This window comes from Nicotiana tabacum, chromosome 21 (genome assembly GCF_000715075.1).
Source record: "Nicotiana tabacum cultivar K326 chromosome 21, ASM71507v2, whole genome shotgun sequence".
NCBI lineage: Eukaryota > Viridiplantae > Streptophyta > Magnoliopsida > Solanales > Solanaceae > Nicotiana > Nicotiana tabacum.
The window spans coordinates 64,744,570-64,816,658 of NC_134100.1; the positions used below are offsets into that span (position 1 = coordinate 64,744,570).

Consider the following 72,089-nt stretch of genomic DNA (forward strand, 5'->3'; position numbering starts at 1 on the left):
CAGGTGGCTTGAGTTACTGAAGGACTATGATATTACCATCCTTTATCATCCGGGCAATGCGAATGTAGTTGCATATGCCTTGAGTAGAAAGGCCGAGAGTATGGGTAGTTTGGCATTCATTTCAGCAAAGGAGAGGCCATTGGCTTTGGACATCCAGTCCTTAGCTAACAGACTTGTGAGGTTGTATATTTTAGAGCCCAATCGAGTTCTTGCATGTGTTGTGGCTCAGTCATCATTATTTGAGCAGATCAAGGCTCGTCAGTACGATGACTGGTACTTGTTAGTTCTTAGGGAGACGATACTACATGGTGGTGCCAAGGAGGTTACTATCGGTGAGAATGGTCTTCTGCGACTCCATGGTCGCCTATGTGTTCCTAATGTTGATGGATTGAGGGAGAAGATCCTAGAGGAGGCACACAGTTCTCGGTATTCTATTCATCCAGGTGCTACGAAGATGTATCGCGACCTGAGGCAGCATTATTGGTGGCGGTGGATGAAGAAGGACATAGTTGAGTATGTAGCGAGATACCCTAATTGCCAGCAGGTTATGTATGAGCACCAGAGGCCAAGTGGCCTACTTCAGCAGATCGTTATACCGGAGTAGAAATGGGAGCCCATCACTATGGATTTCGTAGTTGGGTTGCCGCGGACGTTGAGGAAGTTTGATGCCATTTGGGTCATTGTCGACAGGATGACCAAGTCGGCACACTTTATTCCAGTAATGACTACGTACTCGTCAGAGAGGTTGGCCCAGATTTACATTCAGGAGATTTTCTGGTTGCATGGTGTGCCTGTTTCCATCATTTCAGATAGAGTCCCTCAGTTCACTTTGCATTTCTAGAGAGCAGTATAGAGCGAGTTAGGTACCCGAGTAAAGCTTAGCACGGCCTTTCATCCGCAAACTGATGGGCAGTCGGAGCGGACATTTCAGATCCTGGAGGATATGCTCAGAGCATGTGTAATTGACTTCGGAGGGCAGTGGGATCGATTCTTGCCTTTGGCCAAGTTTGCTTTTAACAACAGTTATCAGTCCAGCATCGAGATGGCTCCATTTGAGGCTTTATATGATCGGTGATGTCGTTCGCCCATCGGATGGTTCGAGCCCGTCGAGGCTAGGTTGTACAGCACAGATTTAGTGAGGATGCCTTGGAGAAGGTAAAGTTGATTTATGAGCCACTTTGCATAGCACAGTCCAGACAGAAGAGTTACGCGGATCAGAAGGCGTGTGATTTATCATTTATGGTGGGCGAGAAGGTTCTCTTGAAAGTCTCGCGGATGAAGGGAATCATGAGGTTCTGGAAGAAGGGCAAGCTGAGCCCAAGGTTTATTGGCCCATTTGAGGAGTTGAGGCGAGTTGGGGAGGTCGCTTATGATCTTGCCTTTCCTCCCAGTCTATCGGGAGTTCATCCAGTCTTCCATGTGTTTATGCTCTAGAGGTACCATGCCGACAGGTCGCATGTGTTAGACTACATCAACTAGATGAGAGCTTGGGCTATGAGGAGGAGCTAGTTGCCATTATTGACATACAGGTTCACCAGTTGAGGTCAAAGAAGATTTTCGCAGTAAAGGTCTAGTGTAGGGGTCAACCAGTCGAGGAGGAAACTTGGGAGACCGAGGAGGACATGTGGAGCAGATATCCACACCTATTCATCACTCCAAGTGTGATTCTAGACCTGTTCGAGGACAAACGTTTGTTTAAGAGGTAGAGAATGTAACAACCCGACAGCCGTTTTGTTTTCTAGATCCACGTTCCCCTAATTAAGTCTCCATATATGTGCCTTTACTGTTTTATGACTTGCGGGGATGGTTGACTTGGGTTTGGAAGGGTTCAGATTGAAATCAGAATACTTCATTCCTTAATAGTGGCCTAAGATGGCCAAGTTTGACTTGAGTCAATATTTTTAGTAAACGACCTTGCAATCGAGATTTGATGGTTCTGTCACGACCCAAACTCCTCCGTATAATGTCGTGACGGCACCTAGTCTCTACGACTAGGTAAGCCTAACAAATTGCAGAAAATAACAAAACGAAAATAAATCTTGACAACTAACAACAGTGGATAACTGAATAACTAGTAAAAATGCCGCACAGCATGTACAATAATAAATACTCTATAATTACACAGTCTTCCCAAAATCCGTAACATCGTAAGTCACAAGCTATAGAAGGAAACTAGTATCTCTATACACCAGAGTCTAACAAAAGAAGTACGGAAGGTAAATGACATAGGAGAGAATAGAGGGGGACTCCAAGGTCTACAGACGCGGCAGATGTACCTTGAAGTCTCCGTACAATAGCAAGCACTCTCCGCTAGTCGCGGGGCTGATAAGAAGTACCTGGATCTGCGAACAAAAACATGTACAGAAGAGTAGCATGAGTACACCACAATGGTACCCAGTAAGTGCCAAACCTAACCTCGGTCGAGTAGTGACGAGATCAGGTCAGACCCACTAGTAAATAATAAATAAGGCAGGAGAATATACAGTATAATAAGAGACTAGAATTTAACAAATGGAAACACAGCAAGGAAACAGTACAATACATATGGGTAAACAGCAGGGGATCTCCTGAGATACTGTCTCATAGTCCTAAAATAAATATGCACAGAGAACTCCCGAGGTACCGCCTCGTAGTCTCAAAAGTAAATATACAGGGAGAACACTCGTGGTACAGCCTCGTAGTCTCAAAAGTAAATGTGCAGGGAGAACACCCGAGGAACCGCCTCGTAGTCTCAAAAGTAAATGTACAGGGAGAACTCCCGAGGAACCACCTCGTAGTCTCAAAAGTAAATGTGCAGGGAGAACTCCCAAGGAACCGCCTCATAGTCTCAAAGTAAATGTACAGGGAGAACTCCCGAGGAACCGCCTCGTAGTCTCAAAAGTAAATGTGCAGGTAGAACTCCTGAGGAACCGCCTCATAGTCTCAAAAGTAAACACACAGCTCAAACTGATAAATACAATAGTTAACAGCAAGATTTCTACTGTTATACTCATAAAGAACAAGGAAAAGCAGGAAATCAACTAGGCATGCTTCACAGAGTTCAAATAAGCAGTTAAAGCATGTATACATGTGATATTAGACTAAACAGGATAACTACGCATATTGGAATAGCTCAATTAAGAATGAAAACAGACTAATACTCATTTAATCGGTATAACTCCAATTAAAGGAAAAATAGGTTACTACTCAGTAAAATAAATCGGGTTTTACAACAAATAGCCCATGTACATACTCGTCACCTTACGTACACAGTGCTCACATATCACAACAGTACCAAATCCTAAGGGGATTTCCCCCACACAAGGTTAGGAAAGCCACTTACCTCAAACCAAGCTCAATCAATCAGTAAGAATGCTCTTTCCTCAATTATCCGACTCTGAATGGCCCAAATCTAGCCAAAAACAATTTCATACCATAAATACAGCTATATTAGACTAATTAATTAATGAAATCAAGACTTAAACAAGAATTTCGAAAATAGCCCTAAAACGCCTCCCCTTGGCCACGTCTCAGAATTAGGTAAAATTCACAAAATATGAAAACCTATTCACTTACGAGTTCACTCGTACCAAAATTATCCGAATCCGATATCAAAATCTCAATCAAAACCCAAAACCTTAGTTGAAGAACTTCTTCCCATTTTTTCCAAATTTTCCACCCAAATCCGAAATTAAAGAATTAATTAATGATAGATTAGTGGGATATAACCAAAATAGAGTGTAGAATCATTACCCAATTGATGTCTCAAAAAATCCCTCAAAATCTCGTCCAAATCTGAGCGCCCAAACTCAAGTTTTGATAAAAATGGCCAAACCCTCGTTTTGAAATGATATAAGTCTGCCCAGTGATTCCTTAATCGCGATCGCGGAAAAAGCCTCGCGATCGCGAAGAACAACTTCGTTGCCCCAGGATTTAACCCTACGCGAACGCGCAACTTTAGCCTCCTTAACTCTACGCGATCGCGACCTTCGCCACGCGTTCGCGAAGCACCACTTACACCACTATGCGTTCGCATCCTTATGCCGCGAACGCAATGAACAAAACTTCCTCTGCCCAGCTAAGCCTACGCGATCGCGGCCCCTTTCTCGCGATCGCGTATAAGGAAACCAGATGCACCAGATCAGAGAACTTCAGTCATTTCTCTAAGTCCAAAACACATCTGATAATGATCTGAAACACACCCGAGGCCCCCGGGACCTCAACCAAAGATACCAACAAGTCCTAAAACACCATACGAACTTAGTTGAGCCCTCAAATCACATCAAATAATGCTAAAAACATGAATCACCCTCCAATTCAAACTTAATGAACTTGAAACTTCCAATTTCTACAACCGATGCCAAAACCTATCAAACCACATTCGACTGACCCCAAATTTTGCACACAAGTCATATTCAACCCTACGGACTTGCTCCAACTTCCGGAATCGGAATCCGATCCCGATATCAAAAAGTCCACTACCGGTCAAAATCTCCAAAAATTTCGACTTTTGCCAATTCAAGCCTAAATCAGCTACAGACCTCCAAAACACAAATCGGACAAGCCCCTAATTTCAAAATCACCCAACGGAGCTAATGAAACTGACGGAACTCCATTCCGGAGTCGTCTTCACACAGTTCCGACTACGATCAAAATCCTAGGGCTTAAACTTTCGTTTAGGGACTAAGTGCCCCAATTCACTCCGAAACCACAACAACAACCTCCCGGCAAGTCACATAGGCAGAAAAAGATACGGGGAAAGCAGTAAACAGGGGATCGGGGCTATAACTCTCAAAATGACCGGTCGGTCGTTACATCCTCCCCCTCTTAAAACAATCATCCGTCCTGGAATGATTATAGAGACATACCTTAAGTGGTGAAAAGATAAGGATAACGGTTATGCATATCATGCTCGGTCACCCAAGTCGCCTCCTCGACCGGCCGACCCCTCCACTGCACCTTCACGAAAGCAATGTTCTTTGACCTTAGCTTTATGACCTGCCTGTCCAAAATAGCCACTGGCTCCTCAACATAAGATAGATCCTTGTCTAACTGGACTGGGCTGAAATCCAACACATGAGCCGGATCACCGTGATACTTTCGGAGCATAGAAACATGGAATACCGGATGAACTCCTGCTAAACTAGGAGGTAAGGCAATCTCATAAGCAACCTCCCCAACTCGCCGCAACACCTCAAAGGGACCAATGAACCTTGGGCTCAGCTTGCCCTTCTTCCCAAACCTTATAACGCCCTTCATAGGAGAAACCTGGAGCAAGACCCGCTCTCCAACCATGAATGCAATATCGCGAACCTTCCGGTCCGCATAACTCTTCTGTCTGGACTGGGCTGTGCGAAGTCGATCCTGAATGACCTTCACCTTATCCAGGGCATCCTGAACCAAGTCTATACCCAATAATCTAGCCTCGCCCGGCTCAAACCAACCCACTGGAGACCGACACCGCCTACCATATAGAGCCTCATACGGTGCCATTTGGATGCTCGACTGATAACAGTTGTTGTAGGCAAACTCCGCAAGTGGAAAGAACTAATCCCAAGAACCTCCAAAATCAATCACACACGCACGGAGCATATCCTTTAATATCTGAATAGTGCGCTCATACTGTCCGACCGTCTGAGGGTGAAATATTGTGCTCAGCTCCATTCGAGTACCCAACTCATGTTGTACGGCCCTCCAGAACAGTGATGTAAATTGTGTACCTCGGTCAAAGATGATAGATACTGGTATGCCATGAAGCTTGACGATCTCGCGGATCGAGCCAGCTGCTCGAAAAAATAAGTAGTCATCATAGGAAGGAAATGAGCTGACTTGGTTAGCCTATCCACAATCACCCAAACTACATCAAGCCTCTGCTGAGTCCGTGGGAGTCCAACAACGAAATCCATAGTGATCCGCTCCCATTTCCACTCTGGAATCTCTAATTCCTGAAGTAACCCACCTGGTCACTAATGCTCATACTTCACCTGCTGGCAATTTAGACACCGAACTACATACTCCAATATGTCCTTCTTCATCCTCCTCCACCAGTAATGTTGCCTCAAGTCCTGGTACATCTTCGCGGCACCCGGATGAATGGAGTACCGCGAGCTGTGAGCCTCCTGGAGTATCAACTCACGTAAACCATCTACATTGGGCACACATAGCCTGCCCTGCATCCTCAACGCACCATCATCCCCAATAGTGACTTCCTTAGCATCACCGTGCTGGACCGCGTCCTTAAGGACAAGCAGATAGGGGTCATCATACTGCCGCTCCCGGATACGATCATAAAAAGAAGACTAAGAGACCACACAAGCCAATACTTGACTCGGCTAAAAAATATCCAATCTAACAAACTGGCTGGCTAAGGCCTGAACATCTAACGCCAATGGCCTCTTTGCTACTGGTAGATATGCTAAACTCCCCAAACTCTCTGCCCAGTGACTTAAAGCATCGGCCACCACATTGGCCTTCCCCGAATGGTATAAAATATTGATATCATAATCCTTAAGCAGCTCCAACCACCTCCGATGATGCAAGTTAAGATCCTTCTGTTTGAACAGATGCTGCAAACTTCGGTGATCGGTGTAGATATCACAAGAGACACTGTACAAATAGTACCGCCGAATCTTCAAGGCATGAACAATAGCTGCAAAATCAAGGTCGTGGATAGGGTAGTTCTTTTCATGAACCTTCAGCTGTCTGGACGCATAGGCAATCACCCTATCGTCCTGCATCAACACCGCGTCGAGACCAATCCGCGACGCATCAGAATATACAGTATAAGACCTTGAACCTGTAGGCAATACCAATACTGGGGTTGTAGCCAAAGCTGTCTTGAACTTTTGAAAGCTCTCCTTACACTCCTCTGTCCACCTGAACGGAGCACCCTTCTGGGTCAGACTAGTCATAGGATAGATGAGAATCCCTCTACAAAACGACGGTAATACCCCGCCAAACCAAGAAAACTCTGAATCTCCATAGCTGATGACGGTCTAGTCCAACTCTACACTGCTTCCACCTTCTTCGGATCCACCTTGATCCCATCATTCGATACTACATGACCCAAGAATGACACTAAGTCTAGCCAAAACTCACACTTTGGAAATTTTGCATATAACTTCTTTTCTCTCAAGGTCTGAAGCATAGTCCTCATGTGCTTCTCATGATCCTCCTGAGTCCGGGAGTACACTAGAATGCCGTCAATAAACACAATGATGAAAGAGTCAAGATAAGGCCGGAACACACTGTGCATCAAGTGCATAAAAGCTGATGGGGCATTGGTCAGCCCAAATGACATCACAAGGAACTCGTAATGACCATACCGAGTCCTAAAAGCAGTCTTTGGGATATCTGACTCCCCAATCTTCAACTGATGATAGTCGAAACGTAAATCAATCTTGGAAAACTCTCTGGCACCCTGTAGCTGATCAAATAAATCATCAATACGAGGAAATGGATACATGTTCTTCACTGTGACTTTGTTCAACTGGCGGTAATCAATACACATCCGCATATAGCCATCTTTCTTCTTCACAAATAAGACAGGAGCACCCCAAGGCAACACACTGGGCCGAATAAAGCCCTTATCATGCAATTCCTGTAACTGTTCCTTCAACTCCTTCAACTCAGGAGGAGCCATACGATATGGAGGAATAGAGATGGGCTGAGTGCCCGGCAACAAATCAATGCCAAAATCAATATCTCTGTCGGGCGGCATGCCCGGAAAATCAGCTAGAAATATATCTGGAAAGTCTCTCACTACTGGGACTGACTCAATTGTAGGGGCATTAATACTGACATCTCTCACATAAGCTAGATACGCGTCATACCCCTTCTCAACTATTCGTTGAGCTTTAAGAAATGAAATAACTCTGCTGGGAGTATACTCTAAGGTACCTCTCCACTCTAATTGTGGTAGACCTGGCATAGCCAGTGTCACGGTCTTAGCGTGACAATCAAGAATAGCATAATGGGGCGACAACCAGTCCATGCCCAAGATAACATCAAAGTCTACCATACTGAGCAATAATAAATCGGCTTTGGTCTCAAAACCACTAAGAGCAATCAAACACGACCAATACACGATGTCCACAATAAGAGAATCTCCCACAGGAGTAGACACATAATTAGAGGAACTCAAGGAATCCTGAGATACACCCAAATAAAGGGCAAAATAAGAGGACACATAGGAATATGTAGAGCCTAGATCAAATAAGACCGACGTGTCACTATGATAGACCAGAACAATACATGTAATGACAGAGTCGGAAGCAATTGCCTTTGTACAAGCCAAAAGAGCATAATATCTGGCCTAGCCTCCCCCTCTAGGTCGACCTCGAACTCCCTGACCTCCACCTCGAGCTGGCTGAGCAGGTGAGGCGGTAGCTGGTGCTGGAATCATAGCCTTAGGACCCGATGGAGCACGCAGTGGTTGAGAAGTCTGTGAAAGTGCACCCCTCCTAAGTCTGGGGCAATCCCTCACCACATGGCGAGTGTCGCCACACTCAAAACAAGCTCTCGGAGGGCGTGGCTGCTGTGACTGGCTCGGGCCAGGTCTGCTGGACTGGCCGCTAAAAGCATCCCATGCAGGAGGCACACTAGACATTGGCGATGCATAATAAGGCTCTTGGGGTATAGAAGGGACCAGAATACCACTGGCGGCTGGAAGAGCTGAATAAATGGAGCGACTCACATAACCCCTACCATGGCAAACTGCGGCTGGGGCACGAGTACCACTGTAAGTGCCAGACTCTCGAGACCTCTTAGTATCCCTTTCCTCTTTATCCCGAGCGAGTATGCCCTCCAATCTCCTAGCAATACTCACAACCTACTGGTAAGAAATATCCATCTCCAGCTCCCAGACCATACTAATCCTGATACTGGGGTGGAATCCCTCAATAAAATGATGAACCCACTCTCGAACTGTGGCAACCAAGGCCGGTGCATGTTGGGCCAAATCACTCAAACGAACTGCATACTCTGACACATTCATAGCACCCTAGCGCAGCTGCTCAAACTTTGCGTGCCATGAGTCTCTAAGGCTTTGAGGGACATACTCTCTCAAAAACATGTCCGAGTACTGAGTCCAGGTAAGTGAAGCTGCCTCATCCGGACTACTCAACTCATAAGTACGCCACCACTTATAGGCTGCTCCTCTAAGCTGGAAGGTGGTAAAAGAAACCTCGCTCGTCTCCGCTACATCCATAGTACGTAGAATATGATGACACTCCTCCAGAAAACTATGAGCATCATCTGTAGCCAATCAGCTGAAGGTAGGTGGGTGGTACTTCTTGTACCTCTCAAGTCTGAGCTGCTCCGCCTCAGAAGCGGCTGCCCTAGCATCGTGCTGAACCGGAGCTACTGGCTGCATAGGGATAAACTCTGGGGCCTGGTCAACCTGGACCCTCTGCTCAGGAGTACGGGCTGCGGGAGTCTGTGCCCCTCCCCCGGCATGAGATGTGCCAGGAGCAAGTGGAATCAATCCAGCCTGAGCTAAGGTGCTGAACATGCTTAGAAACTGGGCTAGAGTCTCCTGGAGGGCTGGTGTAGCAACATGTATCTCAGGTGTCTGCCCTCCAGCTGGAGCTACTGGGGGCTCCTCTGTAGCAGCTCGTACGGGTGCTCTGGCTGCACCGCATGGACGTCATCGGCCTCTACCCCGGCCCCAGCCTCTCGTGGTTCTAGCAGGGGGTGCGGGTGCATGGTCATCAGATCCTCCGGTACGGGTCCTCACCATCTGTGAGAAATAATAGAATACAGAAGTTTAGAATTTTGAAGTCAACAATTTCGCACGACAATGAATCAAAGAAGTGTAATTTTTTCTAACAGATCTATAGCCTCCAGAAGATAAGTACAGACGTCTCCGTACCGATCCGCGAGACTCTAATAAATCGGCTTGTGACTCGCGACACCTATGAACTTAGGGCTCTGATACCAACTTGTCACGACCCAAACTCCCTCCGTATAATGTCGTGACAGCACCTAGTCTCTACCACTAGGTAAGCCTAACAAATTGCGGAAAATAACAAAATGAAAGTAAAACTTGACAACTAACGGCAGTGGATAACTGAATAACTAGTAAAAATGTTGCCCGGCATGTACAATAATCAATACTCTATAATTACACAGTCTTCCCAAAACCCGAAACATCATAAGTCACAAGCTACAAAAGGAAACTAGTATCTCTATACACCAGAGTCTAACAAAATAAGTACGGAAGGTAAATGACATATGAGAGAATAGAGGGGGACTCCGAGGTCTGCGGATGCGGCAGATGTACCTTGAAGTCTCTGTACAACAACAAGCACTATCAGCTAGTAGCGGGGCTGATAAGAAGTGCCTGGATCTGCATACAAAAACATGTGCAGAACAGTAACATGAGTACACCACATGGTACCCAGTAAGTGCCAAGCCTAACCTCGGTCGAGTAGTAATGAGGTCAGGTCAGGCTCACTGGTAAATAATAAATAAGGCAGGAGAATATACAGTATAATAAGAGATTAGAATTTAACAAAAGGAGACACAGCAAGGCAACAGTACAATACACATGGGTAAACAACAAGAGATCTCCCGAGATACCATCTCGTAGTCCCAAAATAAATATGTAGGGAGAACTCCCGAGGTACCGCCTCGTAGTCTCAAAAGTAAATATACAGGGAGAACTCCCGAGGTACCACATCGTAGTCTCAAAAGTAAATGTGTAGGGAGAACTCCTGAGGAACCGCCTCGTAGTCTCAAAAGAAAATGTACATGGAGAACTCCCGAGGAACCACCCGTAGTCTCAAAAGTAAATGTGCAGGAAGAACTCCCAAGGAACCATCTCGTAGTCTCAAAAGTAAATGTACAGGTAGAACTCCCGAGGAACCGCCTCGTAGTCTCAAAAGTAAATATGCAGGGAGAACTTCCGAGGAACCGCCTCGTAGTCTCAAAAGTAAATGTACAGGGAGAACTCCTGAGGAACCGCCTCGTAGTCTCAAAAGTAAATGTGCAGGGAAAACTCCTGAGGAACCGCCTCGTAGTCTATAAAGTAAACACACAGCTCAAACCGATAAATACAACAGTTAACAGCAAGATTTCTACAGTTATACTAATAAAGAACAAGGAAAAGCAGGAAATCAACTAGGCATGCTTTACAGAGTTCAAATAAGCTGTTAAAGCACGTAGACATGTGATATTTGACTAAACAGGATAACTACGCATATTGGAATAGCTCAATTAAGAATGAAAACAGACTAATACTCATTTAATCGGTATAACTCCAATTAAAGGAAAAACAGGTTACTACTCAGTAAAATAAATAGGGTTTTATAATAAATAGCTTGTGTACATACTCATCACCTCACGTACACGGCGCTCACATATCACAACATTACCAAATCCTAAGGGGATTTTCCCCACACAAGGTTAGGCAAGCCACTTACCTCGAATCAAGCTCAATCAATCAGTAAGAATGCCCTTTCCTTGATTATCCGATTCCGAATGGCCCAAATCTAGCCAAAACAATTTCATACCATAAATACAATTATATTAGACTAATTAATTAATGAAACCAAGACTTTAACAAAAATTTCAAAAATTGACCTAAAACGCCTCCCCGGGCCCACGTCTCAGAATCGGGTAAAAGTCACAAAATATGAACACACATTCACTCACGAGTTCACTCGTACCAAAATTATCCAAATCCGATATCAAAATCTCAATCAAAACCCAAAACCTTAGTTGAAGAACTTCTTCCCATTTTTCCAAAATTTTCCACCCAAATCTGAAATTATAGAATTAATTAATGATAGATTAGTGGGATATAACCAAAATGGAGTGTAGAATCATTATCCAATCGATGTTTCTGAAAATCCCTCAAAATGTTGCCCAAATCCGAGCTCCCAAACTCAAGTTTTGATAAAAATGGCCAATCCATCGTTTTGAAATGATATAAGTCTGCCTTGTGATTCCTTAATCGTGAATGCGGAAAGAGCCTTGCGATTGCGAAGAACAACTTCGCTGCCCCAGGATTTAATCCTACGAGAACGTGCAAAACACCAAGCGGGCGCGATGTACTGGCTCTCAGATTTACGCGATCGCGAACGTCCTCACGCGTTCGCGATGAGCAAAGTGTGTGGCCCAACTTTAGCCTCCTTAACTCAATGCAAATGCGACCTTGGCCACGCGTTCGCATCCTGATGCTCGCGACGCGAAGAACAAAACTTCCTCTGCCCAGCTAAGCCTACGCGATCGCAGCCCCTCTCCTGCGATCGCGTATAAGGAAACCAGATGCACCAGATCACATACCTTCAGCCATTTCTCTAAGTCCAAAACGCATCCGATAATGATCTGAAACACACCTGAGGCCCCCGAGACCTCAACCAAAGATACCAATAAGTCCTAAAACACCATACGAACATAGTCGAGCCCTCAAATCACATCAAACAATGCTAAAAATATGAATCACCCTCCGATTCAAACTTAATGAACTTGAAACTTCTAATTTCTATAACCGATATCGAAACCTATCAAACCACGTATGATTGACTCCAAATTTTGCACACAAGTTATATTTAACCCTATGGACCTACTCCAACTTCTGAAATCGGAATCCGACCCCGATATCAAAAAGTCCACTACCGGTCAAAATCTCCAAAAAATTTGAATTTCGCCAATTCAAGACTATATCAGCTACAGACCTCCAAAACACAAACCGAATACGCCCCTAAGTCCAAAATCACCCAACGGAGCTAATGAAATCGACGGAACTCCATTCTGAAGTCGTCTCCATACAGTTCAGAATACGGTCAAAATTCTAAGACTTAAGCTTCCATTTAGGGACTAAGTGCCTGAATTCACTCCGAAACCACAACAACAACCTCCTGGTAAGTCACATAGGCAGAAAATGATATGGGGAAAGCAGTAAATAGGGGATCGGGGCTATAACTCTCAAAATGACCGACCGGGTCGTTACAGGTTCCAATAGGTTCATATGATAATTTTGAACTTAGGCGTGTGTTCGGATCGAGTTTCGAATGACTCGGGAACATTTCGGCTCTTAATGTTGAAAGTTGGCGCATTGAAGGTTTTCAAGTTCTTTAAATTTGATTCGGAGTAGACTTTGGTGTTATCGAGGTCCGTTTAGGATTTTGAGCCTAGAAATAGTTCTGTATGGTGATTTATGACTTGAAAGCAAAATTTCGTGTCATTCCGAGTAGTCTAAGCATGATTCGACACGTTCGGAGTAAGTTGGAAAAACTTGAAGTTCATAATTTGATTCAATTTGGTTTTAGGGTGCGATTCTTAGTTTTGATGTTGTTTTACGCGTTCCGAGGGTTCGAACAGGTCCGTTTTATGTTTAAGAACTTGTTGGTATATTTGGACGAGGTCCCAAGTGCTATTCGGGTGATGCGCAGAACATGACTGAACTTAGGAGAATTTCTAAAGACGGCTGGGATCTAGTTATTTCGCATCTGCAAAGAATTGGCCGCAGGTACGGCACCGCAGAAGTGGTTGGCTAGCCGTAGGTACGCATTTTGGCTAAGTGGGATGAGTCTGCAGGTGCGTACATGGGACGCAGGTGAGAGGGCTCGACCACATCTGAGAGACCACAGATGCGAAGAAGGCTTCGCAGAAGTGGATGGGGCCAGCTGGGTGAGAACCGCATCTGCGATGTAATATCTGCAGATGCGGAGCCGCAGAATTGACGAAATTTCCGCAGAAGGAAAACCACTGGGGGGTAGAAGGGTGCATTTATATCGGGACTTAGGCTCTTTTTCTCTCATTTTCACTTTGGGTGGTCGATTATGGAGCACTTGGAGAGGGACTTTTCACCTATCATCGTAAGGTAAGTAATTACTACTTAATGTGAGTTGAATACACGAATTTTGGGTAGATTTTAACATATAAATTGTGAAATTTATAGTATTTAGTTGAAAAATCTAGGTTTTGATAATAATGGGATTAGACCATGAAAATGATTATGGAATTGAGCAGAAATTATATATTTGGGATCGTGAGGTTATGGGTAACTTTTATTTGTAAAAATTTCTGAAATCCGAACACGTGGACCCGAAAATGAATTTTAGGAATCTTCCAATTTGGTTGGGTAATTATTCTAATAGTTAAAGGGATAATACATAATTACTACCCTGGGGTTGTTTCACTTTACTAGTTGCACCCTTATACTTTACAGAAATCCTATGACCTTCCTGACTTTGTTTAAACTATAATTAACATCACCTTTTGAGCTGACGTGGCACCTATTTGGTTTGCACTCCCTAATCGTGCGTGAAACCTCCAAAATATCATATTTTTCATTTATTTGTTCATTTTTCTCTTTTTTTATATTCTTTACTCTATCCCTTCTTTTCTTTTTCTTATTTTCTTTTCTTCTTCCATTCTTATGTTATTCTTTCTTCCCATTAGTACCTCACCCTAACTCTCCCATAGTCAAACCTTCAATACCAATCAGCTTCTCAATGTAACCCATCATAATTGAACCCACAAATAGCATTTTTTTTCTTTTTTCTTTTTATTTTCTATTTCTTTTTCTTTCTTATTTTCTTTTCCCTATAGCTCTATACCCATTTTACCATCTCTACAGCTTTCTGCAATTCCAATCGGAATCCTCCATTGCCGCACGTTGTGTAGTTGAAGCTTTCAAGCTTATAATTTGGAGGTTATGACCACTTACAGGTTCTTCTTTTTTCATTTCAAATCAAAACCCATCAAATTCTTTTCATATTTTTTACCGGAAATTACCAAAATTTTAGCCGAAAAACTTTTACTCCGCTGACTCTTCTCACTATCACCTACCTATCTTTTTTTTCTTCTCTTTCCTGTATTTTTCTTCCACAACTCTTATCCCTTGAAGTTTTCGATGACAGAAAAATTGGATTCCACCATTTTTTCTTCCACCTTCGATCCTTGCTGATGAAAAATAATATTTTCGACGACACTTCAAAATAATGGAGAATGGAGGGGGAAAGAAGGGGGAAGGACGGAACGAAAATGAAGCAGAAGAAAAAAATGAAATGAGAGAAAACAGAAAGTGGAAGAAGAAGAAGAAGAAGAAGAAGAAGAAGAAGAAGAAGAAGAAGAAGAAGAAGAAGAAGAAAGAAAGAAAGGGGAGAAATGTAAAAGTGAAAAATGAAGCGGCATAAGGAAGGGTTTAATAAACTGAGAAAGAAGGATAAGGAGAAGAATAAAATGAAAAACAAAGAAGATAAAATGAAATAAAAATCAATAAAAAGGAAATACACATGTCAAAATATAATTGGCGCATGGCATACACTATTTTAGTTGAGATTGTGCTAAATAACAAAAGCTGGCATTTATTACAATTCAAACAAAACCAAGGTGGTCATAGGACCCCCGCAAAGTATAAGGGTGCATCTGGTAAAGTGGGACAACCCCAATGGAGTAATTATGTATTATCCCATAGTTAAATTATAGACTTTTGAGTATTTATTAATTAAGTTATATAATATTTGGCTAGCTTCGGATTGCGTGACACTGATTTGAGGCTTTAGTGTGAATTGTGGACCGGAAAGAGAACTTGAAAACGAGGTAAATCTCTTGTCTAACAGAGGAAATTATCCTCGTAGGTGCTATAAGTGGTTGTTTGCTAATAATTATGGGTGCTACGTGCACACGATATGACGAGAGTCCACATGTAGCTAAGATCATGCTTATGTCCGGGTAGTTTTAGCACTCTACCATGTATTTCTTGTATTATTTATGTCCAACTTGTTAGTTTAATTCCTTAAATTATATTTGAAGATTGGATAAAGGATTTGTAAATATTGAGCTTCACTACTTTAAGTTTTGGCGGGTTACTTGTCTGTTGGTGGAAATTGTACCTTCCTTGAGTATTATTCTTATGTAGTAGCCATTAATCGGAGTTCGTAGAGTATTCTCTCTTCATGTGGATCGGGCTGAACGTCTCGGCAGTATAATAGAAGCATCTATGGTTCGCGCTGGTTGACCCTCGGCAGTGTACACACTATTCTGAATCGGGCCGTACGACCTAGGCATAAATCATGTATGATATTTCTCAAAGTCCAATTATACTTGATACTTCTTTCATAACTTAAGAATTTATAATTACTTGATGGCTCTTATTTGTTGAAATTAGTATGTGATAGTCGGAGATTCTAATTGATATCTAGTTAAAGAACCACTTATTTATTTTTCATTATTGTGTTATTACTGATGTATTCTATGCCTATTTATAATTTATGTACTTTATTTATTGACCCTTAGTAAGTGTCGATGTCGACCCCTCGTCATTACTTCTTCGAGGTTAGACTAGATACTTACTAGGTACATGTTATAACGATCCGACCAGTCGTTTTGAGCTCTAGCATGTCATTCAGCGGTTTGAGGCCTTGAGTAGCTTTACTCCATGTATTATGACTCATATGTATAGTCGGATTTGAATTTCGAAAAGTTCGGAGTTGATTTGGAAGGAAAATTCTCAATTCGGAAGTTTTAAGTTGAAAGAGTTGACCAAGGTTTGAATTTTAAGTAAACGACCTCAGAATCGAGATTTGAAGATTCCAATAGGTTCGTATGATGATTTTGGACTTGGGCGTATATTCGGGTTAAGTATCGGATGGTCTGGGAGCATTTTGGCGTTGATTGTGGGAAGTTGGCATTTTGAAGGTTTTAGAATTTCCTAAGTTCGAGTTGAAGTAGACTTTGGTGTTATTGATGTCTGTTTAGGATTCCGAGCCTTGGAATAGGTTCGTATTGTGATTTGTAACTTGTACGCAAAATTTGGCATCATTCCGAAATGTTTAAGTGTGATTCGGATGCATTCGACAAAGGATGAAGGTTTGAAAGTTAAGTTTAAGAAATTGAGTTTGATCCTTAACTCTTGGTTTCGATGTTGTAATTTGTGTTCCGAGCCTTCGGACAAGTTTACATAGGGTATATAAACTTGTTAGAATGATTGAACGGGGTTCCTCGGACCTCGGGTGAGTTTTAGGGTGGTTTCGGACCACTTTAAGCCCTTTTGGAACTACTGATAACTAGTGTCCGAGGTGTGCTAGGTCTGGGCCACGATTGCGAAGAGTAAAGTGCAATCCAGGCCTTGTGAATCGCGATCGCGGAAGGAATGGTCGCAATCGCTTAGAAGGAATTTCTGCTGACAGTGGTCTGACTTCGGGAGCTTATATCTTGAAATCTATAAGGAATTTGGAGATGATCCAAAAATAAAAGTTGTAGCCCTTTGAATATAGTTTTAGAAAATCAAACCATTTATCATTTAAAATTTTGTACAAAAAGCTATGGCCACTATGCCAAAGGGTATATGTGAAGAAGAAAATAAAATTTGTACATCGCGATCGCATGATTTTGGCCCCGATCACGATGAAAGAAACGATGCTGGAACTTTTGTTAACCGCAATCGCATGGGTAATGACTACGATCACGAAGGAGGAGGCCTGGTAGGTGTATTAAACATCTAATTTCGGGATTTTGAGCTTATTTTCTTCACTTTTAAGTTCTTGAAGCACATGTGGGGAGATTTGGGACGATTCTTGAAGATCAGTTTTTGCCATATATCATGAGGTAAGTTATTACTACTTGTTGTAAGACAAATACATGGATTTAAACATAGTAGAAATCGTGAGATTTGGAAGAAAACCTAGAATTTGGTATTTTTGAATTTGACCACGAAATTGGGCATGAAATTAGGAATAAACTATATATTTGAGTTCGTGGTGTTATGGTAATGTTTATCTTCGAAAAGTTTTGAAATCCGAGCATGTGGGCCCCAAGGTTGATTTTGTTGACTTTTCGAGTGAAGTTGGAAATTGTTATAAATACATTAATTATGAGTGTTGGAGTATATTTTTATTGGTTTTCATGATTGTTTGACTAGTTTCATATCGATGGGCATTGGTTTGAGGTACTAGTGAGGAGATGGAGCTGGTTATGAAATTTCGGAGCGAGGTAAGTCTCCTGTCTAACCTTGTGAGGGGGAAATCACCCCATAGGTGTTATATTGGTTGTGTGCTACATGTTGTGGGAGCTACGCATGTATGAGGTGACGAGTGTCCGTGCGCATGCTAGAATTCCTTATTATGTCCGAGTAGACTAGGATTCACGCCATGCTTTATTTGTACTAGTTGAGTTATTCTTACCTGCTTAGTTACTTGATTTCGCGTTATGACCTGAGACTAGGATTGCGTAGAGTGATAGACTCGCTATTGTGGAGATTTGACAAGTTACTTGATTAGTTGCTGAATAATTGTGCTTCTCTTACGAATTTCTCTCGTATTGTGCGTTTTCATCGAAAAGCTTCTTTAAATTTCATAACTCACACGTATATTCGTGAGTAGGGTCAAGGACCCATTAAAGCTTCTAATTCTAATGGGATCGAGTTGTTCGCCTCGGCAGGATTATATACCACACTCTTATGGGATCTGGTTGTTCGCCTCGGTAGTTTTATGAAACACTCTTATGGGATCGGGTCGTTCGCCTCGGCAGGATATTGAAACACACTCTTATGGAATCGGGCCATTCGCTTTGGCAGGATATTGTAACACACTCTTATGGGATCGGGTCATTCACCTTGTAACACACTCTTATGGGATCGGATCGTTCGCCTCGGCAGTTCTATGAAACACTCTTATGGGATCGGGTCTCTCGCCTCGACAGAATCATGCGAAATACTTGATAAGGAGTCTGCGTACTTATGAGTTTTCCTAACTTGAGATACCATTGATTTGGTGTTGACCATTACGTATTCCATTTGAGAGGTATTCGGTATTTGAGGACTTTGTGTTTACTGTTCAGCTGTAGACCGTATTATTTGCCTATATCTGTACTCATTGTTTACTTGCCATGTGTTCATACTTGTCTACTTATTTATATTTGATTTACTGAACAACTAGTAAGTGTCAATGTCGACCCCTCCTCACTACCTCTTCGGGGTTAGGCTAGATACTTACTGGGTACGCGTTGATTTACGTACTCATGCTGCACTTATGCACTAACTATGCAGGATCTGATAGGTTCATTCGGTGGTCATTTGGGCGCGTAGGCGCAGCTGCTGAGGGGACTTTATGGTGAGCTGTATTCCATGCTACGGTTCACAGCACACAGAGTTTCCATCATAATTATTTACTTTATCCTGTCTATCTTGTATTCCAGACAGATATTGTATTGTTATTGTACTTCCTAGTAGATATTTATGCACTTGTGATACCGGGTTTTGGGATGTTTTAAAATTTATTTGTGGTTTTGCTTAGCTTTGAAACACTTTTATTATTATTTCTACTTAAATTGTAAGTTTCCATGATTTCAATGCACTAAATTCTCTATCTGATAAATATTCACGATTTTGAAAATGATAAAAGGAATAATTAAGTTGGTAGTTCATCGTTGGCCTGCCTAACGGCGACGTTGGGTGCAATCACTACCTATATTGAGATTTGGGTCGTGACACATGTTGTTTATGTACTCACGCTACACTTCTGCACTAATCGTGCAGGATCTAAGGCAGAAGCATCTGGCGTCCATACATGCGCGTACCCCCGCTACCCGGAGACTTAGTGTTGAGTTGCTCTCTATGCCCGTTTTGTAGCGCCCGGAGTCTCTTCTTGTTGTATTTATTTTTCTGTCTATCTTACTCTAGACAGTAGTATAGGAGATTTTGTATATTCTACTAGTTTGCTCATGCACTTGTGATACTAGGTTTTAGGAATATTCTAGTAGATATTATATGATTTTGGGTATTAAATCCACTATTTTATCTATTTCGTTATTTTATGCTTTACATTACTACAATCACCTATTAATCGTTCTCTTATTAAATAAAACCAATTACTTTTGAAATATTAAAATGAACAATTTCATGGATAGCTCACCGTTAGCTTGCCTAACGGCGACGTTGGGTGCCATCACGGCCTATAGTGGGAATTGGATCGTGATAATATATCTCATACCAAATTTTTTTATAAGAGTTTTTGTTCTCATAACCAGTAGTGTAGCTATAATTGAAGGCATATAATTTCTACTAAACTAACTTGGATTTAAACCAACATTATCAAAATAAATTATCATAATTTATATTCTAGAATTGTGCTCTTATAATTGAGCAAGCAAACTTACAAAAACCAAATTTCAAGTTGATTACAAATGCACATGTGATCATATCATAAATGTATCTATTAAAACCATATAAGATGTAATTGGTCCAAATGTCCAGGTGACTGGGCCTCTATATATATATATATATATATTTCAAAAATTAGGGAATACAATCCCAACCTTAGCTGGTATAATGATCAATTTATCATGAGAACAATCAACACAGGAGAATTCTTGAAGAATGTTTTATTTCTTCAATATATGCCAATGTGAATTCTCAATCAATTTTTCGCATCATAATTGAACCGGGATGGCCAGCCGGTCATGCCAACTGATATTTGTTTCAATAAACCTCTAGTTTACTTGTGGCATGTGATTCTGTCACCATGCTTATACTTGTATAGTACAAAGAGAACAAAAGTCGAGTAACCTTTCATGTTTACCCAGTATGATTATAGTAATATAATGATAATCAATTTTTCTTTCATTTATAGTCTCAATATGCCAACCACTTTGGTTAATATATTTGAAACTCAAAAAGTTTCTTTTGATACTTACTATAATATCAATGTCATGAACAATTTCACTCATCCAGGTAATAACAAATTAGCTCTTTCGAATTTTTTGATTTTGTACTGCAAGATCTTTTGTCACACCATCCATATGGTGAATGTCTCCTTCATGCAGAAAATCATATTATAATAATTGTCATGGTCAAAATCATCATAAACAAAATTATTTCTTGCTTTAATTTTGCCTTTAATAACTTTTTATAAGACATGGCAAAATATTTTCGGCGTACCATATGTACGCGACCAATGACATATTCATGTAACCACACAGTAATGTTCATTATCTTTCTTTCTCTCAAATCTCTCATAGATGTGAGTTGTAGTATTTATTCAATCATGTATAAACACATTCTTATGCATAATTTGTATCACATATATATTTTCACATTCACTTTCAGGAATGAGTTTGCATTTACAATGCTTATCACAAGTCACATTTTCAAAGAATGGACCATAATAATCTGAATGTGCCTCATATTTACTGATCATATTGTTACACATTTCCTTCACTTTTGAAGGATTATTTTGAGAACCCTTATTGTTCTCCTTATTACAATTACCATAATGATGACTATTATTATTTTTGTCTTTGGCACGCCCACATTCATTCGTCAATCACTTGTCTTCATTTAGACTTATTATGCACCGCTACCACATTTACATCAAAAATTGAGCAAATCAAGTGGCACAAGATTCATGTTTTTTTATGAAAAATATATTATTTTTCTTTACTCGTCATTATATCATTGGGACTCAAATTCATTGTCTTACCCATATAAAGGCATGTATTGGGACTCTAACCTAACTCTTATCATGGTGCATCAAGACTCGAACCCGATATCTTACCCACATGGTACGGTGTGGTTAAACTCATTGTCTTACCCTCAACCAACTGCATCATAGCATTTAATCATCATAAGACTTAAAAGTATTATCACTTCCAATGGATATAAGCGTAAACTCTGGTAAATAAAACGTAAGTATCTGCATCAATAAAGGGGAGAACTCATCATAACTTTTAATATTGTAGACACAAAAAGCATAAACAAATTATGTATCATATCTATTAATATTAACTCTAAGGAAAAATATTATATGGCTTATGCAGATAATGACAGCATGCTAAGTGTCTTTGTTTTATTACCATAATGCACCTATACATTAAACTTGGCACTTTGCAATTGAATAGATCATTACTTGAACTTGTTAAAATAGGTCAGTTGGACTTTGAACACCTATTCTAATATATCAAATCAGATATTGAAGAATGATCTATAGCTTGGAAGTGTAAACCACCACACCGAATGCATGTAAGTTTTTTTTAGCATAATCATAAAACTAAAAATCCGTGGATTAGTAAACAAAAAAACAGATAAACAAATAGTTACCTGACGGCCAAAAGGGTATGAGTAGGCCAAGCCGTGAAAGTTAAAGAAATACCTTCCACAACTTGACAAAGAATGAGACATTCGTGCTGATAACGTGTTAAGAAATCAAGCTCAACGTAATAATATAAAACAAGAAAATAGACAAGACATAGAGGGGAAAGAGAGAACTTTCTTATTTCATCAAATTTTTTCAAGTGTTTTCCAAGTGTGTACAATGTGATACCCAAACCCTTTATTTATAAGATGATATTGGGGTAATTCAAAGGGATGTTATGAACATGGTATTAATTATTGAGATCATGGAGAAGGTTATGGGGGTGTGAGAGTTACAACCATAATGATAAGAAGTAGTGGGAGGTTAATGGACAAGAGTAGTGGTAGTAAATTCTTTAGGAGTTATAGACATCCACTATATAATATAATATTTTATAACATATATAATTTTTTTGCCCTTTATATGCCACATCAGCTTTAAAAATGGAACTTTTTATACTTTTAAATTAAATACATATAGAGAGGGGTCATAGGACCCTCACAAAGTACAAGGGTGCAACGGTCAATTAGCTACAATCCCAATAAGATAATTATATATTTTCTCTTTATTGAAACTAAGCACTTTTGGTTTATGTTGTTACTAAAATACGTAATGATGTTATTTTATATGGAATTGGCCCGTGAAAAGCACATGAATAGTTTAAAGTGAAAAAGGACATCATTTCAAATTTATTTTCCTAATTTGTATCTTAAGAAAATTGTTATTGAAGCCAATTGAATACACTATTCACTTCTTTCGACCCTTAATGGTATGGAAATAGCAAATGAATCAATTCCATATCTCCTTCTACCCTAATAACACCTATTTTTATTGAAATCTTCCGGTTAGAAAGAAACATGAATGGGTAGAAGCCTGTTGGATGGATTTTTTTAGTTTCGATGGGGCGCATGCTTTGAGCCAATTCTATCCTATAAACTAGTGTATTTGTCCGCGCTTTAGGCGGCTATAAAAAGAATTAAAGAAATAGTTAAATGGGAATTTCATAAAATTTTCTAATAGAAAATCAACTTTTTTACAAAATCAAAAAATTGAACGAAAAACTACAATTTTGAGCATTCAAGACCATCTTAACAGTAATCGTCTGATGTATTTGAGCAATGTGAGGATGCGTTTTGCGACACTGCTGCTTGCTTGGATGATTTACCCTTCTTAAGAAATGTTGTTAACGGGATAATATTTCAATCATACCTTACTATAGATGAGAACACCTTCAAATAACAAAAAGAAAATGATCAATATTTTATTAAGTTCTAGTTGTCACTGGTACCCTATTTTAGAGTGCCAGCTTGAGAGAAAGATTATGTAAAAATGCATGATTGTGACTTCTTTAGTAAATGGTGATTCAATTAAATTGTTTAAGAGTAGATTAAGACCTCATCTGAAGATGGAAACTTTATCTCTGTATCGGGCTCTTAGTTGAGGCCTCAAAAAAAAGTATAATTAAGTGAACACCATACATCATGTCAGCTACAATAAAAAGCAATGATAAATAATCAAAACTTTTAAATATATGCCGAATATATATAAGGCTCCAAACATAGAATGATGATGATGATGATGATAATAATTTTAAAATTTTATACAATGATTTTTTTAAAAAATATTATAGAAGTTACTACTAACAACATAAGGGTGGACATTTTTCTGTAGCCATTATTTTTTTATATGCTTAGCCCATGTAAAAGGTATTTATTTTATTATATTGTCTGACTTGGTTGTGACGATCTCACATGTCAAGTACTTACTAAGCATGATATATATATATATCTTTTTTTGTATTAGCGTGTGACTGCAATGATCAATAATGTTTGGAAACTGTTGCATTAAAAATATGTAATGTATTTAATAATAGAAAGAGAAATGACCAAACAATAAGGTAGAGAATTTATAAAGCTAATTTAAAATAATAATGAGTATAAAATTATGAAAATTAGAAGGTAGAGAAAGTTTTCTATTTGCTTTCCACTAATTCTAATATCCATTAAAATTTTCTACGTGAAAACTCATGTATAGAGTTCATCAATTAATCCAGTCGTAAGTTTCTTAGGTGCCATTATTCTCTTGCAATTAGTTGATCATATCAACAATTGGTATGAAAACACCATTATTGTCACATATAGAAATTGATCAAAAAGGGAAATATAAGGACAGAAGCTACAACAAAAAGACTAACTTTGAGAAGTAGCTAGTAGTATTTGCTTAGAGCAATGATTTGTTTGCCTACTAACAATTAACAAACGATACCAAAAAAGTTATAATTATCAAAATACTTCTAGAAAAATCAAACTTTATAAGGAAAGAATACTTCTTCAAAATGCTTGCTCCAGAACATTTGTATCATACCTGCAAAACAAAAAAATAAAAAATAATAGGCAATCCAATTCAAGGAAGTAGATGAAACACAATACTCATAACTGATGTGTTTCTATTTCTTCTTTTAATTCAAAATAGGTAATAGCATTATCACAATATATTTTTCTAGAAGAATAAAAAGTTATAAGGAAAACGTGTTTGAGAATAATTTATTCTATCGTCAAAAGAGGAAAGAATACCGTTCTATCCTACAAATAATGAATCAATTATAAGAAGAAAATAAAACACAAATTCAGTACTTACATAAGAAGAATTACAGAAAATAATAATGCAGAATTTTTCATGTAGATTGCTCAAATAAATTTTATTTGTCGAATATCATATATTCTTTACAGTAAGCTTTATGAAGAGGAAATGGGTGAAAGATCAGTTATGAAGAGGAAGAGTGGTATGTTGATTTACTACTTTAATTACCACAATTATATATATAGATTGTTATGACCTTTTATTAACTGGCGTCTGTTGAAATTGCATTAGTTATGAGCATTGATTGTTGCAACCGTTGCACAATTTTTTGAAGAACTTGACTTCAGAAAACAAATAACATGATATTTCGTTAATTTAGTAATGATAGAGTAATGTAATAAAATGAGAGAGAAACCCAATAAACTATGCTGTTAATTTTTTCTTTTGTAACTGAAATAAATATAATGAGATGTAATAAATAGGATAGAGAATGGTCAATTTCCATTTACTAAACAATTTAAATTTAAATGAAAAGAATGAAAGGGAAAAGACAAAAAAAAAAAAAAAAAAAAAGGAGAAAAAGGATAAATAGGATCATTGTCAAATAGAGGTGCCAAGTCACTTTTTTTTTATAAGTATCGCCGTGTGTTACAAATATAATGGATACCTAAAGTGCTCAATTTTAATAAACATAAGTATTAAAACTGCTCAAATATATATTTTAAAGAATTATTTTAGATCAAAATAAGGAACTCATTTTCTTAAAAAGGAAAAAAAAATACAGAGGGAGTGCTAACATGGAGTATGTTTATTAGGCATGAACAAATGGCCAAAGAGTGAAAAGAAACAAAAGCAAAGAAAAGGAAAGAATCGGTGTCAGAAAAAAATTGACGACCGGGCAAAGAGGAGTGGCCCATATTAGCATCCGTCTCCTTGTTTATCTTATTCATTCATCTGAATCTCTGCGCTCTTCTCTCTTAAGGTAAATCTTTTTTCTCCTTCTCGTTCTGCAATTCGTGATTTTTATTAATTCGAATCCTCATGCCCTGACTTCTCTTCCTTTGTTAGATCTGTTCCCTATTATCATCCTATCGATTCATGCTCCGATTATTTCTTAATTTCTGTCTTTTGTGATTTGATTAATTTCTTGTCGTCGAAGAGGTTTCCACTTTCCAGTATAAATATGTTGTTGAACGGTTATTTTAGGAAAATGCCGTTGCAACGTGAATTTTTAGTAACTGTAATTCCGAAAATGCTAGAAATGTGATGTCCTTCACTTGAGCTCCCATCCTTTCTAATTTATACAAATTTAACAATTGCAAGCTGTAACTGTACTAATTTAACCCCAAAAGTTATAAATTCCCCCCTTTTAATCCTAAGAGAGAATTGGTTGACAAATTGGTATGAGATTTGTCCTAGTCAAATTTCTTATTATCCCTGTCTTTTCTTTAGGGCTGGGTATCGTTAATTCTCTCATTACACCATTAGTACTTAGTAAAGTGCCAGCATGCTGTAATCTAAAATTTATTGATCATGTATGGTTCTGAAATCTATATTGGAACTAAAGCATATGCTTACATAAGCGGACATATTGGGATGTAAGGAAATTGAATTGTCATTTCTGTCGCATCTAGAGATATCAATTTTACAGAATGGCTAAAAGAGTGAAGAGTCTAAGCCAAATTTAACTTAGGCTCAAACCCTTATTTGGTGATGATATTAATAGAAATTTAAATTAGATGTTGAGGGGATTTAGAGGGCTCAAAGCTCTTGGTCTGTATTCTTTTTTTTCTTCTTTTTTATTTGTGTGTTTGAGGGGTTATTGATAGAATTAAGTTTATATTGACATGTATTTTTTTGTCAGATATATAGCTCCAAATTGATCATTTTCAGAAACTCGCAACATTTTACATTCAGATTGGACGATAACAGAGAATGGTCAAAGGGTTAGTTCAATTTGTTTGTTTGTACATATTCTATAATTTCCTCCTGGCACAAATGGCCAGTCAAGATGGTCTCCCACCCTTCCCAGCTTTGATTTTTTTGGGTTGACCAGATATGGAGCATTTTGAAGTAGGGATCATACCATGTTGCAGTGCCTAGACGGTATCAAGCATTTAGGTGCTTCTCTGTCGAAATGTTGTGATCTGGGTAGGCAATCAACGGGCTTTGAAGATCCGGAGATCCTAGCACGAGAAACAGTTTGTATGCTATATGAAAGCTTTGTTAACATCTTAGTTTTGCAATTAGAACGTAAAAAGAAAGATGAACCAAAAACAATTTTTGTCTGGTTACAAGTGTGTCTTTCTGATTGCGTCATATGTAGTCTGTATTTGCATCTTGAAAATTGTATACTAAAAAAAGGTACAAACTTTCTTTATTTCAAAATTTGTTTTGTAGTTTTCTATGTCATATCTGTCAATTTTTTTAAAGTGTTGGCACAAGGATTTGGAATATACAGAGTTGAGATATGCGCATCCTAATCTACTGGTTGTTTATCATATTGACTTTTCTACTAGAATAAATATGGTTTCAACCTGTACAGTCTTATTCTTGCTGCAGTTAGCGTCAGTGAGATCGAAGCTCTTTATGAGCTATTTAAGAAGATCAGCAGCGCAGTGGTTGATGATGGGCTGATCAACAAGGTTTGTGTTTCATCCTTTGTTAAGATTATAACATTGGATATTCTCACTGGTGTGTTTGAGATATAGGTGTTCTAGCAGCATAAGTCTTTTTGGGGTATTATGCATGAATAATCAGTCTTGATTCCAGCAAGGGTCTTTGGATTTTCAAGTTATTACTAAATTGCAGGAAGAATTTCAATTGGCACTATTCAAGACGATAAAAAAGGAAAGCTTGTTTGCCGACAGGGTGCGTTCTTATTGCAAGCTACATTAATGCTTTCATTTTGACTTACCAGAAAAAGTCTTTTCATTTTGAATTGGGGATTACAAATTTTGATAGAGCAAACATTTTTTTCCGTCACTAACCTACACATTTGAAGCTGCAGTTATTTGTTTTTGACAGGTTGACTTTTTACAAGGATGTTTTTCAAATATATCAAATATCATTTTACTTGTTGAAAAATTATTAGCTTGTTAGTTTTGGAGGTTGAATGATAATTACAACCTATCATTTTATTTCTTCCTACTTCGACTCGTCTGATTGCAGGTCTTTGACTTATTTGACACAAAGCACAATGGAATCTTGGGTTTTGAGGAATTTGCTCGTGCCCTCTCTGTTTTTCATCCAAATGCTCCTATTGATGATAAGATTGAGTGTATGTGATATGCTTACATAATAAAAATAGTTTCAATTCGTAATAATGCTGCTTCTAATGGTATTGCTACTGTAGTTTCTTTTCAGCTATACGATCTCAAGCAACAAGGCTTCATTGAGAGGCAAGAGGTAAGTCTATCTTTCATAAGGTGAAGTAATGAAGTACTGAACGTTCCTATATTGTTCTACTTTCTAAATGTCCAGTTTTTAGTTCAGTTGCTCTAGTTAGTGGCAACAAAGCATTCTTGGAAAATAATTTTCTACTTTTTATTGCATTCCTCTAAAGTGCCTGACATAAGTAAAGTATGGTTCCTGTGCAGGTGAAGCAAATGGTGGTTGCTACCCTTGCTGAGTCTGGTATGAACCTATCAGATGATGTCATTGAGAGCATAATTGATAAGGTGCTTCTTCAACCTAAATTTATATACCTTTAATGGTCTATCTTTCATTTGAAGGAGGAGAGCTTCTCATGTTATCATGTACATGAATTCAATAGTGCTTTTGCTTTTTTGTTGTCTCCTTTGCTATCAATTTGTTATAGGTTAGTCCATTTGAATTTTGTCATTTTCTAGGATGATTCTTGGTTACTTAGACCTACAGGGAAAAGAAGCACCCACCAATCCCCTGATGTTTCTTTAAGGATGATGTTTCGATCATAGGCCTACAGGGAAGAGAAGCACCCGAACTCCTAGTTAGAGCCGACTGAAGGCTGAAGCCAACGAAACATGTGTGTTAGCCCCCAAAATTTTGGGTCCCCAATAGACTTATAAGTCATAGGTTGGATTTTCTTTTATAAGATATTGAGTATTTCAAATTAGAAAAGTATTATTTCTTTATTAAAAAAAGGAAAGGTAGCTTCTGGCTTTGTGATTGATGCGACTGTTTGAGCAAAAATTGGAAAGTGAGAACCACTCCCCTAAATTCTTACGCGTGATTTAAACAACTTTTTGGGTTATTTACATTTTGACAAGTGACGACAACATTAGTAGGTTACATACATTATTCTTCTCTTTTTACATTTATCGTAAGAAAATGTGTAATACACTTTTAAATCCCTTTCTTGGTTTCGCCAAGAGACCAGTACTCCATTTTTCTTAATCTTTCTCATAAAAAAACGTGTAGTACACTTTTATACTATCTTCTTGGTTTCTTCGAGATTCCAAGTCTTCAATAAGCTATATTATGCTGTCAAAACTATAGTACTATTGTTTTGTCAAAAACAGGAACGAAAGAGTTTATAGCGCTGCGGTAGCGGAAGCAAAACAAATATGCAGAAGAACATTAACAAAGAATAAAGGATGTAGTGAATTTGAATTACACGGGTTAGAATAATACTAACTCAAATATTTAACCTAACTTGAATGCTTGTTATCACTAGCGATCATTCAAACCCAAAAAAGTCATGGTAGAATCAAAGACAATGTATTAAAGAATATAAACAATCCCAACAAATATAAAAGAACCTATTAATTAATATTCCAAACAAATTCAATCCAGAGAAAGAAATGAAAAAGGAAGGAGAAGAGATGAACTCATATAAAAGATCCTTACCCTAAAGATTCAAGTTGACGTTCAAAAGAATCATGGTATCAATCCTTACACTTATATTCATCAGTATATATTGCCTTTTTAAGTATTTATTATAATTTGAATATGTCAACTAGAATATATGAATATGGTTATACAAAACTCAAAAAAGAAGAAAAGAAGAATTGAAACTTTAACACAGTCCAAGGAACTCCTGATAAATTATTAAATCAGAAAATATGGAAAAATATTATTTGGATGAACAAGTCATTAATTTAGTCGAGTGAGATAATAATAAACTCTAAGTAGAAGAAAAAGTTAGTGAGAAATCTGATTAGGTACTCGAGAAAACCAAGAACTTCTACTAGAATTAAATAATTGCATTCCTAGAACCATAGATTTTCCAACTTTCTCAACAACAAAAAAGATAATCTTAGATTTTCCAATGAGTAATAATTCTAGGATTATGTAATTCCTAGAAATTGAGATTTGCCAAAGAATTTCTTAATTCTAGGAAATGCAATTATATTAATTCATCTCTAAGTTCTTGTTTTTCTTTGAGGATCGATATCAGAATTCTCAGTAACTTCTTCTTAGATTTTATCATGATCTAATTCAAATAGATTAGTAACTTGCTCATCTAAAGAACGTTCTCCCATATTTTTTTTATTTGGTTGTTTATTGTTTGCTAAAAAATTATCAAGTCCCCCTTTTTGGGATTGTATTAAAGTTTCACTTATTCTTTTTTTTTGTTGGGTTTTTGAATAACCAGATTCAATTTTTCTAGTTGACATATTTAAATTCTAATAAATAATCAAAAAGGCAATATATACTTATGAAATAGAAATAGCAAATTTTAGATTAATAGAATCTGACTTAATATTAAAATAACATTTTGATGCATCAATATACTTGCTGTAATGTTGGAAACTTGAGAAAAAACAAAAAAGGATATGCAATATACTTTATTCAATAGTACTCTTCAACTCTTGTTTTTTATAAAACAATAGTATTCTTTTTTGACAATATAGCTGATGGAAGACTTGGATTCTCGGAGAAACCAAGAAAGAGAGTATAAAAGTGTAGTATACATTTTCTAATGAGAAAGATTAAAAAAGAAGAGTTGGACTCTAGGAGAAACCAAGAAAATGAGTTTAAAAGTGTATTGCATGTTTCTTTTACTAATGAGGAAGGTAAAATAGAGAAGAATAATGTAGATACACCAGCGATGATGTCACATGTCAGAATTTAAATAATCCAAAAAGTTGCGTACATTCACATGTAAAGGGTTTAGAGAAGTGATTCTTATTCCCCAATATTTACTCAAACGGTCACATCCATCAGGATACCAAAGCTTATCTTTCCTTTTTAATAAATTGATCTGTTTTGAAATACTCAATATGTTACTAAAAGCCAAATTAATATAAGTCTATTATTGGTAAAAATTGGGGCCCCCAAAATTTTGGGGCCTAAAGCACATGCTTTATTAGCTCCAGCTAACCCTGAGTAACAGTAAACAAGCTAGTGAAGATAGTAAAGATTGGAGAAATCTTAAGCTAAGCTCAAAGTTCATGAAACAATAAATGAGCATATTACTAATATGATTGAATGAATTGAGTTAGAAATAGATTGCACAAAAATAAAACAATTAGACTTCAAATAAAATATCTGATGTTTTTTATAATTTAAAGTTTAAGATCTCTCATTAAAATTTGGTTTTAGGCCACCAATTTTATTGAGGCGCCCCTATTCCTAGTGCCTGACATAATATGGCAAGGTATTTCTTAAGAGCTGATTATTTTTTATTGTTTGGATAATTAGTTGATGGATAACTGATATAAGAGTTCTGGTGTAGTTGCTTGAAGCTTTTATGATAATTATTATTATACATTATTAGGGGCAATTTAGTAACTTCTTTGGATTTATACAACAATTACACTACTTCTATGCCTCAGTAAATGATGGAACATCTGTGTAATACGATGCGTGATACTAGAGAGAGGTCTTCCTTGTCTTTAAAAATCTTTAAGTGGCAAAATTTTTCAATACATCTCCTCCACTCTCTTCCAACAGCCTTACACGATAACTCAAATGCAAATAATAGATTAGATTACATGGTAATGTAAGTCAAACTCTATCATTTGCTGTTGCAACATGGAGAGGAAAGCTTTATTACAAGCCAGAGGAGAAGGCATTTGATGTTATCTGTATTTATGGACCAGAAAAAGGAAGTCAAAGACAGGGGCAGTAGTTACAGTTCTTGGGGAAGGTGTCCCAATTTCACCAGGTTTACCCTAGAAAAACCAAAACAGTTAAGCCTAATGCTATCAATGAGGGATACTCTATTTTTATAATTGTGCTGGTAGACCTACTTTTATGGGAGGTAATTAGACATGGTTTAAAGGAACAAACGGTGGTAGAACATCGATAGTTTATAGATCCTTGTTCTCAAATATATCGGATGAACCTACAAAAACATCAAGCAAAGTGTGCTAAGAGGGTGCTATCTGACCAGTGCTCCATCTCATTGGAGTGTAGAGACTGGATTAAGTGCAAGTCATATTTCAAATTTGAGAACATGTGGATATGTGCAGAGGCTTGTAGAGGAATGGTAGGATTTTTACTGTTCTAATTGTAATGCAACAACAACCCAGTAGAATCTCACTAGTGGGGTTTGGAGAGGGTAGGGTGTACGCAGACCTTACCCCTACCCCGGAGGGATAGAGAGGCTGTTTCCGGGAGACCCTCGGCTCAGAGACAATAGATTAGTAACAACAGCAGAAACCAGAAAAATAGTATCAGCATCGTAAAAGACAACAAATAAATGTAAAGGCCAAAAAAAAAAACAGTGTGAAACACAACAAAAACCGCTTGCAGTCCTAGACAAAACACTATCAGACTAGCCGGCACAACGAGGAGAAACGCTCGACTACCCCCTAACCTACAACTCTAATGCTCGACCTCCATACCTTCCTATCAAGGGCCATATCCTCGGAAATCTGAAGCCGCGCCATGTTCTGCCTGTTCACCTCGCCCAAATACTTCTTAGGCCGCCCTCTACCTCTTCTCGTACCTGCCAGAGCCAACCGCTCACACCTCCTAACCGGGGCATCTAAGCAGGGGCGGCCCAACCCTAAAGCAAGTTAGGCCCCAAATATTTAAGGGCCCCAAAATTACTAGTATTTCTCTATATATATAGTAGTATATTATTTATATAATTATCTTTTATTATTGATAAATTTATTTCTTTATTGTCATATTAATTTTTAATAACTCGATTTCTTCCTCTAATTAATATAACTAAAATAGTTTTCTTTCAATCTTATTTTACTTTTTTACTTAATTATATTTCTCTATTCATTAGTTGGTCACGTAACTATATCTAATAATCTAACTTATTATTTATTTTCCTTACATAAATTATTCTCTCTCCGTCCCAATTTATATGAAAGTGTTTGCATGGACATGGATTTTATGAAATAAAGGAAGGCTTTTGAAACTTGTAATCTTAAATAAATCATAGAAGTTTTTGGGCTAGAAATCATCTCATTAATGGTAAAAAGAAAAATCTAAAGTTGAATTGTTACCAAATATAGAAAGGGACTTACTAAAAAAAGGAATCATTTATGTTTTCTAGGTTCACCAATTTTAGTTGTGATGCAATCAACGTTAAATTCATTTAATTTTCTTTATTTTATAAAACTAAGTTCTCATTTTTTTAATTCCACATCCTCACTTGTCTAATTTTTTTAAAAACGATGTTCATTATATATATTAAGGCCTCTTATTAAGATTTTGCTTTAGGCCTCCGATGAGCTTGGGCCGCCCCTGCATTTAGGCTCCTCCTACGCACGTGCCCGAACCATCTAAGCCTCGCTTCCCTCATCTTGTCGTCCAAGGGAGCTACGCCACCCTCTCCCAAATATCCTCATTCCTAATCTTATCCATCCTAGTGTGCCCGCACATCCATCTCAACATCCTCATTTCTGCTACTTTCATCTTCTGGATATGTGAAATCTTGACTGGCCAACACTCAGCTCCATATAACATGACCGGTCTAACCACCGCTCTATAGAACTTACCTTTAAGTTTCAGTGGCACACTCTTGTCACACAGGACTGCAGACGCTAACCTCCATTTCATCTAATCGTAATGCGACATTCATAATCATAACTTTGATCTCTAAGAAGAACTTAGCTATACGACTAAGAAACTTCAGACCCTTAAGTCTCTTAGGAATTGTATATAAGATCATTACAGATGTGTTCAATGCGAGATTAGAAGCAGTAATTGATAATGAAAATGCTTTTGTACAATGAAGAAAGATCATGGATGCTTTTTTGGTTGCAAATGAAAGCTCGAACACTAGATAAAGACAAGGTGGCAAGAACCCTTTGTAAACCAGATTTGAATATTTAAATCTGTGATTTTTGCTTACTGTTTGAAACTATGAGATTTGTGAGAAAATGAATAAAGTGGATGGAAAGTAGTATCTCATCTCTCCGATTCTCTAGCTTAAAAACCCTCTTTCTTTTGTTATTGGAAGTGGAAGATTAAACAGAGCTGTCTCAGCTGATATACATAAAGACTTCATAGATTTGTACTACAAACCCTTTGAGGCAATATCCACTGCATGTTAATCTAGTAAAAAATTGTCTTTTTCCAGTTAATGAAATGAATATGGAGTAACATACACTCCTTGGCAGAAAATTTTAAGGTCCCAAGTGGAAGAGTTTTCTATTGCATATCTGAGAGCACCCTGAGGGCAAAACACAGAAAATCAGTACTCTGGCAGAATATGGTGGAGAAATGGGAAAAGAGGCTGGTCGCTATAAAAAGCGATACTTATCATTAGGCAGTAGACTAGCTCTTATTGATAGTGTGCTTGATGCGATCCTCGCATGTCTTTACACCCAATCTCTGCAAATATGGTAAAGCAACTAGACAAATTAAGAAAAGACCGAGGGCAACTCAGAAAGGCACGGATTATACCTAGCAAATTGTCCCATAGTAATGTTGCATTAAAGATGGGGTTGTACGGGGGATAAAAATTTGAAGCTGCATAGCATTAGGCTTCTCGTAAAATGGCTATGTTGATTTAACACTGAAAAAGAAGTAATATGGAGGAGTAATTATACCAAGTACAGAATGGAAAACACAATCGAGCTAATAGCAAGGTCCCATGGAATGTCATTCCTGAGGTACATAAGTAGTTACCGAGAGGAAGTCTTTAAAAATGTATAAATGATTGTTAGGAATTAGGATGGAGGCAAAACGGTGAATAGACCCATAGGGAAATAGACCCATAGGGAAAACGGTGAATAGACCCATCGATAGATCAGATTCATCTGAATCAAACTTTTCCTGATTTGCACAGCACAGTACTGAATCAAGAGACAATTGCAGACAAACGAATGAGCGGACGCTAAACTCTAGGAGAAATTTTTGAATGGGAGAGAAGAAGAGCACAATTGCTGGAAATGGAGGAGTCACGAACTTGACAGAAAGATTATTGATGTAAAAAATATTTTTCTATGGAAGGTGAATATCTCAACTAAGTCCCAGTATACTTTATTAAGAAGATCATTGAATGTAAAACATAGTTTTCTATGGAAGGTGAATAAATATGCATGACACAAGTTAAAACTTGTCAAAACAAGTCCAGTCCACCAGTCACCTATTTGTACATTGCAATTATGCCTGGGAAATGTGGTTGTGTTCCTGAATGTACTTTGGGTGCAACTTGTGACAAGAGGATGCTGTGAATACTTGGCACGGATAGAGAGTAAAAAAGCAGCTTAGATACATTTGGAACACTTCCCTATGTCATTATAGAGAGACATAAACAGTAGGTGCCTTGAGAATATATAAACAGGCTTGTCTTGTGCTTGTGAAAGTGAGTTTTACAAATGGTGCAATTCAAATATAAAAATGATTTATATATTTTTGGTGCTCTTCTTGAGTTTTTAAGATCTAAGCGAATCAAGGTCCTTTCCTGTACATTTGTTTTTGATAACCGAGAAATCCCCGAGGGCTAGCAGCACACGATTTGAGACTTGGTGGATAACGTGTCTGTCCCTCTATCTTTCTCTACTTAAATACTAGGCTTTTGTTTGCGGCCGGGCCTAAAGCCGTGACATGCGCTTAACCCACACATCATGTGTGGCGTTCTTAGCACTAGACCAAAGCCTTGAGGCTCTACACATGGAGCAATTCAGATATGAACATGATGTAAATATTTTTTGTGCACTAAAAGGATGTAAATATTAGCACCTTCTTGGTCCAGATCTATTAATCACTTTCTTATAAGAAAAAAGAAGGGGTGGAAACCATCTAGATTTAGTTTTTCAAGTAGACCTGATACTAATAGTGAATTTGTAGAACTGGATCTGTACCAACAAATTCCATGTGCAGTAAAAGTAGTTTAGGATCATCAAGGATATCTGTGTTTGGGAATTGCTCATTTATTTGACTGGTATTTCTGTCGATGTCTGAATTGGATATATGCAAATGGATCTGGACGTCGTCGTGTTTCTAGTTCATTCTTCTCCCCCCTGCCCCCTCTTTTATCCCGTGGTAGAGTTTCTCTTGAATTCTACTGTTTAGTTAATGCATATCTTCTTTGTCAGACTTTTGAAGAAGCCGATACTAAACATGACGGAAAGATTGATAAGGAGGAATGGAGCAGTTTGGTCGTGCAACATCCTTCACTTTTGAAGAATATGACTCTCCAATATCTCAAGTGAGTGGCACATTGGATCTTGACATTACTCCACTAATTATCACATTTTCAAATTGTGATATTGTCCATATTATGTTCATGGCATCGATTGGCTCAAAAATCTTCCTCGTTTAAACAGGGACATTACGACTACATTCCCGAGCTTTGTCTTTCATTCCAGAGTTGAGGATACCTGATTTGAGATGGACAGGCGGAAGTTGTTTAGGGAAGTGCTTTTGCTACATTTTTTTTTCTTCTGCCTTCTGGGGAATTGCAATTGCGATACTGTGTTTCGCTCTTCTTCTTTTCCCGTTTCATATTTCAAGATTTTCATGATTTGTTATTCTTTTTGAGTATAGTGGTTCTATACTACCATTCAGTTGTGTTGTGTATGCATCTACTTGGTGAATAGTGCACGTCAGTTTTGTTAAGATTATGTTTAGGGTCATGCAGCTATTTAATACGTGCAAAGCAATCAAGTACTTGCCCAATTAGTATTGTGAAATTACTCAATGGCATATAGCTTAAAATTAGGCTACGAGATCACTTAAACTAGTGTTAGGCAACTATGCGATTTATATATTGTAATTAGGCAAGCAACTTGACATTTATCTATTTATTTTTTGGTGCATCCATTGCTTGGACTATGAATTGTAGCGAGTAACATCTATAAACGCACAAATATACATTTTAACATACTCAACTTCTTAATATTTATGTTGTATTTGTTTAGTATTAAAATCTCTATGATCTTACAGGATGTCTAATTTTTTTACCTGCCAACCAGACATTCAGTTCTAATCCTTGGTACACTGACAAGAAAAAAATGTTGTAATGTCGTGTGTTTTTGTTGTTGCGCAATCTTGGTCATTTTGATGATCCCAAGTTAGAGAGCATGCCTTACTCTAATAGGGGGGCGTAGAGTTTCTAAGTGAAGGCAAGTGTAATTATATATGAAATATCCTAGTTGTCAGTGAACCTGCCAAAAAGTCCTTAAGAAAGCTGACTAAAGGCTATTTCATAACCGACTCTTGTTGCTGAGTCGAGGGGGCATGGCTTGTACCAGGTTCTAAGAGAGTTTTATTTGAGCAAGCGGTCTTTCTATCTTTTTGGGTTGCATGCCCAAGACAATGCTTTTTGTAGATTGAGATGGATTGATCTTCGCTATCGTGCCTCTTCCTTGTACCAGTTGCTGTTGGGGCAGTGCTTAATATGAGTTTTCTCCTGCCCCAGCTTCGAGGTTCCCATCAATTGATTACAAGAGGTTTCTATCATTGAACTTGCTTATGTTTCCCTTTGATCGAGTGCTATTTCTATAAAGAAGATTGAGTAGGAAAATATTGAATTGGCTTCAATCGAGATTGCCTCGACTTTTTAGGCACACGAGAAAGCGGCCTAACATCTTTTCAATTGAAATCCCAATCAAAGATAAGTTCTACCAAAGTTAGAGAGCTTATTGACTGTTTATGTCTAAGCTTATCTGGATTTGCAGCTTCCCTATGTTCAATTTTACCGAAATTTCATCTCAAATTTTGGGAAAATTCTTGCATGATTGCTGTCTCAGCATATAACCATTTCAGCCTTCAAAAAGTTCGTTAATCAACTTAAATTGAAGCTGTCTTGCCCTTTCTTTTTATTTTTATTTGCAAATAAAATGTCAGAAGCTTCGTATTGCAAGCACCGAAAAAATTATGTGGCATTTGCATTTATACCCGCTTTTTGGGTCACGTTTTAACTTATACTCGATTTGCAAAAAAAATTGCAAGCTTACCCACTTTTCGCGTTACTTCAGGCAGACGGGCCTGAAGTAGCAAAAAATTTTGCCTGAAGTGTAGCAAAACTTTAGATATTTTTGCATGAAATTTGGCATGACTTGCAAAGGCAATCACGCAAACTTCAGTTCATAGTGCAAATGGCAAAACTTCAGTTCAATAAAACAACATGAACTTAAGCATTCTAGTAGCGGAAGTTGTGTTCTGTAGTTGCTGAACTTCAGCATGTTTTAGCTGAAGCTGTCCTGTATTTGCTGAACTTCAGCATGTTTTAGCTGAAGCTTTGTTATGTTTGTGATGAACTTCAGGGCTGAAATTTGTTTTGTATTTGCTGAACTTCAGCATTCTAGGGGCTGAAGTTTTTGTTTATATTTGCTGAACTTCAGCATTCTTAGAGCTGAAGTTCTAAAACAACAATGACAAGTTGTCATTAAGATCCAGTTGGTAACTACTATTTATTATATATTTTAGCCTTAAAATAATGGAATTATCAGGAAATTTGAAAAGCAACACTCATATAAAACAAGACCATTAGTAAAATCACAGGGAATCAATTCGTGCTTTCGTGTTTCGGTAGCAATTAAAATTAGAATTCTTCAGCATTCAGAAAACGAAGGAGGAGCTGAAGTTGTTTAAACAGTGGGTACAAGTTAAAACTTTTTAAAAAAATGGGTATAGGTTAAATGGGGGCGACCAAATAGGTGCCCGTGCAATTTTTACAAAAATTAATCAGTAGCTTTTGTTTTTTGAAAACTCGGATGAGCTTCCAAATACTCTTTTTTACAATTTTAACTTCAAATACTTGTCACACCTCCTTTTTCCACAGGGAATGGTGCCAAAGGAGTTTTTCCAATTTAAGTGACATTAATCGAAATGGGATTATTTATTAGATTCAGAGCCGCCACTTAAGATAATTTCTGGTGTCCCAAGTCACCGGTTTATTTAAAATCCCAAATCGAGGAAATTTGATTCTGTTTTACGGTCCGCGAACACAGAAGACTGGGTAAGGAATTCTGTTAACCCGAGAGAAGGTGTGAGGCACTCTCGGATTCCGTGGTTTTAGCACGGTCGCTTTAATCATACCTGGCTTAATTAAATTATTTAATTACTCATTTTAGAACCTATGTACGTTTACCTTTTTACCGCTTTTAATTGCTTGATTATTCATAATTATGAAATTATCTTGAAACGAATCACGCGTACATATATTCGTTTTGTTTGGTGGGTTAAGAATCATGCCGCGCATGCGTGTACACAATTACTAACGCTTTATTATTATCAAGATTGTTTGGCCAAAGTCGCGCGAACGCGTACCTTGATTTCTTTTGGGAATCATAATTATGTCACGCGAACGTGTACACAATCATGATAATAGATTAAGTGCCTAAAGTATTCTATGAATTAAGAATTATTTTTCCTAAAAAAAAAAAGAAGTTTTGATATTATTGTGAAGCTAAAGTTATGGACGAGAAAGGTGATGTAATTTAGCTATGAATTATTGAAGAGTGAATTACACGTGTGAATTATTACTTCGAAACCGGAAATAATTTATTTGGCCCAATGAATTCATAATACCTACAGTTCATAATACCTTCACGCAGTAAATTATTACTAAATTCATAATTTGTTTAGTAATTTATTGCTAAACTTAACAAATCATAATACCTACAGATTTTGTTTTAGACTAAACTAGCTAAATACTCCAACTAGCGTCACGTTAATACTTAATGAATTCAAAAAAAAAAAAAAAAAAAATCATCCCAAACAAATCTACTGCATGACATAAAAAAAAAAAGAAACTAACTAATGACCTAAATTATCAAATAAAGCCAACACCCAATATTTAATTTAATATATTTAACCAGTCAAAAGTTTTTAGCTCCTTCTTTCTCAACAGTAGCTATCCAAGACCAAAATATCATACAATTTAATAACTGTACAATGGAACTTATTACCCCATATTTATTCTTCTATGGTTGACGCTACAAACATTATGAGACTTGTGAAACAAAATAAATTTTAACTTCACGCCTTATCTTTAAACAATTCAAATATCCAAATTCACACGCTAATCGCAATAACAAACACCAAAATACATGAAAAATGGCCAGTAACAGGTAAAATGATGAATTTGAAATAAGAGTTAATAAAGTGAGGTAGAAGACATATAGTAATTTTGAAATCCTTTAAATTATCTTCAAGCCTACAATTCTAGAGAAAATAGTACAAAATTCTCATCATTGATTTCTTTAGCTTACGAAACCGGCCAGGAGCGAACATTTGCTTCTTCTTTTAACAAAATTTTACATCACACTAATTTAAGCAAAGATATAAGACAGAAAAGAAAACAGACGAGGGGAGTGCAGTAAAAGGCATCAATGAGATCTCGATATGAACTCTCAAATTTGAGATGAATAAACTAGAATAAAAAGTACCATATTACTGCATACAACTCAGACATTTAAACCATAAAAAATTTACAATGAATACTACTAAAAATGAGAATCCAGACTAACTTTGAAAGCAGAATTTTTTTTTCAATAATATAAGGAATATCCGCAAATACAACTCCAATGTCCCAACAATTTCAATTCGAACGAAGATGCAACAAGAATCCGAAGATTGCTAACCACAAAATAAGCTTGATCAGCAACCACAAACCCAACCTAGAACTCAGATATATTCGTGGGTGCTTAGCTCTTTTTTCCAAATCTCCCTCCCTCTCTTCCTCCTTTTTTTTCTTTTTATAGGGAATAATATTAGTAGTATTTTTTTTTGTTTCTCTCATTTGGAGTGGGGGAACGTGGTTCATATATTGTGTGTGCAGATGGAGATGTGAGGCAGTGGGGTGAGATGTGAGGGAAGTTGGGGGAAGTGGGGAAGTTGGGAATTGGGTAAGATCTCTTTTTTTTTTATTAAAAATATGTTATTTTATTTACTTCTTTTATTTAAAGAAAAGGTAAGGTAAAATACATAAATAAAAATATGAACCCACTTCTTTTAGACTAAGAAAAATATAAGAAAATTAAATATTTGCATATAATTTAAATAATACTAAGAAAAGATACCATATCATACTTATTTATTCTAATTAAAAGAAACCAAATATTTTTTGTAAATTTTCTTTTCTCTTGTAAATAGAAATAAACTTAGACCCTAAGAATGTGAATATTTTTTTTTAGTTTTTAATATTTATTTTTTCAAATAAAACCTATTAAGAGTAAGATAAAAGTTTAAAATATTAAGATTAGACCTAAAAGAAATATTTTACACTAAAATAATATCGAATTTGGGTGCGGTCAAAAATTAGGTGTTCACAGCATGCCCCTCTTTGCTTGGAAATATGAAGAGTTTTCAGGAAAAGAAAATGAACAATGTGACTGATTTTTGACCTCACTATTATTTAAAAGGGAAAAGAAGTTAAAAGAAAAAGATGTACCGAGCCTTGATTTTAGGCAGCCTACATATCCCGGGTTATAAGGGAATCAGGTCACGTGTAGTTCAAGTGGAAGAAGAGTGATGGAGTATGCTTAGATGGAGAATCGAGCGAAGTTCCGTTGAGGTTCCGATCCGCGGTTCCTACTATTACAGGAAAACGAATAGAAAATTACATACTCTTGAAGTCTAAGAGTTATAAAATTCCTATCTAAAAGTCGTCTGGAGTCTAGTCTTGATTCTTGAGTTGCTTATCCCATTGACTTTAGACTGAAACTTGATGCTCTCGATGCAACATACTATGAAATATTCTCACAAGCTTGTTTCTTGATCTGATAATGAGAAGATGGATCTTGAGACCCTATGTCTTCGCACGCATTATGTCAAAGTTGGTTGCGGCTGGTGTTGAGATCAAACGTTCCACTTTCTCTGGCGAGAGCTAGAGTTTTTTCTTGCACATCTAATCCGTACTTTGCATAAAAATCTACAAGCCATGAGAAACAAACAAAACGAACAAAAATTTTTTGCCCCAGTTTGCACTAGGAAATTTTTGTGAGTTATTGAAAATACATTAAACTATCTTTGCTATTGCAGAATAAAGAATTGAAAAAGATGTGTTTTTTTTTATAATAGGGGATGCCATGCCCTATGTTAATAAGATGGAAGGCAACCAGGGGATGCAGTACCCTGTGTTGACAATGAGATGAGGCTCATGGTGTCTAGGATGCTACTAGGGAATGTCGTACCCTATGTTTGCAATAAGAAATACAACCAGGGGGTGTAGTACCCTGTGTTTGGCAATAAGATGAGGCTCGTGGCTTTCGGAGATGCTACTAGGGAATGTTGTACCCTATGTTGGCACTAAAATACAACCAAGGGATGTAGTACCATGTGTTTGTGATAATATAAGACTCGTGGCACTCTGGGATGCTACTAGGGAATGTCGTACCCTATGTTGGCACTAAAATGTAACCAGGGGATGTAGTACCCTGTGTTTGGCAGTAAGATGAGGCTCGTGGCACTCTGAGATGCTACTAGGGAATGTCGTACCCTATGTTAGCAATGAGAAATGCAACCGGGGGATGTAGTACCATGTGTTGGCAATAAGGTTAGGCTCGTAGCCCTCGGGATGCTACTAGGGAATGTCGTACCCTATGTTTGCAATAAAAATGAGGCTCGTAGCACTCTAAGATGCTACTAGGGAATGCCGTACCCTATGTAGGCAGAATGTAATGCAATCAGGGGATGTAGTACCCTATGTTGGTGATAAGATGAGGCTCGTGGCACTCTGGGATGCTACTAGGGAATGGCGTACCCTATGTAGGCAATAAATAATGCAGCCAGGGGATGTAGTACCCTATATTGAAGATAGGGTATTGATTCCCTATAATGAAACTAAAAATAACATGATTACATGTATATTAGGAGAAAATCAAGGATTTGAGAACTTCACTTGGTGGTGTTTGTCTTTTCACGAACTGTTTCCTAAAATTGTTATGTTCCTGTTCTAAACAAAGAAGGATTTGTTAGTTTTAAAATGGTGGTCGGTTTGTGGCCTTGATTTCTTGGGCGACTTGACCTTGCGTCTATTACACTTGTTAGAAAAACTGACTCCGTCGATGATTGTACAAATTGCATGGAGATTCTGTCTTTTCTTTCTGGAGATCTTCTTTCTCAACATCAAAACCTAACCATTTTGCGCCTATCACCATTTGTGTTCATGGTGCAAACAACCTTGCTTCCCAAAAATCTTTTAACTGAGTAATTTTTGTTGACCCTTGGAATATTATTTAGTCCTTCCAGCCTTTTTCTCGTCAAGGAAAATCGCAGATGGCTTTATGCATTTTCCTATACGGTTTATGCCCAGCAATCTTTGCTTTATATAACGGGGAAACTGTAACCAATTTTGCGGCCTTTTCTTTGCTTTGCTTTGACAAGATTATACTGAAAGGGACTCAAAAAAATAATGCGAAAGAAAACAAGAAGGTGACCTAATAGATATTACAACTTAATCAAGAAGTGTCCCTTTCAGAAGAAAAAATAAGAAAGGACTTATCTGAAGGAAATATGTTGACTTCAATGAACATGACATGCACTTTGGATTGGATGCCCGATCCGTTTGAACCGTCTAATTCTCGAAATCTGTTGTAAACTTCACTTTGAAACTGAGTTCTTTGTCTTAACCATGCTTGTGTCGGGATATACGAAGCCTTAAATCGATCAATGATGCCCTTTTGGGTTTTCACCAATTGACCTCTCTCATTTGTCTTTCTCTCAACTCACCATTGCCTTATAGTGCCCGTAAGGGATTTTACCAATAAGACTCTCTCATTTATTTTTCTCTCTTTACAATGACTGAGGCATCACCCGTAGTATACTGACTTAGCATTCTCGAAAGTTGATCAGAAAGTCTTAGCAGGGAAAGGTAAAAATAAATATTCAACTGAATTACAACTTTTGGACCCATTTTGATGGAACAACCATCGAAAATAAAATAAAACCATGCCCCAGTTTATTTGAATACTTGGGACATGTGGATTTTTGTTTTGGTGTGACCGAACCCCAGAGTGAGGCTACCTACGTATCCTTTCGGAATCAGGTCAGACGTAGTTCAATGACATGAACTTGTTTTGATGATTTTTTTTTTTTTTTGAGTTTTCTTTCTTCTTTTTTTTTTCTTTTTTCTTTTAAGTACATTGGTTCCAAAAGAGGGGAAAACAAAGAAATATAAACAAGGCTTTAAAGGGATAACTAGGGTTGACCAGTGTTTGGGTAGCGAGAATGATAGCCTTTCGTCATCCCAACCTGAGAATGCTAAATATAAGAATGCCCCAACAGAGCCATGTCAGACATAGTATCTCTTGACCGCATCTGCATTGACGGATATATCAGTCACCTTTCCTTCTATATCTGCCAAGTGTAGAGCTCCTTTTGACAATACTTTCTTGACGAGGTAAGGACCTTGCCAATTCGGGGCGAACTTTCCTTTTGCTTCTTCCTGGTGCGGAAAAATACATTTCAAAACAAGTTGTCCTACCTCGAATTTTCTTGGGCGCACTTTCTTATTGTAAGCGCGTGCCATTCTTTGTTGGTATAACTGACCAAAACAAACTGCCGCCAAACGCTTTTCATCAATCAAATTCAACTGTTCCAATCGGGACTTCACACATTCAGTGTCCTCAATCCCTGCTTCAACAATGATTCAGAGAGAGGGAATCTCAATTTCAGCAGGTATGACCGCTTCAGTTCCATAAACCAATAAGTAGGGCGTTGCACCAACTGATGTACGGACAGTTGTCCGGTATCCCAAAAGAGCAAAAGGCAGTTTCTCGTGCCATTGTCTAGACCCTTGGATCATCTTCCTAAGAATCTTCTTGATATTCTTATTTGCAGCTTCAACAGCTCCATTAGCTTTGGGACGGTAAGGAGTAGAATTGCGATGCTCAATTTTAAATTGTTCACATACCTCCTTCATCAGATGACTATTCAAATTAGCAGCATTATCTGTAATAATGGTTTTTGGAATACCGAAACGACAGATAATGTTGGAGTGAACAAAGTCTACTACTGCTTTCTTGGTAACTGCTTTCAATGTAATAGCTTCCACCCATTTGGTAAAGTAATCAATTGCAACCAAGATGAATCTGTGCCCATTTGAAGCTTTTGGCTCGATTGGGCCAATGACGTCCATTCCCCAAGCAACAAAAGGCCAAGGAGCCAACATAGGATACAACTCTGAAGGAGGCGAGTGAATCAAATCACTGTGAATCTGACACTGGTGGCACTTGCGAACAAAACGAAAGCAATCTCGTTCCATAGTAAGCCAATAATATCCTGCCCGAAGGATTTTCTTTGCTAGAACATATCCATTCATGTGCGGGCCACAAACTCCCGAATGTACCTCATTCATAATTATTTCAGCTTCTTTGGCATCCACACATCTCAACAAATTCAAATCCGGAGTTCTTTTGTATAGGATTTCCCCACTCAAAAAGAAACCATTAGAGAGTCGCCTAACAGTTCTCTTTTGATCCCTATTAGCATGTTCCGGATATTCTCTTGTTTTCAGAAACTGTTTAATATCACGATACCATGGTTCACCATCTGGTTCTGCATCAATTGTACTGCAATAACCATGTTGATCCCGAATTTGAATTTCTAATAGGTCAATGTGAGTATTACCCGGATATGGAAGCATTGAGGCCAGGGTGGCCAAGGCATCAGCTAATTCATTGTGAAACCTGGGAATGTACCTGAATTCGATGGACTTGAACCTTTTGATAAGATCCTCCACACATTGTCTATATGGAATGAGCTTGATGTCTCGAGTCTCCCAATCACCTTGAGCCTGCCGAATAAGCAAATCTGAATCTCCCATCACCAACAATTCATGCACATTTAGGTTTATTGCTATGTTCAGACCCATGATGCAAGCTTCATATTCTGCTGTGTTGTTTGTACAGAAAAAACGAAGTCGCGCCGTGGCAGGGTGATGTTGCCCAGTAGGTGATACCAGAATTGTCCCAATCCCTACGCCTTTGATGTTGACAGTCCCATCAAAGTATAGTTTCCAAATTTGACTGTCATCTTGGACTACTTCTTCAACTAAATTACCTCTTCATCTGGGAAATATGTGTTCAAAGACTCACACTCATCATCAACCGGGTTTTCTTCCAGATGATCAGCCAAAGCTTGTGCCTTCATGGCAGTGCGAGTGACATAAACAATATCAAACTCTGTGAGCAAGATTTGCCATTTTGCTAATTTGCCAGTTGGCATCGGCTTCTGAAAGATGTACTTCAGGGGATCCATTTGGGATATGAGGTAAGTTGTATAGGCCAAAAGATAATGCCTAAGCTTCTGGGCGACCCAGGTTAAAGCGCAACATGTTCTTTCCAAAAGAGTGTATTTGGCCTCATAAGTGGTGAACTTTTTGCTCAAATAATATATTGCTTGTTCTCTTTTGCCTGTGACATCATGTTGACCCAGAACACAACCAAAGGAACTATCCATTACTGACAGATATAAAAATAGAGGCCTACCAGGTTCCGGCGGGACCAAAACAGGGGGATTTGACAAATATTCCTTGATCTTATCAAAAGCTTCTTGGCACTCATCTGTCCACTTGATAGCGGCGTTCTTTTTCAACAACTTAAAAATAGGCTCACATGTTGTTGTAAGCTGCGCGATGAACCTGCTGATGTAATTCAACCTCCCGAGTAAACTCATGACTTCTGTTTTGTTCTTCGGGGGAGGCAGCTCTCAAATGGTTTTTATCTTGGAGGGATCTAACTCAATGCCTCTTCGACTAACTATAAAACCCAAAAGCTTCCCAGAAGGAACTCCAAATGCACATTTGGCTGGATTGAGTTTGAGATTGTACCTTCGTAGCCTTTCAAAGAACTTTTTCAAGTCTTGCACATGGTCAGCTTGTGTTCTCGACTTAATGATCACATCATCAACATACACTTCAATCTCTTTGTGCATCATGTCATGGAACATGGTAGTCATGGCTCTCATGTAAGTTGCCCCTGCATTCTTCAAACCAAATGGCATAACCCTATAACAATAAGTTCCCCATGGAGTTGTGAAGGCGGTCTTTTTTGCATCTTCTTCATCCATCAGAATTTGGTGATATCCGGCATAACAATCCACAAAAGATTGGATCTCATGTTTAGCGCAATTGTCAATAAGGATATGAATGTTGGGTAAGGGAAAGTTGTATTTTGGACTTGCTTTGTTTAAATCCCTATAGTCAACACAAACTCTGATTTTCCCATCCTTCTTTGGCACTGGCACAACATTTGCTAACCATGTAGTGTATCGGACGACCCTGATCACATTTGCACTTAGTTGCTTCGTGATTTCTTCTTTAATCTTATCACTCATGTCTGTTTTAAACTTCCTTTGTTTTTGTTGGATTGGTGGAAAATTAGGATGTGTGGGAAGCTTATGGACCACTAGATCGGCACTCAAACCCGGCATGTCATCATACGACCAAGCAAATACATCTCTATACTCAAACAAAACTTGAATTATGGCATCTCTCGTCTTTTGTTCAGTATGAATGCTTATTTTTGTTTCTCTGATTTCTTCAGGACTTCCCAGGTTAATTGCCTCAGTTTCATTTAAGTTAGGCTTAGGCTTATTCTCAAATTGATCCAATTCCCTTTTTATTTCTCTAAAAGCCTCATCTTCGTCATACTCAACTTCTTGATTTATTATTTCGAGATTAGACAGCTTTTTAAGATCTGGGCATGAATTCCGCGTGCATGTCATGTTTTTAAAGCCAGCACTATCGAAACTGAAAATGATAAGAAATTAACAAAAATTAGGAAAATAAAAAGATAGAATTTTACTACGAAAATGGAACTTCATTTCATTGAATTTGAAAGGATAGAAGGGTTAACATCACAGCAAAGCAATTAAACTAACATATCTGGATTACAACCCTTAAAATAATCCAAATACAGAAAAAACAACAAAACAAGCTACCAAGTCTCCTTCCTGATGGGAAGAGGAATTGCTTCCCAGTTGCTGAGCGAAGTATCTGGACCAATCAGTTGAACACTTGCCCGGCTAGGGCCCTCCCCAACTTGAGCCATATTGATCTCATAAAACATCTCCTTGAGACCCTGGCAAACTCCGTCAATGTCATCCTGAGTAGAAGGATTTTGGACTTCTTCAAATTGTGGCTTGACAAAAGAGTAGGCAATGTGAGGGATTGGTTTGGACAGATTCCAACCATTCTTTTTGCGGGCCTTGGCTCTGTCTATGTCAGCTGATGTTGGTTTAAAGCCCAAGCCAAAGGTATTTTTCTTCGAAAATGGAGCAATGGGGTTCACAATTCCTTGTAGAGAGGATCCCAATCCTTTTGCTGGTTCATAGCCGTTCCTCAACATCAGCGAAGCTACCATCATAGATGTGGCTGAAAGACGGGGATGCAGAATTGGTTTTCCTTCTTCCACTTGGTCCACCTCAATCACCTCAAATGCTTGATATATGATAGATTCACATCCTTCCTTGGCGTCGATATATGGAATGGACGGGTCTTTATAGACAGATGAGTCGTCCTCCCCTTGAACAATAATTTCTTGCCCGTCACACTCGAATTTGACTATTTGATGTAGGGTGGATGGTACAGCTCTGGCCATATGGATCCACGGCCTTCCCAAAAGAAAATTATAGAAAGTTTTCATATCTAACACTTGAAAGACAATGTTAAAATCAATTGGGCCGATTGTCATGGTGAGTTCGATTTCCCCAATAGTGTCTCTTTTTGAACCATCAAAAGCTCTGATGCTGACATTACTGGTTCGAATTCTATTAGTGTCGATGTTCAGCTGTTGTAGAGTAGAAAGAGGACACACATCTACACTTGAGCCTTCGTCAATCATGACTCTTTTTACGTGGTGCCCTTCACATTTGACCATAAGATGCAAAGTTCTATTGTGGCCAGCCCCTTCCTCAGGCAAATCATCATCGCTGAAAGTAATTCTATTTACTTCAAAGAATCTTTCAGCCATTTTTTCTAGCTGATTCACCGTTGTCTTTTCTGAGACATATGCCTCGTTCAAAGTTTTGATCAACACACGATGATGCTCTTCTGAATGCAAAAGCAGAGATAACAAAGATATTTGAGCAGGAGTTTTCCTTAGTTGGTCAATGATTGAGTAGTCTTGCAATTTCATCTTCTTAAGGAATTCCTCCGCTTCTTTTTCTGCAACGGGTTCTTTCACTGGCAAATGACCTTCTCTGACTTGCTTAGCTTTTCTCAATTCCTCTGGTGAATAACACCTTCCAGAGCGGGTCAAGCCCCCTATTTCACTTGTTTTTTCAACTATCTCTTTTCCTTTGTATGTCATGACAGTCTTGTTATAATTCCAGGGAATAGCTTTTGTGTTTGTCACTAGGAGTTGGGCAACAGGTCGGATCACGACTGGCTCTGTTATATTCCTCAAATCATTATTCGGAATGATCTTTTGAATGCCTCCGGGGATGTAAAGTTTTGGCCCACCCAATTGAACCTCAACCTTTTTTGTGCTTCCAGGAACATAGAGAATCATTTTTTCAGAACATGCCAAGTTCAAACTAGAATTCGCACCTTTCACCATCAATGGTGCCAATTGCGGCGGGCTCACTATCACTTTTGGTTTTGACCCTATGGTTCTAACAACCATCTCTGTCTTGCCAGACTGCTTATAATCCCGATCATCACAAATCATCCCAATAAAATGTGTATTATCATGAGTTGGGAGCGGATTGTTTGTGATATTAGGAGTATCCTCATTGTTTGTTACCACAATTGCCTTTGCTTCAATCAAATTTTCAATGGCTTTCTTTAATGTCCAACAGTTTTCAGTACTATGCCCTTGGGTGTTAGAGTGATACTCACATCTTGCATTTGAGTCAAAACCTTTTGAATTTGGATTCACATAGTGCGGCATAATAGGTTCAATCAACTTCAACTGCATCAACTTTCGAAATAGGCTTGTATACGATTCTCCAATTGGGGTGAACTCTTTCTTTGGCTCCTGTTCTCTCACATATTCTTGTCGGGGACGAGGATTATATGATGCCTCAAAATTCGGCCGGAGTTGACGGGAGCCTTGTGGAATCGGTGCCCGCCATTGTTGGTGATTGGGAGGCCTAGCATAAGCCTGAGCATTAAACACTGTGTATTGTTGCAGGGGAACTGAGTATCGGGGACCTTGAGGCGGATAATAATGTTGAAGAGAATTGGATAGTCCTTGTTGGAATTGCACGTAAGAAGGAGTTATTCCTCTTTGAACTCCTCCGAACCCAGATGCCATCATGGATCCTTCCTCCTTCTTTTTCCGATTTTCGAAATTGCCTGACCCGCTTTGAATTGCTTGTGTGGTTGCCTTAAGGGCTGCCTGACTCACAATTTTGCCTGACTTCATGCCATTCTCAACTATTTCACCAATCTTAATTGCCTCAGCAAAAGGTTTACCGATGGCGGCCAACATGTAATGGAGGTAATCAGGATCCTGAGCTTGGAGAAAATAGTCAATCATTTCTGCCTCTTTCATTGGTGGTTTGACCCTAGCAGCCTGCTCTCTCCACTTGATTGCATATTCTCTGAAGCTTTCTGCTGGTTTCTTCTTTATGTTGACGAGAGAGGAGCGATCTGGCACTATATTAATATTGTACTGAAACTGTTGGACAAAATCTTGAGCCATGTCATTCCAAACGTGCCAGTGAGAGATGTCTTGATCTATGAACCACTCTGAAGCAATTCCTGTCAAACTTTCCCCAAAATAAGCCATGAGCAATTCTTCTTTGCCTCCCGCTCCCCTTAGTTGGTTACAATACCTCTTCAAATGGGCAACAGGATCACCATGCCCATCATACTTGTCAAACTTGGGGGTCTTGAAGCCGGGTGGCAAATGAACATGGGGAAACATGCATAGATCGTTAAACGAAACACTCTTGTGGCCCCCCAAACCCTGTATGTTTCTCATGGTTTGTTCCAAGCTCTTCATTTTTCTGGTCATTTCCTCTTGTTCCATATTCTTTTCGGGCTTTTCGATCTCAATTGGGAACACGTTATGAGAAGTGTGCTTGTATGAATCTGGAACCTTTAAAGTCAGTTCTGGAAAGTAATGTTGGGCATCATGAGCATCCAATTGTTGATCATTATTGGACTTTTGAGCAAGAGCCGGTTGAGGGACAGTGAAAGTATGGACAATGGGTATAGTAGGTGGGTCATTTCTGAGAGGTGCGATTAGAGGACGTGGAATGGAGGTACTGGGGATAGTGGGAAGGTTAATGCTCGGACTGAATCCAGGTTGGTACAATGGGTTACTTGTTATGGAGATAGGCACTTGAGTGGCAACTGACACATTATGAAGATTATCCGAAGGCCCTATGGGTAGTGAGGGCGGTGCTTGTCCATTCACCCAGGCTTGGTACATCTCTGCCAATTGTTTCTTTAACACTCTTACTTCTTCAACTAGTCCTGAACCTTGTTCAACCAATTGTCCATGGACATCATCATTATCTGACTCATTCTCACTGTTGTTTGCCATTCTACTTTTTCCTTTTGATCTCGTGTTGTAATGGTGAGTCGCCAGTTTAAACCACAAACCAACCACCTTTGTTTTACTTTATCTTTAAAATGACAAACAACAAATGTGTTAGTGTTAGGCATTTTGCAGATATTAATCACACATTATATGTCATGCACCTAATGCCATTTTTATTTCTAAAATGATCTTGGAAGGTTTTATGTTTCATCCCGGCTTATTGATTTATTGGTTTATTTTCATCTTGAATTTAACGGGTTTTTTTTTTCATTTTTTTTAGATTAATTATGGTTATGATCGCATCCGATGAGGATTGCCTACGTATCATGACGCCACATGAATCAGACCATTACGTAGTTCAGGGGAAAAGAATAATAGTTTTTTTTTTTAACAAAACGAAATAATACAATAACAGAAAGGACATTACATTGAAAATGACTTACCAAACTCTGACAAGACTAAAAGACAGCGATTTTAAAGATTCAACAATGACTCAAACTAAAACATAACTACTACATAAAAAGTTCTAACAACTACGACTATAATTCAACTCCACAATCTTCTGGCTTTCAAACACTGGAACATCTGCTCATGGTGGGGCTTGCCCTGGTTGACCCCCTAATGTACGGTACATCCTTTCTAACTCTGCTGCAAGATGACGGGCAAAAGTAGGTGCATGCTCCAAAAACTTCTCATAATCCATCCCTTGGCAGTTCACATAACTTTGAGCGGTATAAACAGCCAAATTATGAACTTGCTCTTTGAAGTACTGGAAATTCTGGTCTCGATCTTGTAACTGCTGCTGGCGAGTGGTGGCTATCTCCCTTATGTGGCCCTCACGATCTAAGGCTGACTCCAACTGAGCCCGAAGTCCAGCCTGCTCGAGTCTCTCCTGAGCCATCTCCCTATCAAAATCTGCATGCTGGTATTCTCTATTATACCTTCTCATTTCTTCCAACTGTGCATGGAGCTGAGCTTCTGAACGTACCCAATGGGCCTTCTCTCTCTCGAATTAAGCCCTCTTTTCTTCAAATTGTGTTACTTGGCGATCCTTACTTGATTCGGCCTTCTCATTTAGCTGTACGATCTTTTCATTGGCTTTGTCCAACGACTTTTCAGTCTTTGCCAAGAGGGAATCATAATCTTGCACTTTTTCCATCAGATTGGCAATGGTTCTCTGGTCTTTCCAACTTCTCACTGGCACTTCAGAGGCTTTCTTCATCTGTTGAAGTTGAGCACGAAGGGCTTCATTTTTGCAGATTAGACTCTTCTTTTCCCCTTTGGCTTCTTGTTCTTGCAAGTCTTTCTCAAAATTGAGGTTTCTTAGCCTTTCTTCTAAGGCATGAATAGTTGTTTTGTATCCCTTTTCCCGTTCACCCCAAGCCAACCGTTCTTGGATTTTATTATCAAAGGCTTGAACATGCGGCCTTTTTGCGGGCCTTTTGGGCTCTGGCACATCATCCACGTGAGACCTCTTCCCAAACCATATAGCATAACCCGGATCTACCTCATCTCTCGCAGGATCTGGCACCTGAGTATCATATTTCAAGTAGCGACAACCATTCCAAATTTGCTGGATTAAAGCTTCGGGGAGTGGGGCTTCGGGGTGTAGCTCAATAACTTGCACACTCAAATCTTCATCCTTAGGTACTACTTGGTACCTTCCTAGCTGTCTTAGAACTCTGTGTGGCGCATATGGCTGGACACTTCTCAAACCCAACAATAGCAAATAACTTTTTAGGGCCGACATGTGTATCACCTCTCGTAGCGGGAGCCATCCCAAAGTCCACTCAATTTGACTTGCATTTAAAGATCTTAGGTGGGATATCCAGGCTTTCACCCCTTCTGGAGAGTTGTAATCTTTTACTCTTTCTTCGTAACTCTCAATGAAATTGTCCTTGTTCGGACCATAGCTCATGAACTTGGGGTGATGTCGGAGATGCTCAATCAACCACATTTGTAACAAAATATTGCACCCTTCGAAGAATTTTGCCCCAGACTTGCACAAAGTCAACGCCCGATAAATGTCTGATAGAATGATCGGGGCAAGAGTGTGATGTTCTTTGGTAGTGAGGACCTGTACAACCCTGGCTATGCGGGTATCAATTGTCCGCTTCTCGTTTGGGAAGACCATAATTCCCAGAAACGCCATTATGAAGGCGAAGCGACGATGAATCTGCCATGTGTCTTTGTTCTGCTTGTTGTTAAGGCCCTTTTCATGCATTTCAAACCCATTTGGCTGCCCGAACCTAGAGTACAGGAAGTAGAAAGAACAACACCCTTCGACTACGTTGGTCTTTCTAATTTGCTTACTGATGTTCAAAAGATCGAAGAATCGGTGTACAGAAAGATCCCTCGGGAATATGAGCTCCTGTTTTCTCAAATCCCTGCCAAAACCGGAATATCCAGCTATCTCTTCTAAAGTGGGAGTTAGCTCAAAATCGGAGAAGCGAAAAACATTGTGAACAGGGTCCCAAAAAGTCACTAGTGCCTCAATCAAATCGTCCCGTGGTTTAATTTTCATAATATCTGTGAGGGCTCCCAGGTGCTTGGTGACCCATTTCTGACCATCTTCTCCTAAATCATACCACCACATCTGAAGCTGAAGTGGAGCCTCGTCTACAACTGTGAACGGTGTGTTCTGGACAGTGCTCATTTTGTACCTGTGGGTGGTTAAGGTTAGGGTTGACACTAGTCTCAAGAGATAGAACCAATGCACTCCTTTTGCAAACAATCTTTTGTAAATAACTCAATTTTAAGAAAAATCAACGAAAAGGGGGGCTATTTTTGCAATTGTGACCGAAGAAAGGGGTGGCTATTTTTGCAACTATGGCCCCTTCTTACTTTCAAGGATAGCTTTAGGGCCGGGGGAAGGGCATTATGGTAAAAGTGATTCCCAATTGACAGACACGTCCGTTCTTGCGAGAACAGCCCTTCAACAATTTTGAAGATGTTCTAAGGCTATTCCGACAGGAACGATTTGGGATTAACCGAAGCTGGATCTGCTTATTTGTTTTTTGATTAAAAAAAACACTAGACACATTTCTTCTTTTTTTTTTAGTTATTTTATAAAAATGGGGCCGAACCCTATGAAGGTTGCCTACGTATCTCACATCCGGTGAGAATCAGACCCGCGTAGTTCGTAAATATTTCAGGAATAGGATGACATTTTTTTTTTGAAAAATTCAGACTTTTTTGGGGTAAATACTGAGATTTTCGAAAATCGGGTAAATTTTCTCCCTCATATTTTCTTCTTTCTGGTTTTTCCTCAATATTTTTATATTTTTATTTTATTTTAGAAACCGGTCAACATGCACAAACCAAATCAAACATAATGCACAAGTAGCACATAAGGTGCATCAGGATGGTCTTGTAATTTCAGGTACACCTGTCCTAGACGGACCCAACCCCTGTGTTGAGTCCCCAAAGTCAAATGCACATGATGCAAACAAACGTTCGTACTAGGGATCCGGCATGAGGCTATGTTATTCTAGGTTTAAATCCTAAGAGGAGTGTTTTAGACCTGGCTTACCCAAGCGGACAGCTTGAGCCGAGGTGGGGGTAACGTACCGGGAGCATGAAAGTCTACCCGGCCTAGTTACTGACCCAGCCTCGTTCTAATTGGTATGACTTCTAACAGAAAAGTGGGCCACGCGCACGTGTGCACCATAAATTCAGAAGACTCAGAAGGGAGGCGTAAGAAGACAATTTAATACAGTTCAAATAATATTAAAGCGGTAAATAAGCGACAATTAGCACATTAGACTCAAAAATACATTAATAATATCATATCAATAAAGCCAAGTATAAATTATCTTATAAGCTCGAATTCTGAACCCCGAACTAGAAGTTCTGGGATCTTGTCCCCAGCAGAGTCGCCAGAGCTGTCACACCTCCTTTTTTCACGGGGAATGGTGCCAAAGGAGTTTTTCCAATTTAAGTGACATTAATCGAAATGGGATTATTTATTAGATTCAGAGCCGCCACTTAAGATAATTTCTGGTGTCCCAAGTCACCGGTTTATTTAAAATCCCAAATCGAGGAAATTTGATTCTGTTTTACGGTCCGCGAACACAGAAGACCGGGTAAAAAATTCTGTTAACCCGAGAGAAGGTGTGAGGCACTCTCGGATTTCGTGATTTTAGCACGGTCGCTTTAATCATACCTGGCTTAATTAAATTATTTAATTACTCATTTTAGAACCTATGTACATTTACCTTTTTACCGCTTTTAATTGCTTGTTTATTCATAATTATGAAATTATCTTGAAACGAATCATGCGTACATATATTCATTTTGTTTGGTAGGTTAAGAATCATGCCGCGCATGCGTGTACACAATTACTAACGCTTTATTATTATCAAGATTGTTTGGCCAAAGTCGCGCGAACGCGTACCTTGATTTCTTTTGGGAATCATAATTATGTCACGCGAACGTGTACACAATCATGATAATAGATTAAGTGCCTAAAGTATTCTATGAATTAAGAATTATTTTTCCTAAAAAAAAAAGAAGTTTTGATATTATTGTGAAGCTAAAGTTATGGACGAGAAAGGTGATGTAATTTAGCTATGAACTATTGATGAGTGAATTACACGTGTGAATTATTACTTCGAAACCGGAAGTAATTTATTTGGCTCAATGAATTCATAATACCTACAGTTCATAATACCTTCACGCAGTAAATTATTACTAAATTCATAATTTGTTTAGTAATTTATTGCTAAAGTTAACAAATCATAATACCTACAGATTTTGTTTTAGACTAAACTAGCTAAATACTCCAACTAGCGTCACGTTAATACTTAATGAATTCAAAAAAAAAAAAGAAATCATCCCAAACAAATCTACTGCATGACATAAAAAAAAAGAAACTAACTAATGACCTAAATTATCAAATAAAGCCAACACCCAATATTTAATTTAATATATTTAACCAGTAAAAAGTTTTTAGTTCCTTCTTTCTCAACAGTAGCTATCCAAGACCAAAATGTCATACAATTTAATAACTGTACAATGGAACTTATTACCCCATATTTATTCTTCTATGGTTGACGCTACAAACATTATGAGACTTGTGAAACAAAATAAATTTTAACTTCACGCCTTATCTTTAAACAATTCAAACATCCAAATTCACACGCTAATCGCAATAACAAACACCAAAATACATGAAAAATGGCCAGTAACAGGTAAAACGATGAATTCGAAATAAGAGTTAATAAAGTGAGGTAGAAGACATTTAGTAATTTTGAAATCCTTTAAATTATCTTCAAGCCTACAATTCTAGAGAAAATGGTACAAAATTCTCATCATTGATTTCTTTAGCTTACGAAACCGGCCAGGAGCGAACATTTGCTTCTTCTTTTAACAAAATTTTACATCACACTAATTTAAGCAAAGATATAAGACAGAAAAGAAAACAGACGAGGGGAGTGCAGTAAAAGGCATCAATGAGATCTCGACATGAACTCTCAAATTTGAGATGAATAAACTAGAATAAAAAGTACCATATTACTGCATACAACTCAGACATTTAAACCATAAAAAATTTACAATGAATACTACTAAAAATGAGAATCCAGACTAACCTTGAAAGCAGAATTTTTCTTTCAATAATACAAGGAATATCCGCAAATACAACTCCAACGTCCCAACAATTTCAATTCGAACGAAGATGCAACAAGAATCCGAAGATTGCTAACCACAAAATAAGCTTGATCAGCAACCACAAACCCAACCGAGAACTCAGATATATTCGTGGGTGCTTAGCTCTTTTTTCCAAATCTCCCTCCCTCTCTTCCTCCTTTTTTTTCTTTTTATAGGGAATAATATTAGTAGTATTTTTTTTGTTTCTCTCATTTGGAGTGGGGGAACGTGGTTCATATATTGTGTGTGCAGATGGAGATGTGAGGGAGTGGGGTGAGATGTGAGGGAAGTTGGGGGAAGTGGGGAAGTTGGGAATTGGATAAGATCTCTTTTTTTATTATTATTTAAAATATATTATTTTATTTACTTCTTTTATTTAAAGAAAAGGTAAGGTAAAATACATAAATAAAAATATGAACCCACTTCTTTTAGACTAAGAAAATTAAATATTTGCATATAATTTAAATAATACTAAGAAAAGATACCATAGCATACTTATTTGAATTCTAATTAAAAGAAACCAAATATTTTTTGTAAATTTTCTTTTCTCTTGTAAATAGAAATAAACTTAGACTCTAAGAATGTGAATATTTTTTTTTAGTTTTTAATATTTATTTTTTTAAATAAAACCTATTAAGAATAAGATAAAAGTTTAAAATATTAAGATTAGACCTAAAAAAAATATTTTACACTAAAATAGTATCGAATTTGGGTGCGGTCAAAAATTAGGTGTTCACAATACTCTTTTATTTTTCAACTTAAACAAATAGTCCGAATGCCTGAATTTGAAAAAAAAAACTGTTTTTTCGATGCTTGGTTGAAAATCAACTTTTGCTAAATTGAAGGGGGGAAAATTAAAACTTCAAATTCTTGTTGCAATTGCTGCAATTGTTTCTCTTGTTGTAGGTACAACAAATACTGAACAGAACACCCTCTGCACTCGACTGCTAACCAAAATTTGAGCCCATTTGAATGGACTTATTTTAAGTGACTTTTAAGCCAAAATAACTTTTAAGCCATAAGTTATAAATTCTAACACTTTTGGTTTATTTTTGTTATTTTAGCTTAAAAATAAATGCTTAAAAGCACTTTTTTATTTTATCCAAACACTACAAAATGACTTAAAACGGGCACTTAAAGCAGGCATCAGTTACGCACGATGACACCTAATCTGACAGCAAATTCGTCTTGCCAAGGTAGAAGACAATTTAAGCATCTAACTTTAGCCAAGGATTTTTCAAGGTTCATCTTGTTTCTGCAAATAAGGTCATAAACTTGCAGAGTCAAAAACGAACATTACATGGGTAGAGACTCCAATAACATATCTATCAGTGACAAAAAAGAACAGAACAGTTTCCAGGAATAAAGATTAACATAAATGTGATCCCCGAAAGGTAAATACAAGGATGCCAATCTCTACTAACATGAAATCTCTAATCTCTATTTCTCATGTCCAACCTCGTAAAGCATGAAGTCCAAATAAGGCAAGGGAAACATTTCATTCATAGAAACATGCAGAAAAGAATTTAGCCAGAGTAATAAAAACTATTAACCTAAAACGTCATAACAAAATGAGCCTGGAATAATACCCTACAGCAGTAAAACTTAACGTCCAAAAACACAACACATAAAACTCAACCACATCTTGTTCTGCTGGTGGAGTAAAGTAAAAACCAAAAAACTAAAAGGGGGGGTTGAGTTAAGGGGCTTCATCATTATCAAAAAAAACTGGTGCCATGGATTTAGTCGACTTCCTCCATCTTGCTGCCCTCAGCATCAGCTTCAGGATCCTCCAATGGTGGCATGTCAGTTTCCCCATCTCCGCAATCCTCATCGATACTCAGACCAAGTTTCAGCATCCTGTGAATTCTGTTGCCAAAGGTGTTGGGCTCATCAAGGCTGAAACCTGAGGTGAGAAGAGCAGTCTCAAACAGCAATAGAACCAAATCCTTGACAGACTTGTCGTTCTTGTCAGCATCAGCTCTCTTCCTGAGCTCTTCCATGATGGCATTCTCAGGGTTGATCTCCATGGTCTTCTTGCTAGACATGTATCCAGCCATGCTAGAGTCCCGAAGAGCTTGTGCCTTCATAATTCTCTCCATGTTGGCAGTCCAGCCATACTCTCCGGTAACCAAGCAGCAAGGAGAATCCACAACACGGTCAGAGACTACCACCTTCTCAACCTTGTCACCTAGAACATCCTTAATCACCTTGCACAGACCCTCAAACTTCTCCTTAAGTTCTTCGTGCTTTTTCTTCTCATCTTCACTCTCATCAAGCTTGAGGCCTTCCTTTGTAGCAGAAACAAGCTTCTTACCCTCAAATTCCTTCAATTGACCAACTGAATACTCATCAATAGCATCAACCATGTAAAGAACCTCATAGCCCTTCTTCTTCAGCTTCTCAAGGAAGGGTGAGTTCTCAACAGCCTTTTTGCTCTCACCAGTAATGTAGTAAATGTCATTCTGTCCTTCTTTCATCCTTGTCACATAGTCCTTCAAGCTGGTCATCTCATCACCACTCTTTGTGGAGTGGTACCTCAGCAGTTCAGCAAACTTAGACCTGTTCTGTGAATCCTCATGGATACCAAGCTTGAGGTTCTTTGAGAATGCCTCGTAGAACTTGTCATAATCTTCCTTGTTTTCAGCAATTTCAAAGAATAGCTCAATGCACTTCTTTACCAAGTTCTTGCGAATAACTTTAAGGATCTTGTTCTGCTGCAACATCTCCCTGGAGATGTTAAGGGGAAGATCCTCGGAATCCACAATACCCTTCACAAAGCTCAAATATTCAGGGATCAACTCTTCACAGTTATCCATGATGAAAACACGGCGAACATACAGCTTGATGTTGTTGGGCTTCTTCTTGGTGTCAAAGAGGTCAAAAGGAGCTCTCTTTGGAACAAAAAGAACAGCCTTGAACTCCAGCTGGCCCTCAACAGAGAAGTGCTTCACAGCCAAATGTTCCTCCCAGTCATTAGTCAGGCTCTTGTAGAAAGCAGCATACTCTTCCTTTGTGATCTCCTCAGGCTTCCTCATCCATATGGGCTTCTGCTTATTTACCAATGACCACTCATTAGATACTTCCTTGATCTTCTTCTTTTTCTTTTCTTCCTTCTCCTTTTCTTCATCAACCTCCTCTACCTTTCCTTCCTCATCCTTCTTCTCCTCTTCATCCTCATCATCAGAGATTTCCTTTTCTATGGTCTTCTCAACCCACAGAGAGATTGGGTAGCTGATGAACTCAGAATGCTTCTTAACTAAATCCTTAAGCCTTCGCTCTTCAAGGTATTCAAGCTGATCCTCCTTGAGGAAGAGAGTAATTTTTGTACCCCTGCCAAGGTTCTCACCAGATGTATCCCGTGTAACAGTGAATGAACCACCAGCTTGAGATTCCCAAACATATTGCTCATCATCATTGTGTTTTGTGGTCACAACCACCCTTTCAGCAACCAAGTAAGCCGAGTAGAAACCAACACCAAATTGCCCAATCATGCTTACATCGGCACCAGCAGCAAGTGCCTCCATAAACTCCTTGGTCCCTGACCTAGCAATTGTACCAAGGTTGTTCACCAAATCTGCCAATGAAACAAAAAAGATCAGTATTACACTCACAGTCAAATAAAACGTGAGTTCATCAACAAATGCAAGCATCAAAGGCTCAACAAAGTACTCCAACTTACCAGCCTTTGTCATACCAATACCACTGTCAATAATAGTCAGGGTATTGTTGGTCTTGTCAGGTATAATGTGGATGAATAGTTCAGGTTGAGCATCTAGCTTGCTCTTGTCAGTCAAACTCTCAAAGCGGATCTTGTCTAGCGCCTGCAATTTAACCGTAAATAATAATTAGATACTTCATATAACTTGAAACTTTTGACAATAATATAGTGACAGAGATAACCACAAAACTCATGACAAGCAGTGAACTTTTTCAAAAGAATCTCCCAAAACTGCCAAAACTATGATTAATTCAACAACCGTAATTGGAACAAAAAAATTTACAAACTGTTGCCTTTAAACACATGACATATAGCGGCCTTGTAAAATTTAAACTCAGATCAGTATAGCTGGTTCAAATAAAATTTGATGCTTTGTTGGTCAGTCTTGAGAGGAGTTACTTAAAGCTATATTGGAGACTTTATTCAATTAAAGGAGTAATTGAATGTTGTCTTCAGCTAATTATTTCAATACTTCTACATGCCAATAATGTTGTCTAGCGTTTCCCTATTTGATAATAGGCACACACACACACAGAGAGAGAGAGAGAGAGAGAGAGAGAGAGAGAGAGAGTCTAGTGTTCCCTACGAGGATATCAATAAACCCTAGATCAACACTGCCATAAAACCCACATTAGAGAGAAATATATACAAGTAACAACTTCAGGAATAACAAGACAAACATTATTGTGCATTAATCATCTATCCCGTAAATAAACCGAAGCATATATTTGATAAATAAAATCATATCAAATCAGTTCAGCACAAACAGACAGACATATGATATTATTTTCAGGGCAAAAAACGTATCAGTACGTCACCAAATCAGAAATCAGAAATCAAACCGCCAAAGCATGAATATTATGGTTTTAAAATCCTAAATCATCAGTCTCCATAGGTATTGTAAACAGAGATACTCACATCAGAAGAGTTACTGATGAGTTCACGGAGAAAGATCTCTTTGTTGCTGTAGAAGGTGTTGATGATAAGACTCAACAGCTGGTTGATCTCAGCTTGGAAAGCAAACGTCTCCTGCTCCGCCATTTTTCTGTGATCTACGAAGCTGATTGGAGGCGAAGGAAGAAAACAGAGAGGAGATTCGAAGAGTAAGAGATCAAAAAGAGAGAGAGAGAGAGAGAGGCAGAGGTTGCAGAGGGAGTAGCGACTTTATATACTTCGTAGTAGGGTTTGTTAGGGTTTCTAGATCCTTCTATTGGCTTATTCAATGATTTCCTTCCCTTCATTTTTTCAAGTTTTTCACTGGAGGGGCCGCTATTTTATGTCGACATCTCTTGCGGACCACTCGTTCGTTTCTCTCTATTTAGTTTTGATATTTTTGAATTTTGCGTGAGAATCAAGTACATTTTATTAGATCTTTCTTGTTTTGCTATTACACGTTGGATAAAGAGAAACTATAATACCTTGTGAGAAACATAAATTAAAATTACGACTAATGAAGTAGGAATAATTGTACTTTTGTTCAATTATTAATAAATTTAAATTTTTATCCTCGTAAACATATTTTATCTTGAATTAACTAATTTTATGTTTTTGCTCCCTTTGTATAAGAAATATTTGATAGTTTAAATTATTTTCAGAATTATATTTCCTTTCAATTATTGACAAGGGTGGTGTCACGTGACACCGCTTGATCGAAAAATTTATTAAATATATATATATAATTAAAATTCAAAAGAATAATAATTGTTAAATACTTAACAACAAATACTTGATAGCTCATTTGGTCCAGAGCTTCTGTTTTTTAGGAGAGGTCACGAGTTTGAAGTTGGATAGTTTTATTATTTGTTTTAATATTTTTTGAGCTTCATCTACCAATAAAAAATATATCGTGGTTTGAATCATTGGCATCTTAAGCGTTAGCCTAACACTAAAATACACAATAATAAATTATTTGACTTTTGTTGTAAGTTTATCATGTATTTTTCTCTTTTTTTTCTTTCATATCCTTTCTCAATATTGAATTGATTAAGAATAATCTACAAAATCGAATGAATGATGATTTCTTTCATATCCTTTCTCAATATTCTTTTATAACTTTTATATAAAAGAATATTTAGTATTATTTCTAATGAAAGATGTTTTGAATACATTTTAAAAAATAAAAATTCATATATAGTAAATATTCTTGAGTTATATTTTATTAAAATGATTCTAACTATATTTTTTAATACGATGTTGTTAATTGTTATAGTGAATTATTATTTGTTTACCGTTTAAAACCGTGACACCACTTATAAAAAATCATGCATACGCTACTGATTACTGAGTAACATTATAAGTTTAACATAACACTTAGGTAATTAAATTGTTTAGCATTTAATTATTTGTCAAATGTGTGAACTCCAGACAGAAAAACAAACAATATTAGATTAAATATTAAATATGCTTAACCAAAAACTTTGAGGTCCAAAATCAGAATTCACCAATTTTTTAGGGATTAAAAACGCAAGTTTCCCAAAAAAGTACACCAATATTAGGATATCCTTTTTGTTTCGAAGTTATACGAGTTCCATCACTTTGCTTTTTTATTGGAGAAACTTCTCATATACTTTATTTTCAGTATCACTTTGCAATGATTCATTTGCAACGTTCGACGTATCATTCAAATTGTATCTATTTTTGATTTTGAACGTTATCCTTACGGGTTAAGCCTGATACCTAATTGAATAGGAGTATCAATTATGTGCAGTGACTAAACTCCTTGAAATAACTTTAGTACTCTCACCGGTATAGATGATCATTTTACCTTTTTATTTGGTTCAAAATAAGTGTTCATTTACATAATAAAAAAGAAATTAATTTTATTTTTTCAAAATTTGCCCTTATTTATATATTTCAATGTGTCAAGGTAACAATTAATTAAGGTTAATTTAGTGAATACATCTTTTTTTCTCTAAGAGTTAGTATTTCCTTAATGGGTATGTCAAAGGTAAAATTGTCATTTATTGTGGACCGGAGGGAGTAATATCTTATACTAATAAACGGATAAGTTTAAAGACACACAAAAAAAAAAATTCCCTTATTCCCTACCAAATAAAAACCTTATAAATATTCTTTTATCGTCTTTGTTATATTGTTTTAATATTTACTAGTCTCAGAGTACGCGTTTTACGCATGTAACCATATCAATGAGTATATAGTTTTAAAAAATCAAGTGAATATTATTAGATAATATGTTTAAGTTATATATAATCATAAAATTAAAGATTTTTAAAAAAAAATAATGAATGTCATCCCTATTTAGTTAGCTCAGTAAATGAAACTGTCCTGCAGGACAAATGTCTTATTGTAATTTATGAGGACTTATATTCACTCATTTACCATTTTTTTTAAGTGGACATAACTTTCACAATAAGCTAAAATCCAATTTTAGTATAAATAATGTAAGATAATCTTAATTATTTACGTTGCCTAATAATTATACCTGACCTTTTCAAATGCACCTGTTTATTATATGCAATTAATAAACTATTATCTTTACAAAAGAGTTCTAACTTTAGTTTGTATTTGAGTTTGTCACTTATCTCTCGATCAAACTTTAAAAAATAGATGATATTTCCGCATTCAAATTTCTAGTCCAAACTTATCTTTCTATATCATTTTTTTTCTTTTAGTATATAATTTTCCCTCAATTTTTCATTATCAGAAAGAAATATAAATTATGTATCTAAAAGTCTTCGTGCTTTTTAACATAAATATAAATTATTGTAATTTTTAGTTTAGCTAAAGCGAACAAACATCCTGGGAATAGAAGAAGCACGAACTAAAGTTATATGGTATTTATTATTTGGTGAGAGATAATAGATATCCCATAAAATTAATCTAGATACACACATAATGACCGAACAGCATGATTACCAAAGGGAGCACGAACCACTAAGGAGAATTAAGGGTTGATGACAAACAAACAACGTAACCTTCAGCCGACTCAAATAGAGTAACAAGGGCATAAGCAACACATTTTAGATCACCGCTCAAAAAAATTCACGCATGTACCCGTTACAAGAAAATCCAATAATTTGGACGGTCAAAAGTCAAAACCACCAAAAGCCATTGACAAACAGGATCTTCCAACATTTTTCGACGACAAGTGATCCGATAGTACTACAACAACGATAACGACAACCCAGTAAAATTCTATCAATGGGGTATGGGGAGGGTAGTATGTACGCAGATCTTACCCCTATCCCGAAGGAATAGAGAGGTTGTTTCCGAAAGACCCTCGACTCAAAAAAATAAAAAGACAAAAGGGGCAAAAAGGGAGGCAATATTAGTATCACAACAGCAATCATAGGATAAATAGAAACACCATGAAATCCAGAAGAAAGATACAAAGTAAAGGGAGACAATATTAGTAAATATTAGTATCACCACAACAGTCATAAGAAAAATAGGAACATCATGAAATCTAGAAGAAAGATGTAAAGCAAAAGCGATAGCTAGTAAATAGGACCTGCACTGAAAAGCGAAATAGTAAGCCATAACATTCCCACTCGTTATCTTAGATAAAAACCCTACATGGCTAGTCCCACCATGTTACGAAGTAAGGCACGACTCAACTACCTCATAACCTACAACCCTAATACTCGACCTCCACATCTTCCTATCAAGTGTCATGTCCTCGGAAATCTGGAGCCTCGCCATATCCTGCCTGATCATCTCTCCCCAATACTTCTTAGGCCGCCCTCTACCTCTTCTCGTGTCCTCCGTAACCAGCTGCTCACACCTCCATACCGGAGCATATGGGCTTCTCCTCTAAACATGTCCGAACCATCTAAGCCTCGCTTCCCGCATCTTGTCATCAATGGGAGCCACATGCATCTTCTCCCGAATATCATCATTCCTAATCTTATCTATCTTAGTGTGACCGCACATCCACCGCAACATCCTCATTTTTGCGACTTTCATCTTCTGGATATGTGAGTTCTTAACGGGCCAACACTCAGCCCCATATATCATGGCCGGTCTAACCACCGCTTTATAAAACTTACCTTTGAGTATTGGTGGCACTCTCTTGTCATACAGGACTCCAGATGCTAACCTCCACTCCATCCATCCTACCCCAATACGGTGTGTGACATCCTCGTCGATCTCCCCTCCCCCCTGGATAATCGAACCAAGGTACTTGAAGCTGCCTCTACTCGGGATGACCTGCGAATTAAGCCTCACATCCACACCCACTTCCCCCTGGCTTAGCGCTGAACTTACACTCCAGATATTCCGTCTTCGTCCTGCTCAACTTGAAACCCTTAGACTCAAGAGCCTGTCTCCAAACCTCCAGCCTTTCGTTAACACCGGCTCACGACTCATCAATCAGAACTATGTCATCAGCGAATAGCATGCACCATGGCATTTGAAGTTATGTTTGGACATGTATTTTATTTGAAAAAAAATTGAAATTATATGAGTAGAAAGAAAATTTTCACCCAAAAAACTGATTTAGGCAATTTTTGAGAACTTGAATTTTTTTTTTAAATTTATTTTCAAAAATCGATCATATTCCACGAACAAATATTGTTTTCATTTTTTTTTTTTAAATAAGCTGTCAAAATTTATGGCTAAACGAGTCCTTAGCCTCCTCACCTGCCACTATCACTTCCAGCATTGTAGTGGCCAAAATTTAATTTGGGACATTTGAGCAAGAACTCTTCTCATTCGAATTAATCGTAGCTCTTTTTTGACCGTTTTCTTTCCCATTAAGTATACTGTTTAACTCTAGTTATCCATCTCTTACTTGTTGTTAAGTCGCATCACTGTAACCTCCAAATCAAGGGATGCATCACTGGAAATAAAATCTGCACTGTTTTTTTCTCTATATTTTGTCCATCATTTTCTTCAATTAGTTATATTTACCCGAAAAACGGATAGAGTTGAATTTGTACGTAATTCTAAGGTTATGTGGTATAACTCGACACAAATCATAAGAGTAAATAAGAATATCGAATATTGACTGTAAGGATAAAAAATAAGCAAAGCTGAAAAGATGATGATTTATGAATTAAGCAAGATGGATCAATCTTATGAAGCTAAAAAAAGAATAATTCTTCAATATGGGAGTATATGATGTCTCAGTTACAATGTCTGAATGTCCCCTTACAGAAATAATAATCATCCCTTTTTATAGTGGAGTGATCCTACTTTAGATATAATTAAAAATACATAGTGGGAGACCCATGATGTCAGGATTCTCTCCTCTAGTGGGATTGCAACGGCTCTTGTCTATGAGCTCGATATTGACTCGAGCTCTCGATCTTGACTCGAGCTCGATTCTGACTCGGATCCTTGTATTGATTCGGGATCAGTGTTGGTCGGTCTCTGCCTCATAAGCTCGATAACTTCACTTTGCCTCGTAGTTCGATTTGGATTCGAGGTCGATAATGAAATCGAGGTCGACATTGATCGGTCCCTCGGGCTCGAAACTTGGTGGCCTGACTTCGGACCTCAACCCGATATTATGAAGACGCTCTTCGATCCAGTATTATCATTTTAACCAGTTCGTATGAAGGACTAACCGGTTTTGACCGTATACAGATAGTCCCCTCGTTTCTCGGGAAGAATATAGCGAGAAACGACATGATTTTTCAACGGTACGATTAGATATATACTGACGTTTGCATCAAGCCTGATCATGACGTGCGTAATAGATGTCCCGTCGGTTCAGTTTACCGAGGCATTTAATGCATGTCAGATGATGGTCGGCCATTTTCGATATTGAACCGCCACTGCTCAACCTATAAATAATCCCCTTTTCACTTTTAATCACTTTTATATTTCCAATCCCCAAATTTTCTAATTTCTTTCTCGCACCTTCTGAATTCATCTGTAAGTCTGCAAAATTTTCCTTCTGCATTTTCTACTGCAAAATCTTTCTTTCAAACGCCACATCTTTGTTATCTCCTTCTTTAAATCCAAAAATGGTGAAAACATCAAAATTCGTCCCTCTAAAAGAAAAAGCTTCTTCTTCACAGTCTGCCGCCGACAAAACACCGGTAGATCCACGGCCTGAGGAGTATGTTCCCGTGGCGTGTATCCTTACCTCCGATTTTAAGGTCGACAAAGGCTCATCGGTTCCCGGCCGATGCGAGCTAGTATCGAGGTATATGTGTTCGATAACTGGGGGGTATATCGAGCAGATAAGGAAAGATTGTAACTGGGAGAACAAATAAGTGGTAGTCCCGTCTCCCGAAGAGGATATTACTACTCATGTGAAAGGGTTTTTAAGTGTGTATACTTATCCTTTCACGTTAGGCCCCCTCGACCCTGTTAGCATTGATTTTTGCTGTAAATACAAAATAACCTTAGGCCAAATCCATCCTTCTTTTTGGCGGATCGCTATTCTGATCTGTTTCTTTATGAACAAAATCGAGGGGATATCTTTCATCCTCGACCACCTCATTAGATTGTACTGTCCCCGCCTCTTTCGAAGCGGGTTAATAAAACTTCAGCGCCGGGCTACCAAGATTCTGTTCTCGAGTATAGATGAGGACAAAGATCGAGGCTGGATAGGAAGGTTCGTTCGAGTGAAGACGTCGGACCTAATACCGGCCGAGAAGATTCCATTTCCCGAAGAATGAAACATGAAGCGTAAGTGTAACTTTGCTGTTATCTCTCATTATTTTGCCCCTTCGTTTTGTTTCTTATTGATATCCCTTTTTGTTATGCAGCATTTCCTTAGATGCCCGGTGCAGTTCCCGATCTCAAGAACTGGGTACGGCCCCTGGTTTCGACCTCTACATACGCCGAGCACTCATGGCGCGATTTGTCGCCAAAAAGCATGGTAATCTCCTCTCATACCTTTGATAGTTCGAACCGTTTTCCATATACTCAATCAACTTTCTTGTGTGTAGGCCTAGCCAAGGATGTGGTTTTGAGGCCCCTGTCCGGCGATGAGGAGGCTTCGGTCTTTGTCCCAAAACCAGCGAAGGTTAATAAGAGAAAAAAGAGTCTCTACTTTCGAAGATCCGAAACCGAAGGCGAGGTTGGCCCGTAAGCCGAGGAAGAATATCATCCCTTTAACCGAAGAATCAGTTCGGCGTCTAAGAGATGAAGACGAAGAAGCAGAAGAAGAAGAAGAAGAAGAAGAAGAAGAAGAAGAAGAAGAAGAAGAAGAAGAAGAAGAAGAAGAAGAAGAAGAAGAAGGGTCCGTACTGGTGGCCCGAGTGAAGAAAACCATCGATTTCCCATAGGTAGCTGGATCAATGGTGGTTTATAAGGCTTCTCCTTGAATTGAGGGTATATCGGAGAAGGATTCAGACAAAGGCCCCGAGTCATTGGAGATCAAGGATGCCTCCCATCGAAGTCAACGGATGGTGGATATGTCTGAAGGGGCCGTTCCTGAATCTCTTCGAACCGAAGAGAACGCCCCAAGTGACTCACTTGGGTCAGTAGTAATCGAAGACTCGCCCAATTTTCCTACTTTTTCTGAGGGGCGATTCGGAAGGCCCAAGCTTTGGGGGCCTTCGAGGTAGACGGGTCTCATGAGGGAGAGGACCCTTTTTATGATATGTTTACGGGTGTCGAGGATGTTGCCGGTACTAGCGATGCATCGGATCTTTTCCATAGAGTGCAGCAGGCTTTGAATCGGATAAGCCTAAACTTACTTCGTTGGTATTTTCTTCATGTTTGTTTTTCTTTTCAGACTTCATTTCTTCTTTCTTTGTAGGCCACAGCGGTTCATCGAGAAGCATGTTCTCGGTCTTGAGCCAAATTGCGTAGATATGAGGCCGACCTTCAACGGGTTACGGAGGAGAGGAACGCCCTTAAACTCCTCTTAGGGCAAAGGGGAGAGGAAATCAAGGACCTCCGAGCTGAGTTGGCCAAGGCTCACCAAGATCAGACCGATCTGACCGAGCAGGTAATGATATTATTAAAAGCCTATGGGATCGATACTGGAACGGTGGCTAATATTTCGGTCTCACAGCTGCAGCAAAAGCTTGAGATGATCGGGAAGCTCAGTGAGGAGGTCAATGTGATAAAGGCGGAGTCCTTGAAGTGGAAAGAAAGTATGGACCGCTTTGCTGTAGAGAAAGAGGCTGCTCGAGCCCAATTATCATCAGCTGAAGGTCAACTTCAAGGTCTGAAGGAGAAAAGCTCAGTCCAAGCACGAAAAATAGAGGAGCTCGAGGCTCGGTTGCCCTCTGAACTTGCCAAGGCTGAAAAAGCAAAAGCCAATGCAGATGCATTCGTGGCCGTTTATCGGGCTGATGCCGAAGCCGCTCAGGTACAGGTGAGAGAGTCAGCTGAGACCGCTCAAAGTCGAGCATATTGGATTGCTGAACTCGCTAAATGCCAATCTCAGAGGGAAACCCTCGAGGTGATCCATGCTCGAGGCTTCAATCTTACTGAAGAGATAAAAAGACTAAAGAGCTTGAAACCGATGCTGGTGCCTTGGCCTCTAATGATGATGATGACGATGATGATGATGGGAGCAAGAGCGGGGTCTGAAAGTGGGGAGGATCCCGATGGAGAAGAGACTGTCCCGGAAGATAATTAAGGTTTTTCTTATTTTGATCTTTCATGTAGGGTCCTGATCGGACGTTGTAAATATTATTACATATATAAAGGTCTTTTCCTTTCTCTGTTTTATTTCATGCTTTGTGAAGATTTCGTTTCATTCATGCCTTATGAAAAATGTTCATAAGTTGAGGCTTTAGGCAATTTTGATCGAACTCGGACTTTTGTAGTCTATATAACTGAGCGATTGCTTGCTCGAACTCGAAATACGAGTGACCTTTAGACTTTATAGTCGAGTGAGTGATTTGCTCGAACTCGAAGTAAGATAGCCCGTAGGCTTAATGGTCGAGTGAGTGATTGCTCGAACTCGAAGCATTGTAGCCCGTAAGCTTAGTAGTCGAGTGAGTGATTTGCTCGAACTCGAAGTAGGATAGCCCTTAGGCTTAATGGTTGAGTGAGTGATTGCTCGAACCCGAAGTAAGATAGCCCATAGGCTTAATGGTCAAGTGAGTGATTACTCAAACTCGAAGCAATGTAGCCCGTAGGCTTAGTAGTCGAGTGAGTGATTTGCTCGAACTCGAAGTAGGATAGACCTTAGGCTTAATGGTCGAGTGAGTGATTGCTCGAACCCGAAGTAAGATAGCTCGTAGGCTTAATGGTCGAGTGAGTGATTGCTCGAACTCGAAGCAATGTAGCCCGTAGGCTTAGTAGTCGAGTGAGTGATTTGCTCAAACTCGAAGTAGGATAGCCCTTAGGCTTAATGGTCAAGTGAGTGATTGCTCGAACCCGAAGTAAGATAGCCCTTAGGCTTACTGGTCGAGTGAGTGATTTCTCGAACTCGAAGTAGGATAGCCCTTAGGCTTAATGGTCAAGTGAGTGATTGCTCGAACTCGAAGTAAGATAGCCCTTAGGCTTAATGGTCGAGTGAGTGATTGCTCGAACTCGAGTAATGTAGCCCGTAGGCTTAATAAAATAGAGGATGGATTTTGAGATGTGAAGTATCGGCAAAGAAGAAATTCCTCTTTATATCATTATACATGTATTTATGTTTTGTACTAGGGATCGAGCAGACTACACGAGCATGGTTTGTTTTGACCATTTGGCTCTTACAATTTTTCCTATCGAAACCCTGTTATTATGGCGTAACTTCCTTGCATCGAGCTTGATAATCAATTGATCTAACTTGATATATTCGGGCCTAAGGCTTTGTGTTGAATAATCCATCCTTGTTGATGATCGAACTCCTGCAGGGGTTAGTTTTGAAATATAAATGAACATGGGAGGGTCGTACCTTAGCAGTAATATCGTTTTAGGTGTGACACGTTCCAATTATTTTGTAGTTGTTCGCCGTTTATAACACCGAGCTTGTAGGATCCTTTGCCGACGATTTCGAGTACCTGATACGGACCTTCCTAGTTCGGACTCAATTTTCCTTCATTTGAATTTTGGGTGTTGAAGGTGACTTTCCTTAGCACTAAGTTCCCGATTTTAAAATGGCAAAAATTGGTTCTTCGATTATAGTATCTTTCGATCCGCTATTTTTTGGCGGCCAAATGGACGAGAGTGGTTTCTCATTTTTCATCCAATAATTCGAGGCTAGTGTTTATTTCCTCGTGATTTGATTCTTCCGTTGTATGTCGAAACCTGGCACTGGGTTCCCCGACTTCGACTGGAATCAAAGCTTCGGGTCCATAAGCTAAGGAAAACGGGGTTTCCCCAGTACTGGATTTTGATGTTGTTCGATACCCTCAAAGAACTTCGGGTAGAATTTCTCTCCATTTTTCCTTAGCATCGTTCAACCTTTTCTTCAGGTTTTGAATGATAGTC

The 72,089-nt window shown here is 38.3% G+C and overlaps 4 protein-coding genes across 7 annotated transcripts; 1 reads left to right on the forward strand and 3 right to left on the reverse strand.

Moving 5' to 3' along the window:
* The first annotated feature begins 25,413 nt into the window (after positions 1 to 25,413).
* Positions 25,414 to 36,598, forward strand: LOC107781368 (calcineurin B-like protein 3). Of its 4 annotated transcripts, XM_016602058.2 has the most exons (10): positions 25,423 to 25,620; positions 26,503 to 26,584; positions 26,695 to 26,843; positions 27,201 to 27,283; positions 27,450 to 27,509; positions 27,810 to 27,918; positions 27,994 to 28,046; positions 28,238 to 28,318; positions 36,074 to 36,186; positions 36,305 to 36,598. In XM_016602058.2, the coding sequence occupies exons 3-10, from the start codon at positions 26,726 to 26,728 to the stop codon at positions 36,360 to 36,362; spliced, it is 675 nt and encodes a 224-aa protein (XP_016457544.1). In that variant the 5' UTR covers positions 25,423 to 25,620; positions 26,503 to 26,584; positions 26,695 to 26,725; the 3' UTR covers positions 36,363 to 36,598. The 4 variants fall into 4 exon arrangements, with proteins under 4 accessions (XP_075097573.1, XP_016457546.1, XP_016457544.1 ...); XM_075241472.1 differs by lacking the exons at positions 36,074 to 36,186; positions 36,305 to 36,598 and adding an exon at positions 34,822 to 34,955 and having other exon boundaries at positions 25,414 to 25,620; XM_016602060.2 differs by lacking the exons at positions 36,074 to 36,186; positions 36,305 to 36,598 and adding an exon at positions 28,490 to 28,822 and having other exon boundaries at positions 25,414 to 25,620.
* An 11,265-nt stretch (positions 36,599 to 47,863) lies between these two features.
* On the reverse strand, positions 47,864 to 51,424 carry LOC142175262 (uncharacterized). The gene has a single exon (XM_075241847.1). It carries the CDS (start codon positions 51,422 to 51,424, stop codon positions 47,864 to 47,866), a length of 3,561 nt encoding a protein of 1,186 aa, XP_075097948.1.
* Positions 51,425 to 52,433: 1,009 nt separating this feature from the next.
* LOC142175263 (uncharacterized) lies at positions 52,434 to 54,077 on the reverse strand. The gene is made up of 2 exons (XM_075241848.1): positions 52,620 to 54,077; positions 52,434 to 52,541 (listed from the first exon to the last, which is right to left on the reverse strand). The coding sequence occupies exons 1-2, from the start codon at positions 54,075 to 54,077 to the stop codon at positions 52,434 to 52,436; spliced, it is 1,566 nt and encodes a 521-aa protein (XP_075097949.1).
* Positions 54,078 to 58,544: 4,467 nt separating this feature from the next.
* On the reverse strand, positions 58,545 to 62,097 carry LOC107768797 (heat shock cognate protein 80-like). Its single transcript, XM_016587948.2, has 3 exons — positions 61,710 to 62,097; positions 60,753 to 60,894; positions 58,545 to 60,647 (listed from the first exon to the last, which is right to left on the reverse strand). The coding sequence occupies exons 1-3, from the start codon at positions 61,830 to 61,832 to the stop codon at positions 58,813 to 58,815; spliced, it is 2,100 nt and encodes a 699-aa protein (XP_016443434.1). The 5' UTR covers positions 61,833 to 62,097; the 3' UTR covers positions 58,545 to 58,812.
* Positions 62,098 to 72,089: the final 9,992 nt, after the last annotated feature.

Excerpts from the sequence above, each read along its gene's own strand:
- LOC107781368 (XM_016602058.2), top strand. The coding sequence starts at position 26,726 with ATGTTGCAGTGCCTAGACGGTATCAAGCATTTAGGTGCTTCTCTGTCG. Across the intron at positions 27,284-27,449 it reads ATGATGGGCTGATCAACAAG|GAAGAATTTCAATTGGCACT; the intron begins GTTTGTGTTTCA and ends ACTAAATTGCAG. Across the intron at positions 27,510-27,809 it reads AAAGCTTGTTTGCCGACAGG|GTCTTTGACTTATTTGACAC; the intron begins GTGCGTTCTTAT and ends GTCTGATTGCAG.
- LOC142175262 (XM_075241847.1), bottom strand. The coding sequence starts at position 51,424 with ATGGCAAACAACAGTGAGAATGAGTCAGATAATGATGATGTCCATGGA.
- LOC142175263 (XM_075241848.1), bottom strand. The coding sequence starts at position 54,077 with ATGAGCACTGTCCAGAACACACCGTTCACAGTTGTAGACGAGGCTCCA. Across the intron at positions 52,542-52,619 it reads AGAAAGCCTCTGAAGTGCCA|ACTGAAAAGTCGTTGGACAA; the intron begins GTGAGAAGTTGG and ends CTCTTGGCAAAG.
- LOC107768797 (XM_016587948.2), bottom strand. The coding sequence starts at position 61,832 with ATGGCGGAGCAGGAGACGTTTGCTTTCCAAGCTGAGATCAACCAGCTG. Across the intron at positions 60,895-61,709 it reads TCATCAGTAACTCTTCTGAT|GCGCTAGACAAGATCCGCTT; the intron begins GTGAGTATCTCT and ends GTTAAATTGCAG. Across the intron at positions 60,648-60,752 it reads TATTGGTATGACAAAGGCTG|ATTTGGTGAACAACCTTGGT; the intron begins GTAAGTTGGAGT and ends TTTCATTGGCAG.